Raw genomic sequence first — 72,089 nt, forward strand, 5'->3', positions numbered from 1 at the left:
CTGATTGCACAGAACCAGTGAGATCCCCAGTTACTTTTTCTCACAGCAGACTTTGCTTCCTTATAGCGCATATCAGAATTGTAACTAAATAATTAATTAGTATTTGCTTTTTATTATATACCTCCCTCTTCAAATGCAAATTTCAAGAAGACAGAGACTGAGTGTATGCTGTACACTCAGCATACTGTAACACTCTCTCTAGCCTCCATCATCCTGCACATAATAGATGCTCAATAAATATTTATGGAACAAATGCAACTCCCTTCTTTCTCAACTTTTATAATATTTTCAAAAGCCTATTCATACTTTAAGGTCAAAGTTACATATCATCACTTCAGTGAAGCCTTTTTTTTTTTTTTTGACAACTATTCCACTTTTAAATTAATGACTATCTTCTCTGTTTTTGCATAGCATGTTAAAATCGTAATGGTATTTGGTTGAATCATATAAAATTGCTGGCTTTTTTCATAGGTCAATGTGGTTGAATCCCTACAATTTTCCTGTGATTAACTCTGTTTATGTGTTCATCTTTCCTACTAAAAAGCGAACTCCTAAGAAACAATAGCTGTTCATTTCCAGTATCAGAAGCTCCTAGGACAGGTCCCAGGACACAACATATGGTTCATAAATGTTAGTTATAATATTCCTATCTGACTGACTGATCACTCCTACAACCTCACCCTGATTTCCAAAGTGATTTTTATCCATGAGACTTTTCCAAATTCAAGGCTCTCCCTGATGACAAAATGTCTTTATGGGCTAATTTTTTCTTTTCTGTTTCCAATTGGGCACCTTTGCTCAGAGTGAGGGAATTCATTCCCAGTTTACAGAAACCACAAGCCATGGAAAGCTGAGGTTATTGCTTGCTGAGAGAAAAACATCGAGTTGAATGAGGTCAGTCCAATGGCTCAAGTTACGGCTGCCCAGGGGGCTTTGAAATTCCATGAAACACCCTCACTAACCACCACCCACCCCAACAGCCAGACCCCTCCCCTGTCCAGCCTTCCTCCCATGGCATGTGCTTCAAAGGGGAGCTGGCTCATTACACACTCTAATGGTTTTGCCTAATTGACCTTACCCACCTACCTGCAATGACAGTCGAAGCCTCAGCACCTGTTGTTGGCACACATTCACTACAAACTGCCCTAAATCACAGTCGAGAGGACAGGTGTTGCTGAACTAGCCTGAGTGTTTTAGTTCTTCAAGAACTTAAAATGAGATATCTGGGAACTAACAAAGTCCTAAGATACTTAACATATTAACCACTCAAAACTGCTCCAAAGCTCAGGGCCATAGTCCAAACGGCCCCAGTTTTAGGAAAGTTTGTTCTTGAAGTCAAAAAATGGCATGAAGGGCGGGCCACGGTGGCTCAGCAGGCAAGAATGCTTGCCTGCCATGCCAGAGGACCCGGGTTCGATTCCCGGTGCCTGCCCATGTGAAAAAAAAAAAATGGCATGAAACTTGCAGACAGATGAGAACCCTCCAGAAATAGAAAATTGAATCATTCAATCTCTTAGCCCCCACCTTAGTCTGAGTAGATGTATATAGCACCTAACAATTTGACCAATGATAAAAAGGAGACAGTCTCGATGGATTATCTAGGAAATAGAAAGCACCTGTAGCATTTAAGCTCAAACCTTATTTTATAGCTGAGTAAAATAAAACCCCAAAAGGCAAGACTCACCTATAGTCATACCTTATTTTAGTTGGGGAGTCTAAATTAGAACACTAACCTCATTTGGCTTTGGTTGGCTTTGACGTTTAGAGATGATTCTACTCGAATTTTCCACAGAATTAGTTGCAGTACCCTGTCTTAAGTCTGTGATGCTTATTGTACCTCTTGGTCTCATCAACAAAAAAGGATACTCATGCTTATGAAAGTAAAGAATTGGGAGGCCATTGTATACTTTCAATATTTGAAGTGCTTTTATAATCCATAACAGTCATAAAATACACCAACTGGGACATTCTTTCTATTTTGTCCCTATGTGAGTAAGCTTACCCTAGGACTTTGGAATTACCCATTGTGGATAAACTTTTTGTAATCTGAGTGGTAAATCATATTAGGACCACAGCATCCAAGAAGTTTTCTTCCCAAGGTATCATTCACCATCTCCAAGGAAATTGAAAGGAATATTGATGGATTTTCCCTTCTGTCTTACTCCACCAATTACCCATAGTATTAGCGACCATTCCTGACTTAGTGTATGATTAGAGTACATTTTCCTAACAGTCCTTCAGAAACAGATTGGTAAGAAATAATCACTAAGCAGGAAGTGTATCAGGGTGAGACTCAGAAAACTAACTCTTTCCAGACAGTCTCATTCACCATAGTCTTGGACCTTGAGATCATTAAAGCTCTGCCCACACCTCTTCCAGCACAGCCAAAGTTATGCTAAGTAATTTAGATCCTTGAGCTTCGAACCTGGCCTGCTTTTTCCTTCCTTCCTTTCCTTCCATTCTCCCTCCTCCCTCCCTCTCACTCTTCCTTCTTTCCTTCTCCTCTTCCTTTCTCTTTCCTTTCATTTTGATCCATATTTAGAATATTTAAAGCAGTGTTCCACTTTAAGCTGATCCTCCCAGCCTCTGGCTGATGGATGCTAGCCTTTGACAAATTCATGGAATGGTTTCCCACTCTTGCAAGATGAAAGCTTAGCCCCTAAAGGAGATTGTTAGGCCTATGCTTCTGTCCCAGCTTCATTCATTCCCTTTCCCTCCTGTTATTTCATACTTCACCTATATTAAGCCTTAGATGAGAATAGCTATGGAGTCAAAGAGACTAAAATCTCCAGTACTTTGCTAGCTGTCTAAACTTAGGTGAGTTATTTAACTCCTCTTTAACTTCACTTTCTTCCCCTGTAAAAAGTGGGAAATGATTCCTCATATATGTTAAAAGAAATGACATATAAAATATTCAGGACAATGCCTGGCACACAGTCAGCAATATGTAGACATTCCCACTGAGCAATGAGCACCGTGACATTATGGTCTGTATCTTCTCTGTGGTCACTATGGTTGTCTGGAGAGATTTGCAGCCTTATTGAGGTACAACTGACATATAAGAAAATGCATGTATTTAAAGTCTAGAACTTGATGAGTTATGGCATAATTGAAATCAAAATAATCAAGATAACGAACATATCCATCACCCCCAACAGTTTTCCTTGCTCTTTTGTAAACTTTGTCCCCAATTCCATCTCTAAACAATCACTGATCTGCTTTCTGACACTATAAATAAGTTTGGATTTTCTAGAATTTTCTATAAAGGATACCATATGGTAAGCACTCTTTTTACTGGCTTCTTTCATTTAGCATACACATTTGAGATTCATCAATGTTACTGTGTGCATCAATAGTTTATTCCTCTTTATTGCTGGGTAGTTAGTATTTTTTTTATGGATATACCACAACAGGTTTATCAATTCACATGTTAATGAACACTTGGGGGTGTTTTCAATTCGGGACTATTACAAGTAAAGATGATATAAGTGTTCCTGTACAAGTCCTTGTATGGACATTTGTTTTATTTTTCTTGGAAAAGTGGAATGGTTAGATCCTATGACAGGTGGAATGTTTAACTTTTTAAGAAACCACCAAACCATTTTCTAAAGTGACTTTAACATTTTGAATTCTCACCAGAAACATATGCCAGTTCCAATTGCTTTACTTCCTTGCCAACATTTGGCATGGTCAGCTCTTGAATTTTAGCCATTCTAGTGAGTAATGATATCTCATTATGGTTTTATTTCCACTTCCCTCATGTCTAATGATGTTGAGCATCTTTTCATATGCTTATTTGCCATCTTCTTTTGTGAAGTCTCTGTAAAGTGTCTGTCCACATATTATGGGGTCATCTATCTTATTATATGCCCTATTATTGTATAATGAAGAATCTTTACATTTTTTGGTACATTGGATATATAATTTGCAAACATTTTCTCCCTGCTTATGCCTTGCCTTTTCACAATCATAATACTGTAGTTAGAAGAGCCAAAGTTCTAAAATTTTGATGTCCAATTTATTGATTTTTGTTTTATAATTTGTGCTTTTGTGCCTTATTTAAGAAGTCTTTGCCAACCACAAAGTCAAATAGCCTTTTCTATAATTTTTCTTTTCATGGCAGTCACTGGGAATTGAACCCAGGTCTCCAGCATGGCAGGCAAGAACTCTGCCATGTGGTCTGCCCTCTATATTTTTTAAGGTGTAACCTTTTACATTTAGATATATGACCCATTTTGAGTTCATTTTTGTGTATGATGAGAAGTTAGGATTGAGGTTCAATTTTTTTTTTAACATGGGCAGGCACCGGGAATCAAACTGGGTCTCTGGCACGACACTGAGCCACCATGGCCCACCCCAATTTTTTTATATGATGTATTAGTTTTCTATTGCTTCCATAACAAATTTCTGCAAACCCAGCAGCTTAAAACAGTACTAGTTTATTATCTCCCAGTTTCTGAGGGTTGGATGTCTGGGCACAGATTGGCTCAATTGGTTCTCTGCTTTGACATTTACAGGGCCAAAATCAAGGTGAGTGAAAGGCTGCACTCTTTCTGGAAGTTTTAGGGGACACTGTTTCCATGCTCATTCATGCCGCTTGCTGAATTCAATTCCATGCAGGTACGGGATTGAGTTCTCACCCAAGAAAGCTCAGCCAATCTTCGGCTTGGACAGATCACCGCCATTTCCCAGATCATGGTCCCCTTCTAAGCCAGAAACAGCAGATTCTGCCCTTCTCACACTTTGAACCCTGACATCACTGTCTGCTTCTTCTCGTGCCTTCTTCTTATATCACATCCCTCTGAATCCAGCTGCAGAAATATCTGTGTTCACATAATTAAATTGGGTCCATGTGGATAATTGTGGATCACCTCCTTATCTTGAGGCTTATAACTTTCATTACATCTGCAAAGTCCCTTTTGCAGCCATACCTATATTAGTGTTTAATTGAATAACCAGAACACAGAGATCTTGGGGAGGCATTCTGCCTATCACAGAAGACCAATTGTTTCAACACCATCTGTTAAAAAGATACATTTTTTGCCATTTAATTATCTTGGCACTTTTGTTAAATATGAATATATATATATGAATATATATATATATATATATATATATATATATATATATATATATATATATATGAGCTTCTTTCTGAACCCTCATTACTCTCCTGTTCATCTATTTTGTATCTTTACTCCAATACTACACTATCTTGATTACTGCCACTTTACAATAACTCTTGGAATCAGACCAAATAATCCCTAAACTTTGATTTGTCTTTTTCAAAGATACATGGCTGTTCTAGGTCTTTGACATTTCCATCAATTTTAGAATCATCTTGTCAATTTCCAGTCAAGGCCAAGCAAGGGCTTTCACCAAGATAACCTCAATTGTCCTTCAAGGCCCCCTTCAAGAGATGCTTTTCCATTGGTCTTTCTTTCCATCCCAGACTGGATCAGATCTGTTTTTATGTGGCTTCATAGTATCTTCTTCATAACTTTATATAACAGTTATCATTCTGTTAATTTTTCCTTATCTTACACAAGATTATAAATTTCTTACAGGAGAAACTGATTGAATGCACTAATATCTAGAGGGTAGAATCCAGGGATGCTGTGAAACAGACTACAGTGCACAGAACAACCCCACACAACAAAGAAGCATCCAGCTGAGCATGCCAGTGATGCTGAGGTTAAGAAACCCTTCTCTAGATACATGAAAATTGTACCAAACCAAAACACTACCATAGTGTTTACAGAAGCTCTATTCAGAATCGTCAAAAACTGCAGTTATTCTTAATGTCCTTCAACCTATGAATGGATAAACAAATTTTGATACATCCATATCAAAGAATACTCTTTAGAAATAAGAAGGAATGAAGTATATCAATACACACAACTTGGATGAATGTCAAAGACATTATGCCTGTCCCAAGAGGTAGCATACTGTATGATTTCACTTATATGACATTCTGAATGCTTTTAACAACCTCTGGCAGAACATTCATCTCAGACATCATTATCAGTACAAATTTAGTGAAAGGATTTGCCCCAATTCTGTTTTTTTTTTTTTGCTTCTTCTGTTTTGTTTGTTTTTTGGGTTTGGGTTTATATTTTTCCCATCCCTGTATATATTGGATGGTCCCACTGTAGGAGCTCAGGAGAGTGGGACAATGTCGCTCTCACACATGCACTAGATGTTAATTCCAGTACTGCCCCGCCATCGGGGGACTGGCTGCCCCTTGTCCAGGCAGCTGAGAGGGTGGCAGCAACAGCTGGGCCTTACCACTTTATGCCACCCTGAAAGCTTTACTCACAGGTAAGGAATGTGCAGCTAGCCCTCCAAGAGGGTTTTTTTTTTTTAAAGAGAAATTGTGGGTTTACTGAAAAATCATGCAGAAAATACAGTGTTCCCATATGCCCCATCCTTTACACATACAGTTTTCCCTATTATTAACACTTTGCCTTATTTTGCTAACTTTATTACAACTGATGACACAGTATTATAGTTAATTATACTATTAACTATAGTCCATAGTTTACATGAAGTTTCATGATGTATGTTCTACAGTCCTAAGATTTAAAAAGAATTTTTACATCTAACAGCACACATACAATCTATAGTTTCCCCCTTTAAACCATATTCAAGTATATAATTCAGTGGTGTTAAGTCCAAACCTGTTCATACAGATCAATTGATATATTGCAAGGTATTTGCTGAGTATGTTGAAGAAAAAAATCTGCATTTTTCTGGAAGGCATTAAAAATCTCTCATTCGAAGGGCAATCATTTAGGATTCTTGCATGCTTCTGATGATGTGTTATAAGCATCCAGAGCACCAATAGGGGTAAAGGCCTAATCTGGACTCTAGACAAGGTTCTGTGTTTGGAAAGAATTGCTGGGATCTGGTCCAGCCGAGATATCCCAAGAGAGCAGCTCTGGATTTGACACAGACTTGGGCTGAGATGTCAGAAGAAGCAATACAGTTTCTTCAATGATAAACTTCAGTAAGGCTATCACTGCCAATAAGTATTGCAGATTGTTGAAAAATAAATAAAATAAAAGCTTGGTTTTAATCCTTAAACACAAAAGAAATGAAAAGTTGCATTTAATCTCATCAGTGAACTGCCTTCATCTTTCCACTTTCTCCCCTTCATCTTGAGCTATTTATGAGATTCTGCTGCTATTATTTGGCCTAGGGGCTTTAAGAATGGGAAATTCACAGCACCTGCACTACCAGGGATCTGAAGGGGAGATTGGAGTGATTTGGGGATGATTTGTCCTGTCCCCCTGGAGTCTGTGGGATCCAAGACTCACTCTCATGTGTTAAAGTTGAAAGGTGAGCCAATGAGGTGCTGGGGCAGCCAGGTTCATTTCCTCTGATGGGGAGGCAACATGACAGAGATTTCCCTTTGGCTGAAGGGGTGGCACAGGAGGGAGCAGGGCTCCAGGTAACTGGAGGTTCAGCTGGCATGGGCAAGGATGCCCCGGTGGGAAGGCTGTGTGGGGAGGGGGTACACTGGCACCCCAGCAGAGAATGAGCCAGCATTTGGCTATCTGCTTCATAACACACTACCCCAAATATCTGCAGCACCAGCCAAGTAAGCACTCAATACTCCCTCTTCTCCTTCCCCTTAAATCCAACTCAGGAGCAGCAGCATAGATGGGGGGAGGAAAAGACATTAACAAGGAGAGGGAGAAAGCCAGCCCCCTGCCCCATTGCAGGTTTCTGAACCAGGTCAAGACTGTACTATAGGAAAGGGCAGAGTTTTGAAACGGATGAGAGATTGCATTTTGATAGAAATTAGACTGCAAAGGAGCCCCTTCTAGTGTGCCCAAAAGTACCTGGGAAAGGAATGAGCTCTGCCAACAAATCCTACAGACTTGGAAAAGGAGGATTTGATAGAAAAGGACCGAAAGGCAATGATGTAAAAACAATATGCAGTCACTTCCCGCTGGAAATCTCATTCATTGCTTCCCTGCCTGAGTGCCTGAGCAGGAGGCCTTAAGGATGTACTGAGATAGTAATTCATTCAGCCCTCAGGTCAAAACAATGAAGCTGGAAGATGGCAGAGACCCTGGAGGCTTACCATTTCTGGGTCTTTTCAGCCATAATCCAAATGCTACTTTCTAAATTGCGAGGCTTGTCAACTGTCCTTTCAGCAAACTGGTTACAACTATAGGCAAATAATTGGTTGGGATTGCCCAAGACAGTGGCATCTCCTTTCTATCCCCTCATCACCAATCTTGTTGTTTAACCAGACTGCAAGGAATGAGCCTCATAGTCTTTAGATGGGAATGATGTCTTTTTCCATCCACTATATGTGGAAAGTACAGTATGTGCATGGTATGTTTGAGTCTGCAAAACTGATGTCAGAATTCTGGAAGATCCTTGCAGCCTCTAGAGGAATGAGTCATCAAAGGGAATTTGAGGAAGTGGGTAGTGCTATAAAAGCTGAATCCAAGGGGCCTTGATCGGTCATTGAGCATGGAAGCCGTCAATCATTCCTGTTCAGCAAATCAGCTCCCAACAAACTAGCCCACAACCACTTGGATCACTTCATACAAAAACTCAATGGGTAGCCTTAAAGGGAACTCAAGATTTGAAAGGAGAAGGGAAGAAGAGGCGAAGGAAAGCAGGCTGACCCCAGAGAAAGATGTGGTATCACCGAGGCTAGACTCAACCACATGCCAGGTTGATGGATGAAGATGAGTTGCTTTGCAGAAGGGTAGAACCAGCTTTAATTTCTGGCCTGTGTGCATGTTTCCACAAAAACAAAAACTGCAGAGAGGAAAGAGAACAGGCAGAGGAAAGAACCAAGAACAAGGGTAAAATCAACAACCATGGACGACTCCAGGAGAGAGGTAAAGGGAGAACTAGCCTGAGCCTCAAGGTGGCCAGAAAGTGTCCCACTGAACTACAGGACAGAATGGGGTGGGCCAGGCCCATGGGAGAGGGTCACCAGCCCAAAGCTGGAGAAAGGGCAGTGGAAAGAGCTCAAGAGGGAACAAATTCTTGCCTCACTTGGCTGCTGGGTCAATCCAAATCTGCCATGAATTGAAATAAATCATTTTCATTTACCTGAGTCAAATCAAGGACTAGGTAAGCATGGGGTAGCTTCTAGGCTGTGACAACCAATAATGGGTGGCTATAGTCTGAGAAATTGGAACTGTTTTTGCTTAATTATTTCTGCATTTGTACATGTATTTTTTCCTTTTGAAAACATTGCCGGAGGTCTTAGCTAAACTTAAATTTAGGAAGGATAGAGTTCTACGCATAGCTACTGATAAGTGAAGAAATTCCAGTGCTCAGAGAGCATAGGTAAAGGAGAGAAAGAGTCTCAAAATGCTTTCTCGGGCGGGCCGCGGTGGCTCAGCGGGCAAAGCGCTTGCCTGCTATGCCGGAGGACCTCGGTTCGATCCCCGGCCCCAGCCCATGTAACAAAAACGGAGAAACAGAATGCAATAAAACAAGAAAATGTTTAAAAATGTTTCCCTTTCTTCCTTCCTTCCTTCCTTCTATCCTTCCTTCCTTCTCTCTGTCTTTCCTTAAAAAAAAAAAAAAAAAAAAAAAAAAAAAATGCTTTCTCAACCCCTTCCCAAGCACACAAGATTGAAATCGGAGCTTGAAGGAAAGTAACTGACTAAAAGTTTGTAAAATTTCCCTAACTATTTGATATCTGGACAAATGCTATGTCCTAAAGATGACATTGGACCAGGCTGTTAGCAGAAATTTAATATCCCTCTTTTTTTTCCTTTCTGTTTTTTTGGTTCAATAGTCAAAGGAATGATAACATCTACTATATAGACAGGCACCCACACACCCCCCAAAAACAGTTTAAATGAATTTTATCTTAAATCTTCATTACAGCCCTTTGAGGTGAGTATTATTCTGACCCCTCTTTTACCAATGAGGTGGGTAGAATGCTGCCTGATCCCATGCCTGCATCCTCCACCACTTTCAGTGTGAACCCAGTGTAATCTTCACACAGTGCCACAACAGAGCAATTCGGTCTTGGTTTGAAGTGTCAGGTGTAGTCAAGATGTTTGGAGGGTCATTTGTGGTATATCAAACAACTGACTGACATGACCACTTCCTTTTCAGCCATGGTTTTGTCGTCTATGGATATGCCTGGTGGCTTCCTCTCAAAAGAGGATGAGAAGAGGCAGATGGGAGGTGAGTAGGCTCATGAGGAAATAGGCGTGAGTGGAAGCGGAAACAGTGTGGTCAGTGACATTTCACCTCCATATAGACTTACAGTGGCTTCACTTAAACAAAATTAAATATAGCAAGGATGAATTAAAGGGACTTGGATAATTTTGTGATGAACCAATGAAGCTATCAAATTGGGACAGATTGCCAAAATGAGGCATGTGTCTGATTTCCTTCCCAAAAGAGCTGTAAAGGAAAATTGGTCTAATTTATGTAGTTTCCAGATCAAGGGGTGGGACTAGCTTGGGTGACATAAGGAAGAGGGCACTGACCTAGAAGACAGGAGAATAGAATCTCTATCTATCTCAACCAAATAATTAAAAACTCTGAGCCTCAGTTTCTCTCTTGTTGAACAAGCCGGAGGTCTTTTCAGCTGTAAAATTCTATGATTCACTCATAAGTCTGTTGCAAAGAACAAAGAAAATAGTAATGATCTTGTAAAATTTGTTGTTTCAAGTTTATCTTTCCCCTGCATCTTGGCTGGTTGCTGTGGCTTCTTAGAAAAGCCAGAAGTAGTGACCCAACTTCTCTATTAAGTAGTGAATAGAAATTGAGTAGTTTGAAATGCCAGTGGTCAATGAGAGAGAGGGTAAGGAGTATGGTATTTATGAGTTTTTTCTTTTTATTTCTTTTTCTGGAGTGATGCGAATGTTCTAAAAAAAGATCACAGTGATGAATACAAAACTATATGATGACATTGTGAGCCATTGACTGTATACTGTGGCTGGACTCTGTTTGTATGAAGATTTTGCAATAAAAATATTTAAAACAAACAAACAAAAAAAAAACAGCAAATAGAACAGCTCCCCTGAGGTGAAGGCAATGGGCTATAAGTGCTGATGAGCATATACCTACCTCCCAGTGTGCACAGAGAACCTGAAAGTACATTGGGAAACTGAACTCTGATGAGAAAGAGGCAATTTGGAGGAGTATTTATTAGAAAGCAATCTCCCCTTGTATGTGAAGTCTCTACCTATGCACAAAGTCCTTTTTCTGCCTAGGTTCCAATAACAGCCAACCTCAGGATGCCGTCCACTTTCAGTCCTGCCTGCCTGCCATTGCCACAACCTATTACTCGATTTTATGAAGCTCAGCCCTGGCTTTCCACGAACTCCTGAAGTTTATAATATGTTGCTTAGCTTCCAGGGCAAAAGCCAGCCCTTATTTTTCTCACACGTCCATCGCCTCGGGGGGCTCCCAGCATCGAATGTTTTGTATCTGCCTTTTCTCTACAGCTTCTCTATTCCCTGCTGTTATCTTTGGCTCGGTTGCTATGGGCGGGAATATGTTTTTGTCCTTGTTTAATAACTGCTTGGCCGCCAGAGGAGCTCATTTCTCATTGTATTGGTGGAGGATTAGTGGAGAGGCTTGGGAGATATTTCCTGTATTAAGCAGCAGGGGAGAGCTTGCTGGGTCTGAGCCTTCTTTTGACATAGCGTCATACTTTTTATTTTTTCACTTTCTCTTTTGGAATGTGCTGAGGCCAGCTATTTGCATCTAGAGTGGCCAAGTCCTCCCTGACACTTTGCAGAGCTCCTTCCTTTTTCCAGGTGCCCTCTTGGGGAGATCGTCCTCAGTCTCAGGCAATCATCTAGTTGATTTTTTTTATATTTGGGATCTAACAGTGTACTGCATCACTGACTTAACTTTCTAGGTTTAATTGTCTTTAAACCTATTTCATACTTCAGATTCCTTGATGATTAACTCATCAGCCTTCTACTGGAGGCACCAACTCCTTGACAATTACCTTGAACCAGGGAAATCTGTCTTGCCTGAGAGTAATCAAATATCAAGTTTGCAACTCTGTCCGAAACTTTAAACCAACTGCTGGTAGGAATTTTGGTATTCTTGTGCCTGCCTGCAATAATTGTCAAAAGACTGAGAAAATCTACGCAGAGAAATTACCAAAGGGGAGCAAAAATGTCTGAATTTTTGGTTCCTGATTGAAATGAGACCAAAAAGAATAAATACTCAAACTCTGACCTTTCTGAAAGTTTGGGGTTGAGGAGTGTGTCACTGTGGATGTGACCCAGGCTGGCCTCTAAGCAGGAGATCTTGTGTTTTAATTTTATGGCCACCACTTGAAAAGCCCTTGGGGAAGCTTCACCTCTCTTTTCCACAATTCTCTCATCTATCAAATGTGGATAATTCTGGCTCATGGGATTGCTGTGAGATATAAATATGAGAGCACCTTGTAAACAGCAAACACACAATTGTTAGAATTGAATGAGAGTATAAGTGAAAGCACTTGTAAACTGCATAGAATCACCCAAATGTTAATAGCTTGTGTTTTGATTTGCTAAAAGCTGCTGAAATGCAGTATACTAGAAATGGATTGGCTTCTACAAAGAAGATTTATTTGGTTACAAATTTATAGTTCTAAGGCTATGAAAATGTCTGAATTAAGGCTTCAAGAAGAGGATACCTGGATTTTGAGGAAAGCTTGCCAGCATCTGGAACACCTCTGTCAGCTGGGAAGGCATGCTGCTGGCATCTGCTGGTCCTTGCTCCCAGTTCGTTGCTTTCAGCTGCTGATTCCAGTGGCTTTCTCTCTGTGTCCTGTGGCTTTTCTCTTAGCATCTTCAGGACATTTCTCTTCCTAAACATCTGTGGGTCCTCTCTTAGCTTCTCTGGGGCAAACTCTGGATTTCATCTCTGAGCTTCTCTCAGCTCTCTCCAGGTTCTGGGTCCTTCAGGTACTGTGGGTCTTTGTTTAGCATCTGTTGGAGCATTTCTGTCTGGGCTTTCTCCCAAATGTAAGTAGATGAAGACCCACCTTGAATGGGTGGGGTCATATTTTCATGGAAACAACCTAATCAAGAGATGCCACTCAACAATAGGTCTGCTCCACAAAACTGGATTAAGAGAACATGGCTTTTCTGGGGTACATAATAGTTTCCAACCAGCACAGCTGGAGAGGCTCCAGTGAAAACCTTAACGTACTTCAAAGTGTGGGGAGAACCGTTTTCTCCTTGCAGCGATATTTATCATTCCTTTCAAATATGACCTGAATCTCATTCCTAGTTGGAGGAATACCTCATGGTAGGAGGCAAAGCCACCTCCCGCCGCAGTTGTAGAGATGGCCACACCTTGCCTCCCCAGACTAGGGCATGGGACCAGGTCATGGTGGCCCAGACTCTACAACCAGAGGCTCCTGCCCCAGGCCATGATCTAGAAGGCAGTGGTTCAAAGAAGAGAGACAGTGCCAGTCCAACCGGTTACAGGAGGGCCAAGTGACCACTGCATCTGGTCTGGAGACAGCAGAGGCAGGGGAGCAGGGGCGGTGTTCAGGGTCCACCTCCGGTTCTGTGGATGATTTGGGGTGCCATTCCAGCTGCCTTACTTCCTGCGCAGTGAAGGGTTAACTCAGCAGGCTTGATGTGTTTGAATCCTGCACATTCTAAAGAAAGAATTGGTCTTTGTTGGGATCCTGGTGATAACCTATACGCCTTTGGAGTATCATGCCTTGTAAGAGTGTCTTTATACATCTGGGATCTTGGCCCATGCCAGATATTAATTCTAGCAATGTGATTTATGGTGGGGGCCTTTGACTTCTGGGGGTGGTGGAATGAGATGCTGGAGACTGGGTATTCTATCAATCATACTGGTGCTGGATGTGTACCTGACTGATCTCCAATGAAAACCCTGGATACCAAACTCAGGCAAAGACATTGCACATGTTGTAGCACATTACTGCTAAGAGAAATAAGAGCTTACTGCACAACTCCACTGGGAGAGAACAACTCTTCTGGACCCAGCCTTCTGTACCTTTTCCTTTGCGAATTTAACCTGAATCATTTCACTGTAATAAACCATAATCATGAGTATAACAGCTTTTCTGAGTTCTATGAGACCTTCTACTCTGTCTTTGAACCCAAAGGTGGCCTTGGGGAATCCCTAACCCACCTCCAGTTTGGATGTGTAGCCATCTTATATATTCTATAAGCTACTGGGATAGACAGTTTCAGGTGTCAACTTCACCCAGTTGTCTGGTGAGGCAAGCACTGGCCTGTTATTGCAAGTTTATTTTGTGGCTGCTTAATAATCCAGAAGGCTGGTTTATTAAATCACCATCAGTTGATCACATCTGTGTCTGATTACATCTATGATCAACTAAGGATGTGTCTTCTGTATCTATGGAATCCAATCAGTTGGGTTTAATCTAATCAGTTGAGGACTTTTAAGGGAGAATTGAGAATTTTCATTTCTTCTTCAGCTAGCCAACCTCTGCTGTGGAGTTCATCGAGGACCTTCATTGGAGTTGCCAGCCTCACTGCCTGCCCTATGGATTTTGGATTCTTGCACCCCTATGGTTGCATGAGATACTTTTATAGATCTCATATTTACAGAAATCTCCTGTTTGTTTTGTTTCTCTAGAGAACCCTAACTGATGCAGCTACCCAATATTCCTTTCTAAAAACTTTTTTATCATAGAAATTTTGAAACAAAGAAAATGGAAGGATATAGGATTATGAACCCCTGTGGATCTATCAGCTCAGCAATTATTAATATTATGCTCAAATCACTTCCCCTACTTCTGTCTCTCCCTCCTCTGATTTTGTTTTGTTTGCTGAAGCATTTTAATAAGTCTTAACATCATCATCATATTATTCATCCCTAAATATCTCAATGTGTATTTCTAACTGAGAAGGATTTTTTTAACACAACCCTCATACCTTTGTTCTACCCAATAGAATTAGCTGTAATGACCAGCATATGCCAATATCTGTTTCAGCTTAAATGAACAAGAAATGCTTTCTCTTGCTTAGAAGACCTAGACTAACTCCCTCTCTCAGTCCTACTACCTTGATCCATAAAATGGAGACTTAACTCTTCTGGAAGTATTGGGAAGAATATCTTCCATTTCTCTCTGCCCACCCCCCACCCCCACTCTTCCATTGGGAGGAAAGTATTATCTGATGGGGGATTGGAGTGGCACAGGAATGTGTACTCTGTGCCCACAAAGTAGCTGCACTCAGCCTTTCATTTGTTTCCATGGGTGACCACAGGTAAGTTGGAGCCTTGGGCCACCATGCAAGGCCTGGAGGCTGATCCTTTCCTGTCCCCCTGCAGGCACGTGAGGAGTGTAAGGAGGGGGTTCTGGGTAAATGTCTGCTCTACACATCCCAACTGCTCTCTGCTGACCACATCCCAGCATGTGGTCTTGGAGAAATGCTGAAGGAAGCCTGATTTGGCCACCCATTTAAGCTGTGGTCTTTAACTTTGTCAGCAACAAAGCTTATATTTTGGTCTCCCTTTGATGCTAGCACCTTTCTCTAAATTGTTCCAAATTTAATGGTGAGGGTGGAGAGGTGATATTATTTATAAGCCTTCAACTTTAACATATTCAAAGTATTTGAACTATCATTACTGAAAACCAAGCATAATGCTACAGAACAAGGGAACAAAGATGAATAGAGCTTGGAAGGGGAGGAGATGGGAATGTTCTTGTTGTATATATATGTTATAGTTGGGTTCATGTGCAACCTGGCCAGGTGATAGTGCCCAGTTGTCTGGTCAAGTAAGCACTGGCCTAGCCATTATTGCTGGTTAATATACCAGAAGACTGTTTTGTTAAATCATAAGCATATTGATTGCATTCGTAGCTGATTATACCTGCAGTCAGCCAAGGGGAATGTGCAATTAGTGACATTTAATCAGCTGAAAGCTTTAAAGGAAAACTCAGAAGAAAAAATCTCTTTCTGCTTCAGCCAACCAGCCTCTCCTGAGGGATTAATTAAGATCATTGGACTGTCGGTGTGCAGCCTGCCCTGTGGAATTTGTACTTGTGCATCCCCACAATTGCATGAGATACCTTTATAAAATCTCATATTTACAAATATCTCCTGTTGGTTCTGTTTCCCTAGAAAACCCTGACTACTACAGCTTGGTACAGGGAGTGGTTCTTCAGAAACAGAATCTGTTTTTTTGTTTTGTTATTTTTTTTTAACTTTTTTTATTGCACAGTATAATATATATATAAAGCAAAGAAATTAAAAAGCAATAGTTTTCAAAGCACTATTCAATAAGTAGTTACAGGACAGATCCCGAGTTTGTCATGGGCTACCATATGATTCTCTCATATTTTTCCTTCTGGCTGCTCCAGAATATAGGAGGCTAGAAGGCTTAAATACTTTTTTTATCATTACAATCAAATTTTTTTCCCTTTTTCTTGTGTGAAAAATAACATACATACAAAAAAGCTATAAAATTCAAAGCACAGCACCACAACTAGTTGTAGAACATATTTCAGAGTTTGACATGGGTAAAATTTCACAGTTTTAAGTTTTTACTTCTAGCTGCTCTGAAATACTGGAGACTAAAAGAGATATCAGTTTAATAATTTAGCATTCATATTCATTTGTTAAGTCCTATCTTCTACGTATAATTCCATCATACCCCTCTTTGTGGTTGTTTGGGCTATGGCAATTCTAAATTTTTGATATTGGAAGGGTCTGTCACTAGTATGGGGTAAGGAAATGGAAGTATCTGATGTTCTGGAGAGGCTGGGCTAGGTTTCAGTACTTACCTGGACCAGGGACCCATCTGGAGGTTGTAGATTTCTGGAAAGTTACTCTAATACATGGAACCCTTGTGGAATCTTATGTATTGCCCTAGGTGTTCTTTAGGGTTGGCTGGAATGGTCCTGGTTGTGGGTTGGCAGGTTATGATAGATAGCAAAGTCTAACTGAAGTTTATGTAAGAGTAGCCTCTCAACTCTAATGAACTCTCTCTGCCACTGATACTTTATTTCTTAAACTTCTTTTCTCCAATTTTGTCAGGATGAAATTGTTGATCTTAGGGTGCCAGGTCTGTATTCATCCCTGGAAGTCATCTCCCATGTCACCAGGGAAAGTTTCATCCCTTGATGTCATGTCCCACGTAGAGGGGAGGGCAATGATTTCACTTGCATACCTGGGCTTAGAGAGACTGAGGCCACATCAAAGCAACAAATAAGGTCCTCCAGAAGTAACACTTAGGCATGCCTATAGGTAGGCTAAGCTTCTGTGCTACCTATGTAAGCTTCACAAGAGTAAGCCTCATGATCGAGGGCATGGCCTATTGATTTGAGTGTCCCTAAATTTTGACATAGAATCAGGGGATTCCCTGACGGTAAGGTTTAATAGTTTCATTTTCTTTCTCCCATCCCTTTGCCAATCCTTTTTGATTATCTGCTTAATATACTCCAGGATGTATCCAGGCATTACAATAATCTATTTAGGATTAAAGGAACTCTTTCTTATCCTGTGCTCCCTGTTTCAATTGTTCAAATGAGCTATGCAGATAGGTTGAATTAGATTATGTACTACAGGAAATTTCAGTTCCAGACCAGATAAACCTTTCTTCCATTGGTCTCAAAGAGTATGTGTGGTTCTAAAATATAGATACTGTCTTCCTTACTCCTATGTTCTGAATTACTTTGACCTCAACCTGTTCGGCTTCATTCTTATCTCTAAATATCAGGTTATATATATAAAACAGCCTCTCAAAATCCGGAAATAATAATCACCACTCCAGACTTAATGTGTCTGCTCTTAAAGGTTACAATCTAGGCCCCTGGTTTCTTATAAATATTTTCTAAAGGTGACCTACCTTTTTCGTTCTTTTGTTTCTGGCTTATTTTTTTTCTACCAAATGTCCCACATGTTAATTCACACCATTGCATGTCTCACGACTTTGTTCCTTTTTGTAGCAACACAGCCTTTGTTCATAAGTGTACACCATTGTTTGCCAATCTCCTTCTCCATCAGTGCATTCTTCATCCACCTGCATTCATCGGGCATCATGTATAGGGCTGAAAGTCCGTAGTCCACCAACATCCTCAATTTTAGAAAATGTCATTGTTCCCAAATGAAAGTAAACCAATAAACACACCCTCGCTAATTCGGAAATCTAAACCTCCTCTTAACTCTTGCCCTCCCCCCCCCCATTATTTATCTCTGCTGTTGCTGTAGTAGTGCTGATGGTTTCCTTTTGAACATAGCTCATAGAATGCAATAGCTTAACAGAATCTTAAAAGTGGGTTTTTGCAAATTGGCTTTCTACTCTGATTAGACTCAAAGGCACTAATGGCTCTATTTCCAATAATCAAGATGGAACTGACAGTCCATAGCATGAGTTGGCAATAGAAATATGCAAAATATCATCATTTGATTCTGCTAATTGTACACATATATGATGCAAGTCTCTGAGTGATAGTGCTTTGATACCGTATAACAGAGTTTTGTGGAGTTAAGAGGTATAATGGTTTTGACTGATTGTTCTTAGATATGTTGGATACAGTTATAAGCGAAAAGGATGAGCTGAAGTCTTCAAATTTGCAACTTAAACATCATATGATAGACATAAAAGTTTCTATGTATGCCCTGAAAGAAAATCTTATTTCCTGTGATTGTAAACTTCAGATCTCTGAAAACCAGACCCAGAGCCTCAGTATGCGAGTAGCAGATTTATAATGTAAACTAAAATCGCAACCTTACAGGGTGTCTACTGTTAATGTAAAGACATTAACTGAAAAAGAATGGGATCCTGAAAATTTGGATGGGCATATATGGGTTGATATTATGGCAGTGTGGATATTGGAACCCTGGATTCTGCTGGGGAATCCTCTAATGGTCTAGAGAAACCTCTAATGGTCTGCCCTGAGGGAAAAGCATCCCCCCACCTCCAGCCTTCCCTGAGGAGACAGCTGCCTAATCTCCAGCCTGCTTTGAGGAAGCAGATTCCCAACCTCTAATCTACCCTGAGGAGTCTGCTATCCATCTCTCACCTAAAGAAATTAGCCCTTAAGTGCCTGCTAAATCTATAATCACCTCCCCTGGGAAAATATCCCTCACTCCTTTGTCCGGAGAGATTTAGTGCATTTCTGGTTGTATGCAGGACAGTTGAGTATTGTTAGGTGAAAACCATGTCTGTAATTGTGTTCTACTTAGAGATTAAATATGGCTTAAAGTAGTGTGTATAGCTTCCAAATTAATAAGGGTTGGACTTTTATGGTTCAGGTTCATGTGCCAACTTGGCCAGGTGGTGGTGCCCAGTTGTCTAATCAAGCAAGCTCACTGGCCTAACCATAACTGCAAGGACATTTCATGGCTGGTTAATATACCAGAAGGCTAGTTTATTAAATTATAAGCACATTTATTGCATCCATGGCTGATTACATCTGCAGGAGGCCAATGGGAGTGTTATGGAAAACATTTAATCTAATAATGACATTTAATCTAATCAGCTGAAGGCTTTAAAGGAGAAGTCAGAAGAGAGAATCTCTCTCTACTAAAGCCAGCCAGCCTCTCCTAAGGGATTCATTGAGATCTTCATTGAAGCTGTCAGCTTATGACTTGTGCATCCCACATTTACATGAGACACCTTTATAAAATCTCATATTTACAGATATCTCCTGTTGGTCCTGTTTCCCCAGAAAACCCTAATACAATATGTTTCCACAATTTAAATAAAAAGAATGACTAAAGAGACAATAACAATTAAATGCAGCCAATGATCCTAGACCAAAACTAATAATGGAAGAGAAAAAGCCCAAAAGGCATTATTGAGAGATATGAAAAACCAGAATGCAGATTATAAGCTACATATCAATGTTAAATTGCTTGAACTTGACAACTAAAAGTGGTTACCTAAGAGAAAAACCTTGTTCTCAGGAAATGTACATGGAAGAATTATGTGATCAAGTAGTATGATGTTTACAACCTACTCTCAAATGTTTAGGATATGGCTAGGCAGCCAGATGGATGAGAGGATGAATAGATGGATGAATGGATGGAAGGTATGGACGGATGTATGGATACGTAGATAATGTACAGATAGGACGATAAAGCAAGTGGGGCAAAATGATAACAGTTGGTGGATCTTGGCGTCTGGGTGGGGGTGAGAGTTTATTGGAGTTCTTTTCATGGGTTTTGCATTGTTTTTGCAATTGTTCTGTAAGTTTGAAATTATTTCAAAATAAAAAGTCTAAAAAAAAGATTAGAAGAACAATGTTCCTGCCCTGACAGGCCTGGGTTATTGTAATAAAGCAGGAACAACTTCAAGAGGTTCTGGGAGCACCGAGTCTAGTGCAGTTTCCCAGAAGAGAGGGCATTTGAAGGAGTGAGATTTTCCCACAGAATAAAAGAGGAAGACCGGCCTTCTAACTGCAGAAAAGCTATGTAAGTGAAGAGAACAGCAAAGCATGAAATTCAGGGAACAGCAAGGATTTGGATAGGTGGTAGAGAAACTGGAGTCGTGGAGGAGAGGGAGGCCAGGGTGAGGAACTGGATAGGCATGAGTTCCATCTGAAAAGCAAGGGGATGACATAAAATGTTTATAAATGAGGGTCACTTGTGTCTTTTATAAGACCATTTTAGCAGATGTTTCAGAGAATGGATGTACAGAAATGACCCTAGAGGCTGGGAAAATAGTTAGGAGCCTGTTGAAAACAATCCAAGCAGGATACCAGGAAGACTTGAGTCAAGAAAGGGAGGGGACAGATTTAAGAGATGTTTTGGGGATATGATTTATATACTGTTTGTTCCAGAAAATGATTTTTATGTAGATATTCACTGAATACAGCAAGATAAGAAAAATTAGAAGTGGGAGAGAGAAAACAAGGGTAGAAAAATAAAAAAGCATCAGGAAAGAGGTCAGCATATTGCATCCACATCCACAAACACATAAACACACACATACACAAACATTTCATTGCAAGGGATGAATCACAAATTTAGCTCTCTCCTTTCCAGCAGTCAACGCCAGCAGGGAAGAATCCTTTATACACATTACAGTGCTTATAAGATCAAAGTAAACCAGTTGTTCAGGAGGAGCATAACTATTCCTGAATCTAAAGCAAAAAAAACACAAACTTCTTATGGTAATCCTTACAATGAAGACACATATAGTGTAAGTATCCTCAGCAAGATTCTTACTGTAAACACAGTGATTTCAAAAGGCTGTTTCTTTCAGTAATCTTTACTATCCAACTGCAGGCAGTAAACCAAAGAGAAAGTCAGGATAAAGCAATTGTAGCAGGATCAGAAATTAGGCCATTATATTCAGCTTTGAAGATGAGGAGAATTCATCTTCTGTATTTTTATTATTGATCTCATCTTCCTCCCAATTTCTTTCCACCTGGATAGGGAAAATGGGGAAACACCAGGGTAACTTGATCTCCTCTGGTTCCAACAGTCCCTTTTGGGTAATTCACTTTCTAAAGCAAAGGCTCAGCCTTTCAGATGTATTCCCCAGGGCTCTGCTTCTCCCAGATATGTCTGGAATACGTGACTGCAGACAGGCCCACTTAAGACTTATTCTGATCTTCACAGTGATGTAGCCCATCGACCTGGCCATGTGCACCCAGCTGCCTTTCCCTGCAGATTCTGCCCTATGTGTGTCTGGTCTTCTTGTCCAACTCAGACGGGGCCTGGAGGTTTCCCGATCCCATCCAGCCCCACCTTTATTCTGGCAATGGCTCTGAGTCCCAATCACTCCTCCCAACTTTCCCCCTGGAGTCTCAGTCACACCCTCCAGACCCAGCTGGTCCCATGTTCCCATGGTGCAGAGAGACTTCTGAATCCTTCCACGCCACGTGGGAGTTGGGGGAAGCTCTCATCACCCACCTGCCTTGCATGGCCCCTCTCATTCTGCTGTGGCTGCCCCGCACGGCTGTAAGACTGTTGCCTCTCTGGCTGCATCCCTCTCTGCCCAGAGGTGCAAATGAGGGATGGGCACAAGTATTTGGCTGCTTACCATCAACAGACCCTAGGCTTCAACCTGGTGGGCAGAAGTCAGGACACATGGGTGGGACGTGCCTCTCAGTCCTTTCTCCCTTTTGCACTCTGTTCTACACTACAACAGCTGGACTTTCCCTCCTCTCATTGGGAAGGGGACTTCCATATGGATATAAACCCTGAGTTCTCCCTAGCATGGCTTGTGGTGAATTTTAGTATTTAACCAGAATACACCTGGCTTTTGAGGTTATGACATTTTAAGGAATTTGGTAAAACACAAAACCAAAAATCATTTCTTTCAATAAAGTCCTACTTTGAAGACTAATCTCATTAGAGACTCGGAAACCTTATTTTGACAACCAAGTGCTAAATATTGATTTTTCTTAAAAAAAAAATTTCCTCTTCTAAAAGAACCACCCTCCTCATCCATGCCATCCACCCCACCCTGCTAAATACTTTGAGGAGAGATGTTTGTAGCTGGATAGCTTGGGAGAAATCACATGCATGGAAATGTGGAAAAGAAAAGCAAGTTACTATTCCTATTGCAAACTTCCTTAGGGTAGGAAATGGGGCAATATTTGGGAAATGGAATCTCCTAGCCTGTTTCTGTAGTCATGAAGAGCAAAAGACCAGTCAAAGGTGACCTCCAGTTTCTGAATTAGACAATTGAATGAAGATACTATAAATCAGGATGGGAGATCCAAGAAGAGGATCAAGGGGAAAATAGCATGTCTAAATTGGAGCTTGTTAGAATTGAGGTGCTTATTGGCTGTCTAGAGAGAGAGATACTAAGTAGCACTAGATGGTCTGGAGATAAAGGATTCAGATAACATTTTTTAGGTAGTAACTGAAGTGGGGATTAGAGATTTCCTAAGAGGATGGCTAAAGTTTGCAGCCTAGGCAATGCCTAGCCTTTAGAAGTTGATTCAGGATTAAACAAAAGCCTTCCACATAGCTTTGTTCTGGAGTTAAAAATGTTCAGTAGTGTTATGGATGGAATAGTGCCGCCCCCAAAAGACATGGTCAATTCCCACTGCCTGAGCTCATTTATATGAATATAAATATAATCTTTATTATATGGCCAAACTGAATCATGTGGGCCTTAATTGCATATGTCTGGAGTTCTTATAAGGGGAAGAAATTTGAACCATGAGCAGTCAGAGTGAGGAAGAGACCACAGGGGACAGCTGCCCATGCAATGGAGACAAAGTTTGAATAATGGGCTGTAAGCAAGCCACAACCTGAATGCTACTGACTTTGGAGAGAGCTTGATCCTGTCAAAACCTTGATATTGGACTACTAGCCTTCAAATCTGGGACACCATAAATTTCTGTTATTAAAGCCAAGCAGTGTGGGGTGGGCCATGGTGGCTCAGCAGGCAGAGTTCTCTCCTGCCATGCTGGAGACCTATATTTGCTTCCTGGTGCCTGCCCATGCAAAAAAAAAAAAAACAAAAACAAAAACCTAGCAGTGTGTACTGTTGGTTATAGCAGCCCTGGAAAACTAAGACAGTTGTCTTTTCTGCAACATCACTTCAATTGCCTCACATCATGCAACACACATAGACATGGACATTCAGCATTTTCCCGTTGCTTTCTGAGCTTTTCAAATCCCTAAGTTCAAGGCCTTCAACTACATGATTTTATTTTTGTAATCACATCTCCTAGTTCTTCCCAATACATACTCTATGTGTCCATCGACTAATTGTACTTCTCTCCAATCCCTGGAAAATGCCATGTTCATTGCTTTGCTTTTGCTATTTCCTCCTTTCAGAATGCATTCAACCCCAGGCTTTGAAATCCTGATTTATAGAGACACTGCACAGATGCTACTTCTGTGAGTATTTTCCCGACCATTAAAATTCTACTAACATTTGTTAAGAACATGCTGTGCACAAAGCACTGTGAGAAGTATTCTGTTAAGCTACCTACTCTACTATGAAGCAATCAGTATTTCGCAAAGTGGCCCACCCACCACCCACATACTGTTAGTTCTACAGATTCTAAGGCCACTTATCAAATCCACTGAGTAAGAATTTCTCATGTGTAGCTCAGAACAATACATTTTTAAACAAACTTCTAAATGACCTTTATACCATGGGTAGTTTGGAGTTGTTATGTACCCCAGAAAAGGCCATGTTCTTTTAATCTATTCTTGTGGGTGCAGATCTATTGTGGGTGGGAACCTTTGGTTAGATTGTTTCAAATGAGATGTGACCCAGCCCACTCCAGTTTGGTCCTAATCCTTTTACTGGCGTCCTTTATTAATGGATAAAGGACAGAGAGAACATAGAGTTTAGAGAGAGAGAGACACCCAGAGACATTGAGAGAGAGCCATTAAAACCAGACCCCAAAAGAAAAGGACCAGCAGATATCACCATGCAGTTTCCCACGTGACAGAGGAGCATGCCAGCAATCTTTCCTCAGAGCAGGTATCTTCTTCTTGATGCCTTAAGTTAGACATTTTCTTGGCCTTATGACTATAAATTTGTAAACTAATAAATTGCCATTAAAAAGCCAACCCATTTCTGGTATATTGCATTCTGGCAACTTTAGCAATTCAGAACAGCAGACTATTTGCTTCCTTTCCCTGGGACTGTTATAAAGTTAAGACATACTTGTGGAAATGCTGTGAAACTAGCAGGACTTCATTTCCAGGGACTATGGTAGGTATTATTTAACTAAAGTATATTTTTCGTTTCTGTTAAAAAATCCTGTGACATTAACTGCATCTCTGCCCCACCCTAGAGGTGGCACTCGTGATTTTTAGGTGATTCCCTCTGTGGGAACAAGAGACATGTGTGAACATCAGGTACATTACTCACATTTTTCCTGTAAACTCCACCCAGCAACTGAAAGCCTGTTTTTACTCCAGTTCCTTAAATCATCACCAACTTTGATTAAGAGCCATAAAAACCAGGAAGTGTCTGGAGGTCAAAAATCAAAGTTGACCATAGGCAAAATGGTGAAATTAGTAGTTTTGTCTGCAGTGGCCCCTACCTCTTCTTTCTTTGCTTTCCCCTCTTCTTCATCCCCAACTCAGAGGTGAGGCTGGTTTGCAACTGTTATGTACCCCAGAAAAGCCACACTCTTTTAATCCAATCTTGTGGGGCAGATTTATTGTGGGTAGGATCTTTTGATTAGTTTGTTTCCATGGAGATGTGACCCACCCATTGAAGGTAGGTCTTAATTATTTTACTGGAACCTTTTAAGAGGGGAGCATTTTGGAGAAAACCCAGATACAGGTGCTTGGAGAGGTTGAGAGAACAGTTTGAAACCAGAAGCATGAGGAGAAGGACCACGGACATTGCTATATGCCTTCCCATGTGACAGAGAAACCCCAGTCTCAATCAGCCATTTTTTAATAAAGTTATCCTCCTGTTGGTGCCTTAGTTTGGATGTTTTCATGGCTGTAGAATATAGCTTGTAACTTAATAAATCCCCTTTATAAAAGCCAATCCATTCCTGGTATATTGCATTCTGGCAGCTTTAGCAAACTGAAACAGGGGCCTTCTTTAGCCAACACACCTTCCTTGTTCTGGGGAAGAGCTGATGGCCTAATTCTTACTAAGATGTTAGTGACTTGACAGTTAACCTTCTTGGAGTTTTAAAAAGAGTATGGAAGGTGGTATAGTGCTTAACCCAAAGAATGAATAATTAATGGTGGAATTTTACTCAACAATGACAAGTGAGGAAGGGATATTTTTATCTGGAAGGATTTTCTATGGTCCCTACTATGACTATATACCGGTGAACTCCTAACACTGAGTGTTTTCATGGGGCTGATCCTGGTGGTAAGACACCACCCAGCAACTGAAAGTCATCTACTCTGAGTACCAAAAAGACATTGTCTGATAGGAAAACTACAGAGCCAAGCAGCATGTCTCAGCTGCGGTTCATCCTGGCTTGGGAAACTTTATGGGCTGGCCTCACTCAAGGCCACAGCACACTGCAGCTAATCCTCTTGGACTCAGACAATGTCCAGAGGCCTCTTTGGAATGGGCTGACTGCCTGTTTCAAGGCACAGCCATCCTCCACCCATATCCTGATGGAACACAATAAGGGAAAGGCCACTTGGAAAAGGAAGGCAGTTTATTACAACAGGAAGAATCCTATACTGGTCTTCAGGAAGCCTTGGCTCTGACGCATCACTGCCCTGAATAAACTGGGACATGTAGGCAACTTACCTCACAGGCATATGCTCAGTTTCCTTGTTGCAAAAGGGAGTACCTTAGATTAGGGGATCTCTAAGCTCCATTCCATTCTGATAATAATTCCCTGTATATCAAATAGACAACAGAACTTTAAAGAAACTGCATCATGGAAGGATATGGATTGTTATGTGGCTAGAAAGTCAATGTTGATGCAACACTTTGTGTCTTTGCTACTTAAAAGTGTAGTTCTGGGAACCTGCAATATGGGCCACCTTGGAGCTGGCTAGAAATGCAGAACCCCAGTCTTCCCTTACTAAATCAGAGTCTGCATCTTAACAACATCTCCAAGGGGTGAGATTGCATAGGAGTTTGAGGAGGACCAATTTAATAGCTGCAGCATCTGTCTGGCCCTCATGGCCAGGCTTAGATTTATTGGCTCCACATGACCTCAGAACACAGCTCTGACTCCTTTACAAGGTTTGAAGTCCACCGTCACCTGGGCTCTGTCTCTCCACCTTGTCACCCACCCATTTTCCCCTCCGCACTCCAATGCAGCCATAGGAACTTCTCTCCTTCACCAATGCACTCCTCTGGGCTTATGCTTCAGCCCCTCTCAATTTCAGCTGAGAGTCATTTTCTCATGGTTTCCTTAAGGATAGTTTCCCTGACCCCCAAGAAGATTAAATCTCCTTGTCACTACTCAGCAGTCTGCACATCCCCTTTTGTAACACATTATGTTTGACTGTAATGACTGGTTTAATGTCTTCTTTCCTGTTTGACGCTAACCCCAAGAGAGCAGGGCCTGGTTCAGTCTTTCTTTTTGTGTGTATCCCCCAATGCCTAACTCACTAATTGGCAAGGGAGGTGTTTCCATGAGTATTTATTGAATAGAAGGAAAAGTCCCTAAAGCTCAGCTATGAGGAAGAAATTAGTGAAGTGACAATAGGGTTCTGTTGGCTGTCATTCCAGACATGAGAGAAGAGCAACTTTTATCTTCATTTCTTATTGCTTTGATTCTAAACTCACAAAGAGATTACTTGTGCCCCCAGTGTGCACCCTTTAGGGAAAAAGATCTGTATTGGCCTCTACAGTCTTACTGAAAAGATCCAACTGAGATCCAGGCCTAACTCTCCCTTCCAAAAGTAGAGCTCCTGAGATGGGGAGAGGCATTGGGTGGGCAACTGAAATCAGGGTTGAGGTCTGCAATGTGTACTACTGCCTTCAGGCTCTTGTGGGAGGCACTGCAGCTTGGGTCCCAAGAGAAAGGGTGTCTGTGTTTTGCTAGGTTGCTATTACAAATACCACAAACTGATTTGGGCTTAAGAATAGGAATTTATCCAGTTTTGGAGATTAGAAGGATTTCTTCCTCCCAAGGATTGTTGGCTGCCCAGTCATCCTTGCTTCTTTGGTTTTTCCATTACGTGGTGATGTTCTCTTCTTTCTCTTCCAGGTTCCACTGACTTCTTGCTTTTGGCTCCTCCCCATAGCTTTCTCTCTGTAAGGTCTCTAACCATTGGACTAAGCCCAATCCTGATGCAGTTTGGGCCACAGCTTAATTAAAACTAACACCTTCCCATGTCCTATTTACACTGCGTTCACATCCACAGGAATGGGATTAAGCACACACTTATTTTCTGCAGTACGTAATTCAAGTTACCACAAAAGAGAGAGAAGATAGACCCAGATGTCTGTGGGGCAAGCTCTTACCTGCAGAAAGGACAGGAAGGCTGAGACAGGAGCATGTGGGCAAAGACGGAAATTAGGGGTTTTCAAGTAAAATCTTACTAAGTGACAGGGGACCTAAAGGTTTACTAGAAACTGGACAGTCAGTAAAAAGAGAGTGTTCTCTACCTCCCTGCCTTGTAGGTGTCTACATGGAAGGAGCAAGGGGCATAGAATCTAAGGACCTTCCAGATGGTCGTCAGAGACCACAGAAGAGAGCCCTGGACTTCACTGCTTAGAGTCAAAAGGGGACCATCAACTGATAGATTCAGTGCTTTGCCAACAACCATCTAGTCCATATCGCATCTTTCTTCATCAGTCTCCAAGGCAGGGTAAGGTAGATGCTGTTGATTCCAGGTTGGCCAGAAAGTGGATTGAGGCTCAGAGAAGTGCAGTGACTTTGCCACAGTCATGTGAAAACGCCAGACCCCTAGCTTGGTTTGGTTCCCATTGAATGGCCATGCAATGGCCTGAAAACCGTGGTGAGGTCAAATGAATGGCTCTGTAACCTCAAGCTCTACAAAATTGGTTATGACTGCAGCTGACAGCAACAACCTGATCCAACTCAGTGCAGAAGAAAAGCAAAAGTCATGCCAAGTCAGGATAAAGCTGTGCCTCTCCTATGTTCAGGAAATCTTCAGATAAATTTCTTTTTCAATAACAAGTCCCCTTATGTAAACTAACCAAGAGAAAGCAAACCCAAGTTTCTGCATATTTGAATTGTTTTTTATTATTTTAGCTGGTCTTAGAGTGCTTGTGAGTCAGAAGTGATTTTAGAAATTGGTGCTCATATCACCAGCTGGAATCCAGGTTCTGTTCTCCAATAGTCCTCAGATGCTATGCAAGTATTTGTACATGCATTCTCACACACATCTACACTCGCATTCACAAACTCACATATTCACATATACTCATACACACACTCACACGCATACATCTTCACTGACACACATTCAGATACCCTTACAAACACACATGCATTCCCTCCACACTCACACATTCACATATATACATAATCAACTCACATACATTCCTACATGCATTCACACATCACCCATGCCCTCACACTTACATACCTACACTTACATTCACAAACTAACATTCACGAACCCTCACACATTCACTCACGTACACTCATAAACTCACACAATCACTGAAACACACTCCTATTCAAACATCCTCATATCCACACATACATCACCCACACAAACATACCCCCCACACACACACTTCTCTGGCCAATTCCTCTTTTACTGAACATAAGTATGGTGTGCACTGTACAAAAGGCACTTGTTGCATAAGAATTAAAAAGTAGACAAAGTCCACTGATTATTTAGGTATTTCCAAATATTTGTGTGTTTTGCTTTGTGCACATTTGAATGTTTGGCAAAAGCAAGCATTTCTCTGGGGACATGTGAGTCAGGAATTTCTCATCATCTCTTTCCTACTAAGGCAGAGCAGTGGGGAAAGAAGGGTCAATGAACACTGCCAGGGACTGGCAGGACCTTGCAAAGTTACCACTCCAGCCCTTGCCTCAGGAGAAGCCCTCTCTCCAGACAGCAAAAGGCAAATCCCTCCCCAGCCTACCCTACTTACCTGCCCTCTTTCTCAAAACTTCCCAACAAAGCTCTGGAAGCCCTTCACACCTTCTCAGCTTTCCAAATTGATGCACCCAGGTCAAACTAAACCAGTACCTTACTCAGGGACTTCCAATCTCAGCAGAGTCCAGGGAGGGAAGGCACAGTGATGGCTTCTTTCTGTGGGAACAAATTTCTCTTCTGCAAAATGGGATCAAATGCACAGCTCTCTTGGCTTTTGGACAAAGGCAATATTTATTCTTATCTGCTTGGGTTATTCAGCGTTTGTGACTCGGTTCTATCTATTTCCTTTTGGCATCTATCTGCATCAGTTTTGTCTCCCTCCCATTGTAAACACACAGAAAAGGAAAGACTGGGTCTGTCGCTTTCTCTGGGCAATTGTAAGGATACAATTCCCAGGGCTTAAACCCTTAATTAGTACTTTTTAGTGATAGTAGTAATGGTTGAGGATTCTAAATAAAACATTGTAATAATGAAGTCTTATGGTTTATATAAATGTAAAGGTGATTTTATTTCAGAAGAGAAGGTCATTGATTTGCTTTTGTGCACTTGATCTCAGTACTGGTTCAAACACAAGTAATCAGGTGACTTGTTAGTCTCCTGTGCTATCTCTGTTATGAGTAGACAGGAGGAGAGCTTTTTCTTATGATGTTATGCATTGAATTTATCATTAAGAAGGCTCACTGGCTGAGTGGGGAGAGGAATGAAACCCAATTCTGTTAAAATTTCTCTATCTTCCAAGAAGGTACGAAGGGCAAGAAGCAGGTGAAGATTTTTCTGATATTTAATGACAAGAGTTATCTTAACTACAGTGTGAAGGTTATAGGAAAGAATTATTGAAAGATGGCAGTCCAATGAGGCGAAATTCAAACCTGAATCATGGAAGATCCTATCATTCAGTCTGATATTCATCTACCACCTGGAATATAGAAGGCCATCAATGCATTTTCACTGAATGAATGAGTGAATTCAGCTTTCTCCCTCATCATTGTTGGCTGTATTCCTTAGATATGTTTATATGTCTTGTTTGTATATGGTGGCCAGGTCTTCCCGGTGATTAAGTTACATAATGAGTCCTCAATTCTGTTAAGACCCTATAATGCTGTCTTTGGAAGCTTGTGATGGAAATCCCTTCAGAAAATAACTGTCCCTTCTGACCTTCCAAAAACCATGACTCTGAGTGCAACTTTCACTTGAGGTCAGTCTCAAGATACTTCCTCATTCTCTCTGCAGTGGTAACTGGCTTCTCTATATGCAGTCCAGAGTCTAGATTGTGAGCTGCTTAAGACAGAGAATCTTTTATCTGTCCTCTCAATGGTTTAATAAATCATTGAATATGAGCATATTATTGGGAAAATCAATTGAAGTGGCAAATGATTGGAACTATTGTTTAATCAATCAATGATATCTATTATAAAACGTTAGGATTCCTTGGGAATAGATTGCATTTCCTGGAATTAGGCAAAATGGAAAGAGGACCACAGGCCTTCATGAGTTCAGTAGTTATATGGAATATGGTTATGGGTTTCTTATTGGTGAACTTGTCTCAGCTGTCCAAAGAATAGCTTGGTTTAAGGCTTTAACCATAACACTTGAGCTATTACTTTGGCAGCTTCCACTGGGCAGGTCTTGTAGATATTCCTTATCCTTTTCTCTGAACCCCATGCATCTACTCTATGCATGTGTTAATAAATATCTTATTCAAGAATTTCTCAGTATTTCTCACCAAAGGACCTGTTAAAGGCAGCATGTGAGTGCATGTTTCTCCCCAGTGCTCTAGGATATAGCTTTCTCTAAGACTGGATTATTTTTAAAATTCTTGTGAATGTTGCTATAATGTTTAAATGTATAAAATGTTTATAATGCTTAAAATGCATACAAATATCTTGCTATAAAAATGCTTTAAATTTTAAATTACTGACTCAGGTGACAGCTTTTATTAAGTGAACTTTGGAATAAAATTGGCTCTCTAAAAATGTATGCCAGGTTGTCCCCTTGCTTTCAGGGCCCCCTGTTGAAGGACTTGCTTTGGAGGGCAAGAATTCATGGACAAGGAGTCCCACTGGGCAGGAAGTGTGGAAGGAGGGATCTCCCAGGAGCTATATTCTGGAGAACGTAGAGCAAGAGGAAGGTTAGGTCATCCTGATACCAAGACACAGAATATGACAAGGCTGAGAAGTTAAGAAAGCCCCTGAGGTTGGCAGACACTATGCTGGGGGGTGGTTGTCAGAAAATGCACTGCCCTTTATAAATGGGCGGTGCCATGATTTCCAGACAGATTTGGGTATCATCAGCAGTCTGTGATGAGGTGAAACCAGACATTGACTCCTTGGAGAAAATGGGTAACATTGCTAATCTGGAAAATGGGAAACATAGTACTTATCTCATAGGATAATTTTGGAATTAATTAAAAATGCTTGTAAGGGGCCTAGCACATTCTAAATACTAAAAAGTGGAAGTCATTTTACAATCATAAGCATTATTACCCCTGCAAATACTCAGAAGAGAATTGCCCCAGTAGAAGTTACTGCACTCCTATGTAAAGAACATTAATTACTCTCTTTGGAAAACAGAGCTCAGTAAATAACAGGAAAGACTCATTTCCATCCTGAGTGGAAATGATTCAAAAAAGGTTGAAAGAGAAGAAAAATGGTAGCGATCACCCTTGAGAAATGGCTTCCCAGCACTTCCAGTTTCTCAAATGGAAAACAAATCCACATAGTAACCATTATTTTATGGGGACTTGGTATTTGTCACACACTTTGTAAGCACTTTCTCACTCAACTACAGCCAGCTTCTGAGGTAGGCATTGCTCTCAGAGGGACTGTTCAGATTCATTGGTGATCAGCCATGGGAGATCTGGCGATCGGAACTTCATGTTAGCAGATAGAAATGTCACCCACACTACCTTAGCACTCTATGGCTACTGTAACAAAGTAGTACAAACTGGGCGACTTCAAACAATAGAAATTCATTGCCTGTTCTGGAGGCTACAAATCCAAACTGGAGGTGCCAGAGGGCCCTGCTTCCTCTGAGGTCTGTAGGTTTCTGGTGATGGCTTGCCCGCGATCATGTCATTCTTTGGTCTGTACTATAACTCAGACTCTGCCTCTATCATACGGACATCTTCTCTCTCTGTCTGTGCCCACATTTCTTCTCCTTATTTCATTTAAATCCATCCCAATCCAGTTTGGCCTCATCTTAACAAATAACTCATAATAAATAATAGCATCTTTCAATGATACTGTTTCCAAATAGGGTCACATTCATTAGCCAAGGTTTAAGACGTGAATGTCTTTTGGAAGAACACAATTCAATCCATTGCACAAGGACCATGTCACGTACCTGATCAAACACATTTTCCACCCCAATTCAAAGCAAAGAGCTTTACATAGCCAACTTCCTCACTCTCCCTTCTGTTAAATTCCAAGAGATAGTGTAGCAGAGGGTGCAAGCAAAGGACTTTGGCTTTGGGTCACACTAGGGCTGGGGCTCTGCAACTTTCTAACAGCATGACCTCAAACAGACAATTCCTTCTCTGTAAGCCTCAGTTTCCTTGCAACTAAATAAAAATGATAATGATGGAAGATTCCACGAGATTATTTTTAATGGCATAAGACTATATTACTGGTGCATCATAAGCATTAAGATTTCAAAAACAAAAAAGTAGATGCTGTTTTAATCCATATGTATCTGGAATCGCTTCTTCATCATCATACTCCACTATGAGTTCTCAGATCCAAAGAAAATTTGCAAAATAACTTCCTGACTGCAATGACAGCCTCCATAAAGTGAGTCAGAATTCATTCCCAGGTGGCTCCAGCTAACACTGATTTTAATTGCTTTCTGAGTTGATACCTCCCAGGTTGGAAGGTCTTACACAAAGTCCACAGCCAGATATTGTTAGGCAAACCAGGTGGTCAATGACACAATTATTCAAACTCTTGAACACACTCTCCTACCTCAGAACAGAAGATTTTCACAAGATGGTGTGAACCTCACGGTTACATTTCCTGTTTGTTTCTAAATTGGGAATTTTACAGCCGTCTAGCACAGGCTGTCAGAAACTGAGAATTCCCCCTCTATATCCCTAGCACTAATACCCCTGCTCATTTCCCCTTGCTCCACCTGTAAGTGTTGTTTCTGGGTGGGTTCCTGTGTTCATTTATCCAGGTGCCACCTGAACAGCACAACATGCTTGAACTTCAGAGGGGAGCAAGGCAAGCAAAAGAAGGAAGACCCGGTCCAGGGAACAAAGGGACTCACACAAACAGAGACATGCAGAGTTCATCATTGAAGAAGCAGAATTCCCCAAGCCATGGAAATGTGTGTGAGAGTTGAGGGTGCATCTGAAGCAACTGTTTTTTCCTATGTGCCTTACAAATTATTTTGTGGTTTCTGCTTTTCCTTTTGGGTGACTGCTAAGCCCATCCCAGCCTGGCTCTTAGAAAGTGATGTTTAGAGAAATTTTTGCACAAGGGCAAAAATTTCATCACTTTAGAAAAGTTTAATCCTAGAAATGAATGCAGAGACAATTCTCATATACAGAATATGAATCCCTGCACTTGGTAATTGGGTGTCCACCATTCCCATCAGCCGGAAAATTCAGGAAAAAAAAGATCAGTCAAATAATGAATATTATGTAGCAAAAATACTTAATGGAGTTGATGTTTCTCTTTTCAACACCATGTAGACCAATTTATTCCAAAGGCTTTGATTGAGTTACTTTTTAAAAAAATATTTTTATAGAGAAATCTTCACATATATACATTCCACACGTGATGTACAATCAGTGGCTCACAATATCATCACATAATTCTGTATTCATCACCTTGGTCATTTTTTAAAACATTTGCATCACTCCAGGAAAAGAAATAAAAAGAAAACGCTCATACATATCATATACCTTTCCTCTCCCTCTCATTGACCACTAGTATTTCCATCTACCCATTTATTTTACCCTTGTCCCCCCCCCATTATTTACTTATTTTTTAATCTGTATTTTTTTTTTTTTACTCATTTGTCTATACTCTGGATAAAAGGAGCATCAGACACAAAGTTTTCACAATCACACAGTCACACTGTAAAAGCTGTATAGTTATACAATCGTCTTCAAGAATCAAGGCTACTGGAACACAGCTCAACAGTTTCAGGTACTTCCCTCCAGCCACTCCAATACACTATAAACTAAAAAGGGATATCTACATAATGCTCAAGAATAACCTCCAGGATAACCTCTCAACTCTGCTTGAAATCTCAGCCACTGAGACTTTATTTTGTTTCATTTCTCTCTTTCTCCTTTTGGTCAAGAAGGTTTTCTGAATCCCTTGATGCCAGGTCCCAGTTGAATGAGTTACTTTTGAGTCATGGAAAACTGTCCTTCTGTGCTCATAACCCTCAAGGACGATGCTGTAATGAAGTCAAACAGCCGCTCACCATACAGCTGGTGAGCCGTTTCACTGTAATTACAAGCGTGTGTTTGAGGTGATCTGGGGGTGACTGGTGAGCACCTTCTGTCTCTTTCTTTATGCAAAAATCCATCAGAAGTAACGAGAGCTAGAATGCTGGGAAAGAACTCACCAACGCCCAACATTTTTCCTTTGAAGCCGGGACACCTTTGACCTCAGACATCATTGAAGCTGTCGAGCCCCAGAGGTGTCATAGAAGGGTCAGCAGAGGTGGTGCTGGGGGTGGGGGGATGTTTTCTTACTTGGTAAATTTATCAAGTCTGGGAAATGGAAACAACCCCAGAACTCAATGTCATCTGTGCTTCCCTTTACGTGCTTCTGCCTTTGAAAGTAAATCTATAGCAGACATTAAATAGGGTAGTGGAGTGGGAGAGGAAAAGGGAGGTCAGCCCACATTTCATACTTTGGTGTTTCAAAGGTCTTAGCCAATTTGAAAGCTAAATTCAGAACCATTTTTCAAGTATAAATAGAGAGGGGCAGAATGTTTTATCAGGGTTTCGAAGTTAGTTTGGATGTCCAAGTCGACTATATGAAGCATTAAGGAGGAAATCTTAGAAAGGAAGGCTAGAACCAAAGTGCTTAAGGAACTCTATAGAAGGTTTCGGTTCCGATAAAGCATCGCCAAACCTCAGGTTGTCCATTTTTGTACCTAGAAAACCCAGCACATGGAAAAATAAGTCAGGAATGACCCAGACAAAGGACTACACAGTAAGTTCCAAGGCCATCTATAAACGAAGCTCTATGGTCTCCATTCAGTAAATATGGTCTCAAGAGCCTTGTCTGTGCACAAGCCCATGTTGCTGTTCCATGAAGAATGGGAGAAGAAAAGGTCCTTTAATCTCAGATGTTTAAAATCACAGCTACACGCAGACTGCTTAAGTGGGCATTCCAGAATAACAGACCCTGATGGAAAACTTCAGAATAGGATGAATCTTCTAGCACAGAGCCTGATTAGGCTGCTTTTGCAATCCCTTATGTTTTAATCAATATGAGAGCATTAATTTTTAAAGGCAATAAGTTCCCCTAACCCAATCTTCCTTCAAACTTCTGTAACAACTTCTGTAACAAATCAAATTTCTAGTGGGCAGCGAGACCTGCCAGCCCAGCTCTGGACATAGCTATTCCACCTGTGGTCCAGGAGGAAAGATCCTGCAAATTGGAGGCATGATGTAGCATCTCCCATTAAAGCAGTTTCCCCAAAATGTGCTCCAAAGACATTTGGCAAAATTAGCATTCTATCATCAAACAAATTTGGGAAATATAGGGTTAAGCAGAATTAAAGGTTTTGTTAAATACCTTCGGAGTCTGTAAAGAATATTCTGAATCTTCAAGCAGACAGTACAGTGTTTTTCACTCTTACTTGACCATGGAACACTTTCCTCATAAATGAGACTTCAAAGGACAAGTGTTCCACGGATGACACTTTGGGGAACACTGGGTTAGAGGGCCCATATCCTAGAATATGCCATTTGCAGACTCCCTGTATCCCCAATACAAGCATTCCTCAGAGTGATTCCACGTGGAGCCACATCTCTGGTAACCCTGATGTACTAATGGAAGTTCTCCTTATTATGAAACTGTCCATGACTAATATTCATTAGGTTTTCTCCAAGTGATTCCTCCTGTGGTCACAAGACTTACTTTCTACCCAGATTTCTTGTAAGGATGTGATGAGGAAGCAGTTGGGTCTTCTGGGTTTTGTCCCCAGTTCTATGTCAGCTCTGTGTTACTTTATGCCATACTTAGCTGTAGACTAAGCTGGAGACAATTGCTCCTTGTTCTCCAAGGGGGGCAATGACATCTGGGAAGCAGATTCAGTCCTCATACAGGCCATTTTGCACAGAGAAAAACAAAGGCCTCTGCCCCAGACTACTGGTCCCCTCATTTTGATGTGCCTGTGCTCAGAAGGGGACAGGGGTAGAGCCCACTGGTGACTCAGCACCTCTTGTCACCACCCCTGGAAAAACAACTCAAAGACATATTCCAGACAGTGGGTCAGCATCTTCTGCTCAGGAGACAGCACGTGAGGCTTAGTCAGCCCCATCTTTGTCCTCTTGCTCAGAATCGAAGGAGGCACACTTCTGGCAGAAGACTACAGCTCTTTCCCAGTTGGCTAGGTCAGCCCTTCCATCTTCAGTGAGGACTTTGCCAATGTTAGAAAGTAGAACCAGATCCCAAAGCATCAGATGGGCTGGAGCCTGGTTCTTATCGTGTTCTTGGAAACTTGTGAAGTCTGCAAACCACAACCCATCTGTTTTCACGTTTTCTTGTTTAAACAACATGTTCTGACCTTAAAGCCCACCTTTTCTAAACATTAAGTGAGAAGAAAAGACAGCAGCACAAATGCTCTGTAAGCCAGTTTTCTCCACGTGATGGGAGCTTGAGGCCACATGTCCACCTGGAGACCAGAGAGGTATCCCCAGGTAAGACAGGTCATTCCCACAGGGGCTGAGGCAGCTGTACAAACACTCTGGGCTTCTCCACCTCAGAGAGCTGGTGAAAGGAAATGGATGAAGTCATGCTGGCAAGCTAGTGTCACCCTCAAGTAATTAGGACCTTTGCCCAGCCACCTCCCTGGCCCAGCCCCGCCCACCCACAGGTGTGTTGTTCTTTTCCAGCTGGCATAACAAGACCCTGCCAGCTCTGAGGCAGAAACAGCCCCGAGCCTTCCAAGACTAATACAGCCAGGCCCTAGAAGCCAAGCCAGGATGGGGAGGCAGGGTGCTTCTCTGCAAAATGAAAATAAATTGCAACATGGCATTGTGTGTGTGGTTGCCCTGGAGAAGGATCCAGAGAAGAATAAAAATAGAAAGCTTGGCAGTGTTCTTAAGTGAAGTCCCCAGGTCAAAGTAATGCTGGTGCCTGCAAAACCAGGTGGTCCAGGGAAGCAGGACTAGTTTTAATGCTACAGGGTGAGAAGGAACATAAGAAGCAGATAGGTCCCAGACCCTCCTGCGAATTTAGAGGCCATCTTCTGACCTTACAAGAAAGAGAAGTCCTCCAGCCCTTCTATACTTTTATATAGCATTTCCATTGACATTATCTCCTTTATGAGATGGTCAGAATGATTTATTTGCCCCATTTTATAGATGAGGGAATTAAAAAACTGTGGAGCTTCATCCTTGGCTAATCTGGATTCAAACCTAGGCTTTTTCCACTCCATCATTTGTGTCTTGATTTTCCCCTGATGTTTCAGGCCACAAAAGCCTTCTTCGATCGAGCCACTGGGGCCTTTTTCTTCTTGTGTGTTGGGAGATATGCTCCTAAAAGTTCTTTTAGCTCATTCTTTTCTTAAACCAGCTCTACCAGTTCAGGCTGCTGGGAAGACGAGGAATATTTGATGTACAGGAGGTCTCAGGGGAGAAGGTGTGCATAAGGGCTGAGGAGTCCACTGCATCCCTGCTTCTGCTCCACCTTCCTCCTCATACCCCATTCCAGGCACTCCATCATTCAGTGCTCCCCAAAATCCAAGAACGGGGTCATGGGTACACACTGATGAGACCAAGCAGAATAGAAGCATCTGCTTTCAAACTACACAGTTAAATCTCTGCACTCATGTCATCCTGGATGCTTAAGTGGCTTAGTGCTAATCACAAACATGCCTGGAATATTTCAGTGACTTTTTTTTTTTTTTTTTTGCAAGGAAAACTCTACACTTTCCCTTGTGCCCCATCTTATGCCCTCAGAGGCACTGAGCTGCGACTTAGCAGAGTCTGCGAACATTGCAGATATACACACAGATAATTGGCAGACAGTGGATGTTTTCAGTTCATTTCAGAGCTGTTCATATCCAGCCTTTTTGTCCCCTTGGAATGGTGCTCCAGTTCCTGCTCTCTCCATGCTGTTAGTGTCCTTATTACATGAACGGAGGTCTGCTGCTTATTGTGCTAATTGTCCCTGCTGATAACCCTCTCTCTTTTTTTTTAATAATTTTTTTAATTGTGAAAAATGATATTTATACAAAAAAGCAATAAATCTCAAAGTACACTACAACAACTAGTTATAGAAAAGATTTCTGACTCTGGTATCAGTTACAGTTCTACAATTGCAGGTTTTTCCTTCCAGCTGTTCCAAGACACTGAAGACTAAGAGAAATATCAGTATAATGATTCAGCAGTCATACTCATTTGTTAAAATCTATCATCTCTTTTATAACTCCTCCTTTTCCTTTTATCTTTCTTCCAATCTTTAGGAGTATTTGGACTATGCCCATTCGAACTTTTTCATTTTGGAAAGGAAATATTGATAATATGGAATAGAGGGATGGAACCAGTTGATGTTCTGGAGACGCCGGCCGGATTTCATAACTTATCTGGCTTGGGAACCCATCTGGAAATTGTACATTTCTGGAAAATAATCATAGTGCATGGAATCTTTGTAGAATCTCAGATAGAGGCCTAGATGTGGCAGGAATGGTTTGGGCTGGGGTTTGGCAAACCATTAATCACCCCCTCTTTATTTCCCCAGAACTGCTCTCTGGAGAGCAGAACTCTGCGAACTGCCTCGTTCCTTTGAACACCTTTCTTCTCTCCTGCCCTTTTATTTTCCTCCCCACTTCCACCCTGCTATTTTTATTTAGCTTAAAATGTTGGTTCATTATTACTATTGACAACCAATCACAGTTGTTTTCAGGCTGTTCAGAAAGCTGATCAGTCGCGGTGCAGCCATAGAAAGTCTTAGCAAGCTCAGCTTTCAATACAATGCAATTTGCAAAAGTTATGCACTCACAAATCACTGGGCATCATGGGGGACATGAGATAAAGAAGAGATGAACCCCAGTCCCAAGTGCCTGTGTGTCTGATGGCGAGGAGAAAGGTGTTTTCTTCCACTGCTGCTTGTTTCTACAATAGCTTACACACCATAGTTGTTCAATGCCTCATTTCATTGTTTGAATGAAATGAATATTCTGCCCCCATTGATTGATTCCTAAAAGATGGAATGCAAGAAGTTCATCGTTGATTGAACATAGACAATGGGACAACCGAAAAAAGCAATACACTGGGCTGTCTTCTTCAGTCTTCCCTCTCTCTCCAATCCCTCAGGCTCTGTCAGTCTGTCTGAGGCTAAGAAAAAGGGGAGCTACTGACAACCCAGAGGGACCAAGGTCACCTCAGGAGCTCATGCTTGACCCAGTCCCTCAGACCACAGGTGCCTGCCCTTTGCCCAATACCTGGCCAGGATGTACTCGTTTGGGGAGGATTGGGGAGAGGGCAAAACCTCCCAATTCCTTGGCCTACACCCTCCCATCCCTGTTACACACCAGACATCAGGCAGGTCAAAGAGCATGTTAGAGCATGGTTCATGAACCTGGCCCTGAACTTTTATCCTTGGTCCATGACTCAGTCCTTCTACTGCCCTGGCTCTTGCTATCGACCTTGCAGTTAGCTCACCTGCTCCCACCCTTGATTCCCTCACTACTTTGACCCTCAGACCCATTCCCACCCACCCCCGGCCCTCCTTCATTCCACAATGACCTTGCCTCATTCACATCAACCATCCCGATTTTTCACGTTCTCTTTGATGACTATTCTGCACAATTCAACTCTTTCTGAAAGTCCACCTACTATGATGCTCTCCCTGAAGATAGCAAACTTCCTTCTCCCTTAGGGCAATATGACTTTCCAAAAGTGACCCAGACCACACCAACCAAGGAAACTAAAGTGGGGACGACCATGGAATTGTGTGTGCAGACACCCCCCCCCCCCCCCCACTACCTCAGCCCAGAGCTAGCAAAGGCACTGGGGCCACTGGCCAGGACTCTCAAGCCAGGTTTGATAAGAGAAATAACTGAATGCAAACAGCTGCCTCTATCCCCACCTCCACATCTTTTACTTTCACCTCAGATGCTCTGGGATCTCATCCAGACAGCCATCCATCTCACCTTCCACATTGGCTTGGTGCTTGAATAACCTGGAAGACCTTTGGAGGTCAATTGTGCCACAGAAAGATGAGAAGGAAATAGAAAGAAAGATATCCAAAGGTGAGAAAGGGGGAGAAATGAATACACTCAGCAGGAGAAAAACAACTGAAATGCAAAGTAGTCAAGCCTTAGGTGGGGTAGCCAAGGACAACAAGCTGTGAGAGTGGAAGAAAGAACAATAGAGAGCAATTAAAGGAACTAAGAGGTAGAAATTAGGGATGCAATATCACCCGGTTCCCCTGCCACCTCTTAGGTATCTGTTTCAGGAACAGTCATCCTTGAAAAAAGGATATGTTAAAAAAAACATGAAAAAAGAAAAATCAGGGGCCCAGGTGGCTGGAAGAGAAGAGCTATTCAAAGATCTTTGTTTTAGGTCACCCAGCAGAGGAAAAGAGAGAAGAAAGGAAACCTTCTGTATCTCAGTAAGAAACATGGTATCAGCTGGTGCTTCTCCTGTGCCTTGTCTCTTGGGTATTCAAAACCCCAAATGAAGACCCAAGCTGAAAAATCCCTGTGTCAGTTAATACCCCCTTTCTTCCTTAATGGCTAACAGCTTTGGGTCCTGGATAGAGTTTTATTTCCATAATACACATATGCATGTGTTAAGATGAATTTTCAAAGTGTGTAAAAGAGACCCTCAGTCTGAGAAATCTGAGACTTGGTTTTTCATTCTAGGTTTCAACTGGGTGGACTTTGGTAGTCCCCTTGCCAAGTGCTAACTAAGGCACCTATAGTTGCCAGCTACTTTGCTAACTACAAGAGATCCAGGGAGAATAAAATATTCTTATTCCTGCCTTTGAGGACATCACCTCTTCATTGGACCTTTAGTTTATCTGCAAAATAAGCAAACTAGAGAAAAGATGTCCCATATCCTTCCAAATTCCATTTCTAAGGAAGAAGGAAGAAACCTGGAGGAAATGACATGAAACAAATTTTCTGCGTTCTCTGGTTTTCACTTATTAAAAAAAAATCAATCTGGGGTACATGGGTGGTTCAGTGGTAGAATCCTTGCCTGTCCTCAAGAGACCTAGGCTTAATTCCCAGCCCATAAACCCCTCAAAATTAAAAATTATAAAGAATTAAAAAAAAATAAATCGATGGTTTAAGTCACTTGAAACATAGTCATTTTTTTAAATGGCTGTTATAGTAAAAAAAAAAAACTTACTAGGCATTTGGAATTTATCATACACATGAGTTTGTGTTTTCCAGGCATTCCATCAATCTGAAAGAGGCTATTTCATTGTGTTATCTCAATTAACAATATCAGGATGTTTCATGGCCACACATTTTGTACCTAATCAAATGTTGCTTATTACTATTCACACTCAGTTTTCCTTATCAAGCAGAAGATACCTTAAACACACACAAATCTGAATAGAATGAGCAAAACAAGAGATGCAGGATTTAATATACACTTTGGAGGGCAAGCAGGCAATTGATTTGTTTTGGTTTGCCAAAGCTGATGAAGCTTTACATAATACACCATACAGAAATGGGTTGGCTTTTACAATGGATATTTATTAACTTACAAGCTTACAGTTCTTGGGCTGTGAAAATGTCCAAATCAAGGCATCAACAAGATAATACCTGGACTCTGAAGACAGGCTGTCAGCATCTGGAACACCTCTGTCACATAGAAAAGCACATGACATATCTGCTGGTCTTTTCCTTTGCTTCTCGGTTTCATGGCTTCCGGTTTCATGGCTTCCAGCTTCTGGCTTCAGCGGCTTCCTCTCTGAGCTTCTACATTTCTCTCTTTTAGCTTCTTCTCTCTTAGCTTCTGTGTGTCCTTCTCTCTCAATTTCTCTGGGTGTCTTAGCGTCTCTGGGGCTTTTTTTTTTTTCCTGTTTTTTATTCTCTTATAAAGGACTCCAGTAAGAGGGGTGAATGGGGTGGGTCATGTCTCAGTTGAAATAACCCAATCAAAAGGTCCCACCAACAATAGGTCTGCACCCACAGGAGTGAATTAAAAGAACATCCTCTTTTCTGGGGTATGTAATAGCTGCAAGCCATCACACCATCTTACAGTAACCCAAAGTAAATCAAAGATATGCAAGTTGAGGAATAGAATTGGAGAAACAAGAACTCACGGGGATTTGCAGACTTATATCAGAGGTATGCAAAGATGAGAAAAGAAGTTTCTCATCTTAGTCTTCATGACTAAAGAAGAATATGCAAAATTTAAAGCCTTGTGAATGAAGACTAAATCACTGAGCTCTACAAAGGGAGGTTAGTGCGGAAGTTAAGAGCGTTTTGTCTTCCAGCAGACCTGGGTTTTGAATCCAGCTCTTGCCATGTATTTGACATGTTAATGTAGGCAGGTATAAGCTTTTTTTTTTAAGTAGGGTTGTACACTTTTGAAGCCTTATTTTCTTTAATAATTCATAGGACTGTTTAAATTGTTAAATATTAAATGAGATCATGTATATAAGATGCCTACTCCAGGGCTTCACAGGTGGACTGAAACCTCAATACATGGTAGTGATTATTGAGATCTTTCCTTCATAAAACATTTAACTACATACTATATATATTTATAGGTACTTATAAACACACATACATATTATATGCATTTAAAATCTTAAGAAATTTGACAAAGAGGTATTGACACCAACAAAGTCTAGTATCTTTTTCTAATTTGTAATAATGGCTTTTCAGAAAGATGAACACAACTTTTAATGTACACATTTAAAATTGTATAATTCCCTCTAAGCACAGCATTAGCTGTAGCCTATAAATTTTTATATATTTTCTTTCTGCTTTCATTTAATTCAAATATTTTATTATTTCTCTTGTGATTTCTTTTTTTACTCTATTTAAATATTCATTTTTAATATCAAATATTTATGGATTTCTCAAATTCCTATTTTAGTTCCTAATTTAATACTAGGAGAGTATTAGAGAACATACTCTGATGACTTTAATCCTTTTAAGCTATTAAAACTTGTTTTAAGGCCTACCACATGAGCTATCCTGGAAAATGTTGTACATACATTTGAAAATATATTTTGCTGCTGTTGAGTGAAGTCTTCTATAAATGTCACTTAGAGCTTGTTGGTCATTAGTGTTGTATAATCTTCTATGCCTTTACTAATTTTCTGTCTACTTGTTCTATCAATTATTAAGACAGAGACTTGAAATTTCAAGCTATAATTACTGAGTGGTCCATATCTCTTTTTAGTCCTCTCAATTTTTTGTTGGTTTGTTTGTTTGTTTTTTGCATGGGCAGGCACCAGGAATCAAACTTGGGTCTCCGGCATGGCAGGTGAGAACTCTGCCTGCTGAGGCACCACGACCTGCAGGCTTCCAAGTTTTTGCATTGTGTATTTTAGGGCCCTTTTATTAGGTACATGCGAATTGAAAATTCTTTTATTCCTGATGTAGTGACCTTTTTATCACGAAATGTACCTCTTTATCTCTAATAATATCTTTGGTGGGTCTATTATATTTGATTTTAATATAGCTCCTCTAGTTCTCTTATGGCTACTGTCTGTATGATGTGTCTTTTCCATTCTTTTACTTTCAACCTTGTTATCTTTGAATTGAAAGTGTATATAGTTGCATCGTTCTTTTGCATCCAATATGACAGTTTCCATGCTTTGATTTGAATGTTTCATCAATTCAATGGATTACTAAATGTAATTATTGATTTAATGCAATTATTATAATTATCAATATGATTGGATTTATGTCTGCAATATTGCTATTTGTTTTCTATGTGGATCATGCCATTTTTGCTTCTCTATTCCTCTTTTACTGCTGACTTTGTGTTAAACAAATATTTTTGCTGCATAATTTAATTCTTTTTTATTTTTTAAAGTTATTTTCTTAGCATTTACTGTTAGGATTAAATGTTTATTTTAATTTATCAATCTAAATCAGGTTAATACTACATAATTTCAGTAAATATACAGCATCCTGGTTCCCAACTAACTCCGTTTCTTCCCTAGTTTGTTGCTATTATCATACATATTATAATATAAGCATAAGCATTATAAATATAACAATATAAATATCACAATTATTGCTTTACACATCTGATGTTTTTTAAAAAAATAAGAGAAGAGAAAAATTTATTATAGTCTTTTATAGTTATCTGCATATTTGCCATTTCTGGTGGTTTTCATTTCTTCTTATTGATTTGCTTTTCAGACCTTTCAGTTTGACGTATTTCCTGTGGAATTTCTTGTAAGGCAAATCTGCTATCAATAAATTCTCTTAGTCTTGATTTTCCTGGGAATGTCATTATCTCACCTTCATTTATAAAGGATAATTTTGATGGATATAAAATTCTTGATTGGCAGTTTTCTTCTTTCAGCACTATGAATATGCCATTCCACTGTCTTCTGTTCTCCACTGTTTCAGATGAGAATTCAGTCATTTATTGAGTTGTTGCTCCCCAGTTTGGAATGAATTATTTTCTCTTGCAACCATCAAGATTTTCTATTTATCTTTGGTTTTCAATAATTTAACTACGATGTGTGCAGGTAGGGATTTCTATGTTTATCCTACTTAGTGCTGATTGAACTTTATGGGCCTATAAATTAATGTTTTTCATCAAATTTGTGAACTTTTTAGCCATTATTTCTTTAAGTATTTCATCTGCCCTTCTTCCCCCTCTTTTCCTTTTGGACTCCTATTACCTGCATGTTGTTATGTTTGATGTTGCCCCACAAATCTCTATGACTCTCTTTTACTTCAATCTTTTTTCTCTCTTATCTTTAAATTGGATAATTTCTATTGATCTATTTCTGAGTATCTTGTTTCCTTCTTCTGTCATCTCAAAAACTGTCCATTTAGTGAATTTTTGTTTCTGTTATTCTACTTTGCAATCTAGAATTTTTATTTAGTTTCTTTTTATTGTTTATTTTTCTATTGAGAATTCCTATTTTAAGCTCATTGCCATCATATTTTCCTTTAGCTCTTTAAATATGTTCTAAGGGATACTTTGAAGACAAAGACTTCAGTTTTTATGGACTGTTACTTTGTCCTGAGTATTGGTCACATTTTCCTGTTTCTTTGAATATTTCACAATTTGTATTAAAAACTAGACATTGTAGTTTTCAGAAAACATCAGAAAAAATTCCTGATTCTGATTTTTTTCCCATGAAATAGCTGTTGCTGCTATTTTTACTAACTTGCTTGCACTTAATCTGCAGTATCTCTCTCTCTGAGATGTGCATTCGCTGATGTCTCTATTCAGTTTTTTATTCTTTTTTTATTTTTTGTGAGTGTCTCATATCTGATTGCCCCATATCTGCAAAACTTGTTAGTCAGCTATTGTTAGAGGTTATGCCCAAGCACTTTGAGCCTGTTGTATGCATGTGTTTGTGTGTGTGTGTGTGTTTGTTGTGGACCATTCAAAGCTCAGGAAATTTTCAAGTCTTCTCCACTTTTTCTTTCCTCTTGATACTCTTGGTCTTCCCTTGCACAAGTGCATAGTTTCCCACTCAGTCAAGAATTATATGGAGAGCTAATCTAAGCCTTTGATGCCTCTCTCATTTCTGGTATCTCCTTGTTAAGCTTTTAACTTGTCTGTTAACTTGCCATAATTGGGAATGCAAACTCAGGTTAGCAGGGACTTCGCCATTCATTTCCTACCAAAAATGTTACTGTTACTTATAATGCTGTCATAAATGGAATATTTTATTTTATTTTTCTTAATTAGAAAAGTTGTGAGTTAATAGGACAACCATACATAAAATATGGGATTCCCATACACCAACCTACCAACAGCAACTTGTATTGGTGTGAAAAATTTGTTATAATTGATGACAGCACATTTTTTATGATTGTACTATTAATTGAAGTCCATAGCTTAACTTAGGTTTCACTGTTTTGTAGTGTAGTTTATTCCATGGATTTAAAAAAAAACTATTCTGTTTACCATGATACAATCTAACATTTCCCCTTTTAATTATATTCAGGTATATGTTGCCATCAGCACCATCCATTACCAGAACATTTCCACCACTCAAATAGGAACCCTGTGTGCTTTAAGCTTTAACTTCCCGTTCCCTATACCCACTCTGGCCACTGGTAACCTATATTTCCTAATAGTTTCAGTGAGATCATACAATATTTGTTCTTTTGTGTCTGACTTATTCCACCCAACACGATTTCTTCAAGGTTATCTAAGTTGTCACATGCATCAGCACTTCATTCTTTTTTACCGCTGAATAGTATTCTATTCTATGTATATACCACATTTTATTTTTTCATTGTTTGGTGAATACTTTCATTGCTTCTATCTTTGGCAATTATGAATAACACCATTATGAACATCTGTGTGCAAATATCTGTGCAAGCTCCTGATTTAAATTCTTTTGAGTAAATAGTGGGATGTTGAGTCATGTGATAGTTTTATACTTAGCTTTTTTGAGGAACCGCCAAATTGTCTCCCCAGCAGGTACACCATTTTACATTGCCACCAGCAATGAATGAGTGTTCCTATTCCTCCACATCCTCTCCAACACTTGCTATTTTCCATTTTTTAATAGCAGCCATTTTAATGGGGATGAAATGGTATCTCATTATGGTTTTAATTTGCATTTCCCTGGTAGCTAATGATGTTGAGCATCTTTTCATGTGCTTTCTGACAATTTGCATGTCTTCTTTGGAGAGATGTCTAGTCAAGTCTTTTGCCTGTTTTTTAATTGAATTTTTTTTTCCCTTCTCCATGTCAAGTCAGCTTCTTCTAGCAGTGAAGTTGTGGTTTTTGCAGTCAGTCCTGCTCTGGTAAAACTAATACACTGACCAAATTATTGGGGTGGGGGAAACAACCCCAGGTAAGAAATCTGGGGTTTCTCTGTAGGCTCCCACTTTTCTTACCAGAAGTTCTAGCTGTTTTCCGTGAATAAGCACTTCTCAATTAGTTGTTTTTTGAACAGAAGATTTGTCAAAATCTTCAACCCTGCCATTGCAGGGATTCTTGTCTCTGAATAAAACTTTCACATAAATTTCTTCGATATACAACAGCAATAGTTTTTTGCCATTTATCACTCCCCAAGATTTTAATATGCCTTCTTCTAAAAATCTTTGTTTAATTGTATTTTTCTTTTTTTATAGCTTCTTTATCTTAACAATGAAAAAGAGATCTTAAGATGATTTCTTTTGTGTCTTTCTGAGACTTTTTCCTTGCACTTTTATGATCACATTAAATATACCATGGTGCCAGACATATGGAAGTCCAGGCTACTGGTATAGAGAGCAGTTAGCTGTTTGTTACTTAATCATCTTCTCTTTCTAAGAAAAAAAATCATTAATATAGTACCCCAAACTTTAATGACATACTTTGGCAGTGTTATACAATATCCCATTAATTAAATTTTTATGTAAATTGAAATAAGTTCTGCACATTTTGTGCAAACTCAATCCCTCTTTCAGCACTTTTTTCCCTGGTTGCACAATAGAATAATCATGGGACCTCTAAAAAATATCAGTGATTGTGGGTCACCTTAAGTCAATCTAAATTTTAAAAATCTCTGGGGGTGGGGCCTAGGTAAGCATATTTTACAGTTCACCTGGGGCTTCGGATGTGCACCCAGAATTGAGAGCTAAGGCCTTGGATTCTCTTCTCAGATTGCCTCCTTTTCCCTCTCTACATTCCCATTTTAAACCTTTAAAGTAACAGGACACTGAAAGCATCATGGATAAAGGAAAAAATTGGACTTCATTAACTTAAAAATGCTTACACTTTGGAAGTTGGTGTTAAAAAAATGATAAGATAAGCCACAGACTTTTATAATACATGTGTCTAAAATTTACAATATGCAAATAGCAAAGGACTCATATCCAGAATATATAAAGATCTCTTAGAATTCAATAAAAAAGGGGACAAAGAACCCAGTTTTAAAATGGGGAATATTTTAAAAGAAACCTCCTGAAAAAAGCTATAAAAAATACCAATAAGCACATGAAAATGTATTCAACATCATTAGAAATTAGGGAAATACAAGTTAATATCATGAGATACCATTACTCATTCACTAAAATGGCAAGTTGGTGGAGTAATTGGAACTCACATACTGTGCTGGGGAATGTTAATGATGCAACCACTTTGAAAAACAGCTTAGTAATTTCTTATAAAGTTAAACATAAACTTTCCATATGACCTACCCTTAGGCATTTACCTAATAGATATAAAATCATATGTCTACACAAAGACTTTTACAAAATTATTCATAGTATATTTATTCTTAAAGCCAGAAATTTGGAAAAAACAAATGTCAATTAATTGGAGGATGAATAAACAAGTTATGGTTTACCTATATAATGGAATACTACACAGCAATAAGAAGTCATGAACTACTGGTACACAATAATATGGATGAAACTGCAAAGCATTATGATGAGTAAAAGAAATTAGACACGAAAGATTACATAATGTATTACATAATGTATTATTCCATTTGCATGAAATCCTAGAACTGGCGAAATCTGTAACGACAAAAAAGCTACCAGGGTTTGCCTGGACACAGAGGGAAGGAGATGATCTGCAAAGGAGCATAAGGAAACTCATTACAGGGGACTGAAATGTTCCATATTTTGATTATGATCAGGCCACATGGGTCTATGTGTCTATCAAAACTCAATGAATATATCCTTAATATGGGTGCATGACTACATGTAAATTATACCTTAATAAACTTGACTTATTAACAAAATTCAAGGCAGCATTAAATGAGGTAGCACACATAAAGACTTAGTACAGTTGCTAGCAGATGGTAAGCACTTCACACATGTATTGCTGTTTATGGTAAAATAGCAACAATAAGATGCCTGAGATTCTTTCTCTTCTTTGCCTTAAGAACTGAAACTGTGGTCCCAGGGGTTTCCCAACCCCTTTAATGTAAAGGAATTTGGTGTAAGGACACTTGGTTGCACAAAGAGGCATTAGAAAGGACATAGTGAAGACATCTACTTTTAGAAATAACCAGCTAGGTTATGGGGTATTATTGTTGTTGCTTTTTAATGTTTATTTTATTGTGTCTTTCTCTTTTGTTAAATTGGTGAGACTTGTTAGATATGCTTTGAGAAAAGAAATACTGCATTCAGTGGAAATTTAGAAGCTTGAACTCTAGTCTAGCTCTGGAATCTTTCCCAAGTCAGTTAACTCTTTGACTTTCTCTTGAAAAGCATGGGTTGAGTTGGCTATGCCTGAAGTCCTGTTTTAGTATCCCAGCTGCTAAAACAAATACCATACAGTGGGTTGGCTTAACAGGAGAAATTCATGGGTTCACAGTATCAAAGGCTTGGAAGTTTTCTTTCTACTGGGATCATTGTCTTCTGGCTAGCCAGCAATCTTTGGGGTTCCTTCTGTTACATGCCAATGCACATGGCAGCATCTTTTCCTTTTTTTTTTTCCATGTTACATTGACTTCTAGCTTCTTGCTATTTCCTGTGGCTTCTCTTTTCTTCTGACTTTTACTCAGCTTATAAAGGACTGCAGTAACCCAGATTAACACCCAGCCTGATTCATCAGGGCCATACCTTAATTAAAGTAACATCTTGAAGAGATCTTTTTAATAATGGGTCCACACCCACCAAAATGCTGACCAAGACCAAGAACATGTCCAAACCGGGGTACACAATTCAATCTATCACAAGTCCCTTCCAATTTCAAAATTCCGAGTTCTGTGGACACAGCATTTATTGCAAATAGTATCTGTGAAACTACTTCCACATGCACATTTCTGAACCCCTTTCTCTCTTTTGGCTCATTGTGACTATGGTCCCTCTCTGCTTTACCTTCTTGTCCACAATTTAAAAGCTTTCTTGGCTTATGTCCTATTTTCTCAGAGTGTTGTTAGACAGAAGGAAATAATTAATTTATTTATTACTACATAGCAAACTACTTCAAAACTTAGTCGCAAGAAATGACATTTAGTTTGCTCATAAGTCTGCAATTTGGGCAGGGCTCAGCAGAGACAGCTCATCTCTACTCCACTTGTCATCAGCTAGGGCAGTGAGAAGGCTGGAGCCATCTGTAGACTCCTCATTCACTCGCTTGCTGGTTGGACTGGAAAGTCTCAAAGGACTGAGGGCTGGAACAACCAGGCCTCTCGATCACTGTAGGTCCTTGTGCTCTCTTCACAGGGTCTTTCCAGTATGGCAGCTTCAGAGTGCCAGATTTCCTACATGTTGACTCAAGATTCCCAATGAGACAGATAGAGAGAGAGGTATTGTCTTCCCTACCCTATCCTGGAAAGTTGAAGAATGTCAGTTCTACCTAACTGTGCATATTAAAAGAAAGTCATTAAAGCCGACCTATATTCTAGGAAAAGAAAAGAGAATTAGGGAAGAGTGTTAAAGAATTTAAGGACATGTCTTAAAAACATGGCCTTCTACTTTGGGCCAAGGTGTTAATGAATGATAAGTGACATAAGAGGGGACTTTCCTCTCCTCTTTCATGGCATTGACTTGTCAAGGCCACTACTGTCCTACCTTGGAAAATGGATTTTTGGTGCTATATGGCACATGGTGGAAGGGAGAGCATTTGGAACACTTAAATCACATTGCAAAACTGTTCCTGGTGCACCCCTCAGAAGTCAGCTTGGAGGAATCAGTTGTATCTGCAGCTAGAAAGGAAGGAAGAGGGTCAGAGAAACAGGAATTTCATCCAAACTATCAACCAAAAATATCCTGAGGAACAGATGATCAATTTTGAGAGCAGCATTTCTTACAGGGTAAAAACTGTTCATTCAGTGACTAAAGCTGAGTAAATTGAGAGATGTCTGGGTAAATACACTACATACCTGGTATAGATCCAATTGTGGCTACAGATCTTAAATAAAGGGTAGGATTTCACATTCTGCCCAGTGCACAGAGAGTTTGCACTTCTCAGACTTTTCTGCCACAGGACCATAGGAAAGTCCACATACCCCAGCATCAGACAGAGTTGTCCTGGGATTTGCTCAAAGGAGAAATTTTCTTCAAATTGTCACTTCTAATTAAAAATATTCACATGGCACTTGTTTTCTATATCATAATTTATCCAAATTTAGTTTTATATAAGCTGAATGCCACTTTATCCAAAATTACATAGACTAAAAACTGATGCCTTAAGAAGATGAGCTGTGTTTACTCTGTGATTATTTCTTAGCCCCAATTCAGGTATTTTGGGGTTGGATACCCAGTTTGAGAAGAAAGGAACTGGGCTTCCCATCTGAAAATACTATTTTAAGGTTCAAGAGAATTTCCTTTTCATATATTCTGATTTCACACTGGCCATAAAATTTATAACTTCTTAAACTTTCTTTATAGTCTATGAAATAGAAACAAAATGCTACCTGAAATTTCAAAGTTATTATAATCATAGGTCTGGAATGTCTGAAATAATATTTACATTACCTAAATATCTTGATGATTACGTCTTGACCTTAGATACATATCTGAGCCTGAACCTGTGTACTTAGGGTAAATTATCAATAAATTAGACTAGACCATATATAATTTCGCATGTGGAGACTTTTTTCACTTGGCGCTTGCATTTTATGTGTCTTTGTTTAATGTTACTTTAATTTTTCCCCATTTTATATATTTTTAATATATTTTTATATATTTTTCAAGGGTTGGTTCTGGTTCCAACAATAGCAGAGCAGCATGTGTTGGACTAGCCCTGCCAAAAACAATGATAAAACTATAAATAAGACACTTCCGGAGAAGATGGCTGCTTAGTAAGACGCGCGGGTCTTAGTTCCTCCTCCAGAGAAGCAACTAAAGAAACAGAAACAATACAAAACAGCTCCCGGAGTCACGACAGAGACCAAAAAAGACAGCGTACCCCATTCTGGAACGGCTGAACGGGTAGGGAGAATCCACTGCTGTGAGATACCCGAGGGGTGCACGTTTTCCCGGCTGGGGTCGCTGGCGTCTGGGGTGCCCTCCACGCACGTGGCTCCCCGGTCTGACTGGGAACATTGGATAGCGGGGCCCTCCCGTCACGCTTGGCGTCTCGGGCCAGCTGGGCAATTTGGACCGGCACTCCCCCAAGCCACGGCCAGCGACCCCCGCCTCCACGCGCGGTTTCCCGGGCCGACTGCCCCGCAGACAAACGACCGCCACTAGCGCCACCTACTGGGCAGGAAAAGAAAAACAGAGCCCAGAGATTCCACAGAAAAACCTTTCAACCAGCTGGGTCCCACACCCAGGGAGATCTGATCAAATGCCCAGACACCAGCAGAAAATAATGGATGACGCTCGGAAAATTGAAGATATGGCCCAATCAAAGGAACAAACCAATAGTTCAAATGAGATACAGGAGCTGAGACAACTAATGCTGAATATACGAACAGAAATGGAAAAACTCTTCAAAAACCAAATCAATAAATTGAGGGAGGACATGAAGAAGATATGGGCTGAACAAAAAGAAGAAATAGAAAATCTGAAAAAACAAATCACAGAACTTGTGGGAGTGAAGGACAAAGAAGAAAAAATGGAAAAAACAGTGGATACCTACAATGGTAGATCTAAAGAGACAGAAGCTACAATTAGTGAACTGGAGGATGGAACAACTGAATTCCAAAAAGAAACAGAAACTATAGGGAAAAGAATGGAAAAACTTGAGCAGGGAATCAGGGAACTGAATGACAATATGAAGCGCACAAATATACGTGTTGTGGGTGTCCCAGAAGGAGAAGAGAAGGGAAAGGAGGAGAAAAACTAATGGAAGAAATTATCACTGAAAATTTCCCAACTCTTATGAAAGACCTAAATATACAGATCCAAGAAGTGCAGCGCACCCCAAAGAGAATAGACCCAAATAGGCGTTCTCCAAGACATTTACTAGTTAGAATGTCAGAGGTCAAAGAGAAAGAGAGGATCTTGAAAGCAGCAAGAGAAAAACAATCCATCACATACAAGGGAAACCCAATAAGACTATGTGTAGATTTCTCAGCAGAAACCATGGAAGCTAGAAGACAGTGGGATGATATATTTAAATCACTAAAAGAGAAAAACTGCCAACCAAGACTCCTATATCCAGCAAAATTGTCCTTCAAAAATGAAGGAGAAATTAAAACATTTATAGACAAAAAGTCACTGAGAGAATTTGTGACCAAGAGACCAGCTCTGCAAGAAATACTAAAGGGAGCACTAGAGTCAGATACGAAAAGACAGAAGAGAGAGGTATGGAGTAAAGTGTAGAAAGAAGGAAAATCAGATATGATATATATAATACAAAAGCCAAAATGGTAGAGGAAAATATTATCCAAACAGTAATAACACTAAAAGTTAATGGACTGAATTTCCCAATCAAAAGACATAGAATGGCAGAATGGATTCAGCTTTAAGACAAGATAAACTTATGAACCATGTAATAACATGGATGGACCTAGAGAATATTATGCTGAGTGAATCCAGCCAAAAACTAAAGGACAAATACTGTATGGTCCCACTGATGTGAACGGACATTCGAGAATAAACTTGAAATATGTCATTGGTAACAGAGTTCAGCAGGAGTTAGAAACAGGGTAAGACAATGGGTAATTGAAGCTGAAGGGATACAGACTGTGCAACAGGACTAGATACAAAAACTCAAAAATGGACAGCACAATAATACCTAATTGTAAAGTAATCATGTTAAAACACTGAATGAAGCTGCATCTGAGCTATAGGTTTTTGTTTTGTTTTGTTTTGTTTTGTTTTGATTTTACTATTATTACTTTTATTTTTTTCTCTATATGTTTTGTTAATTCTTTTTTTAATTAATAAAAAAAAAAAACTATAAATAAGACAGAAAACCAATAATTTGGAGGCACTGGAGAGCAACAGAAGCAAGCAGATATGTGGCTGATATACATATCAAATATGTATTTGGAAATAAGGGAAGCTTAATAGATGAGATCCATAATTAACCAGCTTTCTACGGAGACCTTCATTTGCTTGAAGCATGGGAAGTAGAGATTGAGGGAAAAACATTGCAGATCTCAGGAGAGTATTATGCACATGAGATAAATGCAAATAATTTGTGGCCAGAGGATGGGCTGTAGTAGACTAAATATGGTTCCATTCTTCCACCAAGAGCGGGACTTTATCTTTTCCCCTTGAGTCTGGTGGGCTCTGTGCTGCACCGACCAACGGAGTACAGTGGAAGTAATGCTAAGTCAGTTTCCAGGCCCAGGCCTTAAAAGGTTGGCAGCTTTCACTTCAAATCTCTTGGAACATGTAGTAGATTGAATAGGTGTCCCACAAAGACACATTCAAGTCCTAACCTCTAGTCCTGTAGGTGTGAACTCATTTGTAAATGGAATCTTTGAAGAGCCTATTAATAAGAAGCCAAACTTAATCCAGTGTGACTGGAGTCCTTATAAGTAAAGGAAATTTGGACACAGTAGTATAACCCTCAGAAGGAGACAGAAAGAGACCAACGGGCATGTGACAGAAGCAGAGACTGATTTCCAGCAAGCCAGCACCAGAATTCTATAGATTTCAGAGGAAGCATGGCCTGCTGACACCTTGGTTTTGGACATCTAGCCTACAGACTATGAGCCAATAACTTCCTGTTTCTTAAGCTAACCTCTATTTAGTATTTTGTTATAGCAGCCCTGGCAAACTAAGACAGGCTGCTGGCTCCTAGAGCCTAGCCACCCATTCTCTGAGGAGTTCCAAGCAGCCTTATGGAGACACTCACATGAAGAAGAGCCAAGACCCCTGGCTGAAAACTCCAGCTAAGTTTCCAGCTGACAGGATCAGCTTGCTGACCATCTAAGAGTGTCAGGTTGCGATGAATATTCCAGCTGAAGTTGAGGTAAAGCAGAAATCAATTGTCCAGACTGAGTTCTGCCCAAGTGGAAGATCTGCAGGTAAAATAAAAAATCGTTTTAAACCACTAAAGTTGTGGGGTCATTTGTTTTGATACAATAGATAACAGAATGAACTTGGGAAAGGGGTTTGAATAATTATTTCTCAGAAGAAGACATACAAATGGCCAGTAAGCATGTGAAGAGATTAACTCAGTGCTGTTACTATGTCACTTTTCTCCAAACTTATCTATAAATTAAACATACCTCCAATCAAAATCTCAGCAGAAATCTTTATATAAATTAATTAAATGATTCTAAAATTTATATAGCAAAATGAAGGCTCTCCAATAGACAAAAGCATTCTTTGGAATAAGAGTGTTGGTGAACTCATGCTCTCTTAACACCAAACTTATTATAATATACTGTAAAGACCGTGTGTTTTGGTTTGTTTTTAGAGTGACGTATAGAACAATGGAACAGAACAGTCTAGGAATAGACTCACATATATATAGTCAATTGACTGTTTTTTTTTTTAAAAAAGCACCAATGTTATTAAATAGGGGAAAAGATAGTCTTTTTAACAAAGTGGTGCTGGCACAATTGGATGTCCACTTGAAAAGTAAGACAATGAATCTTCATCTTGACCTATCACCACATATAAAATTAACTCAAAATGGATCATATACTTAAATGTAAGAACTAAAACTATACACCTTCTATAGTAAAACATAGGAAAAAATCTCTGTGGTCTTGAAAGAGATCAAGAGTTCTCAGGGAACAAAATACTTTATGTACTTCATAAAAGAGAAAATGATCAATAAGTTGGAATTCATCAAAATTCAAAACTTTTGCCTATTATAGGACATTCTTAAGAAAATGAAATGGCAAGTGACAAAGATGGAAAAATGTGTGTGAACATATATCTTACAGAGGACTTGTATCTAAAATATATAAAGAGCCCTTACAATTCAACAAAAAGACAACCTGATTTTAAAATGGACAAAAAATTTGAATAGACTCCTTCCAAAGAGGGTGAATGACCAATAAACATTTTTTAAAATAGTCAACATCATTAATCACTAAGGAAATGCAAACAAAAACACAAATAAGATACAACTGTGTAACCACGAAAGTGGCCAAAATTAAAAACACTGACAATGACAAGTGTTGACAGAGATGTGGAACAAAAGTAATTCTCCTACACTGTTGGTGGGAATGCAAAATGGCACAGCCACTTTGTTAAACCATTTGGAAATTTATTATAAAGATAATCACACACTTATTCATAAGCAGTCTTACCTACAAGAGAAATGTAAACACGTGCCCACAACATTTTGCATCTGAATGTTTGTAACAACTTTATTTATAATAACCAAAATCTGGGTAATCAAATCATAGTATATCCATACAATGGAATACTGTTCAGCATTAAAAAGGAATGAGCAACTGATACAGAAAACAAAATGGATGGAACTTAAAAGAATTATGCTCAATGAAAGTAACCAGACAGTAAAAACTAAATAATATATGGATCCATTTATGTAAACTCTACAAAAGGCAGAACAGAAAGGTCAGTGGTTTGCTAGGGGCAGAAAGGTAGGTAGGGGAATAGCTGCAAAGTGGTACAAAGGAATTTTCTGGGGTAATAGAAATACTCTGTATTTTTGTCAAAGTAGTTGCTACACAACTATATATACTTTTGGCAAAACTTACCAGATTTTTCACCTAAAATAGGTGAATTTTACCATATATAAGTTATTCCTCTTTAAGACTGGCTTTAAAATGACCATACTAAATGAAGCTGATCTGGATAGGACTGGGGTAGATCAGAATACAGGGTAAAGGATGATATCGTCCATATTTTAAAACTTCAACTTCTATGTGAGACCAAAGGGAGAGATGCTTATTTGGTGCAAAATTTATGTTTTGGGTAACACATTACCTAATTTAACCTGTATGGTCAGTTTAGTTGAATGCCATAAGTACATGGACTCTTGAATAGGGCATGAGATCTTGTTGGTTTGTCCAGGTCAGTGCAATGCTTCAATATATCCCAGAGTAATCTGGGCAATGAATAAAGAAGTATTTGCAAAGTCCTCTTGGAGGACTAGGGAGAAAGGAAGAAATATTCAACTTCCTCATTATAGAATTCCTGATATTCTCACAAGCAGCAAGGACATCCAATTCAATAGGCTGAGCCCTCAATCTTAGGGTTTGCTCCTATGAAATTTATCCCTACAAAGGTATGCTTATAATTATGCCTAAGAGTCACTGCCAGAAAATCTCTTTGGTTGCTCAGATGTAGCCTCTCTCTCTAAGCCAACTTGGCAGGTGAACTCACTGCCATCCCCCTTATGTGGGACATGACTCCCAGGGGTGTAAATCTCCTGGCAATGTGGGACAGAACTCCAAGGATGTCAGCTGGAACCTGACATCAATGAGATTGAGAAAGCCTTCTTGACCCAAATGGGGGAGGAAAGAAATGAGACAAAATAAAGTCTCAGTGGCTGAGAGATTTCAAACAGAGTCAAGAGGTTATCTTGGAGTTATTCTTACGCATTATATAGATATTGTTTTTTAGTTTATGGTGTATAGGAATAGCTGGAGAGAATTACCTGAAATCGTTGAGCTCAACACAGCTCAACAGTGTTCCAGTAGCCTTGATTCTTGAAGATGATTGTATGATAATATAGCTTTTACAGTGTGAAAACCTTGTGCCTGATGTTCCTTTTATCCAGGGTATGGACAAATGAGTAAAAAAACATGGGTTAAAAAAATAAATAATGGGAGGGGTGTTCTAGTTTGCTAGCTGCCGGAATGCAATATACCAGAAACAGAATGACTTTTAAAAAGGGGAATTTAATGAGTTGCTAGTTTACACTTCTAAGGCCAAGAAAATGTCCAATTAAAACAAGTCTATAGAATCTTACAACTGGAGGTGGTTTTATGGACCTTAAACCTAAAGCAAGAACACTGAAGAAGGAAATAAATAAATGGGAGCTCCTCAAAATTAAACACTTTTGTGCATCAGAGAACTTCATCAAGAAAGTAGAAAGACAGCCTACACAATGGGAGACAATATTTGGAAACGACATATCAGATAAAGGTCTAGTATCCAGAATTTATAAAGAGATTATTCAACTCAACAACAAAAAGACAGCCAACCCAATTACAAAATGGGAAAAAGACTTAAACAGACACCTACCAGAAGAAGAAATACGGATGGCCAAGAGGCACATGAAGAGATGCTCAATGTCCCTGGCCATTAGAGAAATGCAAATCAAAACCACAATGAGATATCATCTCACACCCACCAGAATGGCCATTATCAACAAAACAGAAAATGGCAAGTGCTGGAGAGGATGTGGAGAAAGAGGCACACTTATCCACTGTTGGTGGGAATGTCAAAGGGTGCAACCACTGTGGAAGGCAGTTTGGCGGTTCCTCAAAAAGCTGAATATAGAATTGCCATATGACCCAGCAATACCATTGCTAGGTATCTACTCAAAGGACTTAAGGGCAAAGACACAAACGGACATTTGCACACCAATGTTTATAGCAGCGTTATTTACAATTGCAAAGAGATGGAAACAGCCAAAATCTCCATCAACAGAAGAGTGGCTAAACAAACTGTGGTATATACATACGATGGAATATTATGCAGCTTTAAGACAAGATAAACTTATGAACCATGTAATAACATGGATGGACCTAGAGAATATTATGCTGAGTGAATCCAGCCAAAAACTAAAGGACAAATACTGTATGGTCCCACTGATGTGAACGGACATTCGAGAATAAACTTGAAATATGTCATTGGTAACAGAGTTCAGCAGGAGTTAGAAACAGGGTAAGACAATGGGTAATTGAAGCTGAAGGGATACAGACTGTGCAACAGGACTAGATACAAAAACTCAAAAATGGACAGCACAATAATACCTAATTGTAAAGTAATCATGTTAAAATACTGAATGAAGCTGCATCTGAGCTATAGGGTTTTTTTTGTTTTTGTTTGCTTGTTGGTTTGTTTGTTGTTGTTGTTTTTTACTATTACTACTACTTTTATTTCTTTTCTTTATATTAACATTTTATATCTTTTTCTGTTGTGTTGCTAGTTCCTCTAAACCGATGCAAATGTACTAAGAAACAATGATCATGCATCTATGTGATGATGTTAAGAATTACTGAGTGCATATGTAGAATGGTATGATTTCTAAATGTTGTGTTAATTTCTTTTTTTTTTTCCGTTAATAAAAAATAAAAAAAAATAAATAAATAAAACAAGTCTATAGAAATGTCCAATCAAAAGGCATCCAGGGAAAGATACCTTGTTTCAAGAAGGCTGATGAATTTCAGGGTTTCTCTCTCAAGTGAGAAGTCACAGGGAAAACACAGAGTTTCTCTCTCATCTGGAAAGGCACGTGGTGAACATGGCATCATCTGGTAGCTTCTTCTCCTGGCTTCCTGTTTCATGAAGCTCCCTGGGAGGGATTTCCTTTCTTCCTCTCCAAAGGTCGCAGGCTGGTGGACTTTGCTTCTCGTGGCTATGTCGTTCTGCTCTGCTCTCTCTGAATCTCTCTCTGAATTGCCTTCATTCTCCAAAATGTTCCCTCTTTTATAGGACTTCAGAAACTAATCAAGACCCACCCAAATGCGTGGAGACATGTCGTCACTTAATCCAGTTTAACAACCACTAATGATTAAATCACATCTCCAGGGAGATGATCTGATTACAGATTCAAACATACAGTATTGAATAGGGATTATTCTATCTTTATGAAATGGGATTTTGATTAAAACATAGCTTTTCTAGGGGACATGCATCCTTTCAAACCAGCACAGGGGGGCAAAGGATAAAATAAATTGGGTAGATTGAAATACTAATGGTCAATGAGGGGGAGGGGTAAGGAATACGGGATGTATGACTTTTTTCTTCTTTCTATTTCTTTTTCTAGAGTGATGCAAATGTTCTAAAAATGATCGTGGTGATGAATACACAACTACATGATGATATTGTGAGCCATTGATTGTACATCATGCATGGACTGTATGTGTATGAAGATTTGTCAATAAAAATATTTTAAAAACCACTAAATAATAGTAAAGAGACAAATTCCAAATAAAAATACAGAGCTTTCAATTTAAAAATGACCATACTCTGTGTCCATTTTGACCTGATAGCTTATCTTAACTTGTTATTGTCTGTTGCATTTCTTTTCTTCATAGTTATTGATCTAATTTGCAAGCTGCCAGAATGCAATATGCCAGAGATAGGATGGCTTTTTAAAAAAGGAATTTATTAAGTTACAAATTTACATGTTCTAAAGCCGTGAAAATGTCCTAATTAGAGCAAGACCTTAGAAATGTCCAGTCTAAGGCATCTAAGGAAAGATACCTTGGTTCAAGAAGGCCGATGACATTCAGGGTTTCTCTCTCAACTGGAAAGGCACATGATGAACATGGCCACATCTGCTAGTTTTCTCTCCAGGCTTCTTGTTTCATGAAGCTTTCCTGGGGGTGTTTTCCTTCTTCATCTCTACAGGACTCTGGCTGTGTGAGCTCTGAAACTTTTTCCAAATGATTCCCTCCTAAAGGGCTCCAGTAAGCAACCCCACCTTGAATGGGTGGAGACACATCTCCATGGAAACCATCAAATCAAAAGTTACTACCCACAATTGGGTGGGTCACATCTCCATGAATAACCAGAAAGCTCCCACCTGGCAATATTGCATGAGGATTAAAGGACATGCCTTTTCTGGGGTCCACAACAAATTCAAACTGGCACAGCTATAGATTCTGTTATAAGAATATTCTGTGTTCTTTATGTGGAAAGTCATAAAGGGTCAAACAAGAAGCTTTCTCTCTTGATGCTTCTAGTCCTGGTTGAGAAAACAAGATAATAACACACAAGAGCATACATAATGAATTTCTGCATTGTGTGGCACAGATTGTGACAACAAATGAGCTTGTATTAAGCCCTCACCATCTATCAGCCTTTGCACATATGTTGTTTCATTTAGCACCAAGACTTCAGTGAATCCTTAGGGGGGTTTTGTCAGCTGAATTTATGATCACCAGAAGCTGCCATGTAAGCACACACCTCCTAAAGAAAAATGGATGGATTTGGTTTATTTTCTTTGCAACATGTGTATATTTGTTTTCATCACACAAGAAACTCATAATTCTTGAGTTGTATGAGTTCAACTTGCTTTAGTTAATTATGAGCTCAAGCAGAATCCATTTGGACAATAGCAAACATGTTTTGAGAAGTAGTAAGACACAGAGCAGGGACGGAATTTATATCAGTCTATCACTCCACACAGAAAATCAAAGTCAGCCACTAAATGATGTCATAACAAGGGGGAAAGAAGGGAGATGAGAAGTGTGGAAAGACAAGGCAAGGAACTATCACCCACCCTGCTGTGAGGAATCAAGTTTCTAATATTTCAATGACTTTTCACCTCATGCTATCTTAGTTCATCTGTGATGAGCCTACTGTGGGACTGCAGGTTACCTTCTTTGTTTCTGTTGGAGTCACCACTCTTGGCTTCACCACTAACCGCCTAGGGATCAGGGAATGTACTTACCCAACATTGGTGTATCTCATCAGGCAAAGAAGATGAATGTTGAAGAACTGTTTGTTTACTGATGAACTGATCAGAAAATGTCAACACAGTCGGGGGTCTCTCCCTAAATTGAGGTTAGGTTTAATAATCATTTTTTCAAAGGCCCATTTTGAATTATGGGACTGTAATTACATCTTGAAGGGTATGTGTGGGTCACGCTTCACTTCTTGTGGTTTATGACTTCAACCCAGGCCCTCGACGGAATTATAACCCAACAGTCACAGAGATTGCTATATATCATCTGTTTATTTAACATGAAGCATCAAGTATATTTTGGTTTTATGCTCATGGAGAAGGAGGAGGAGGTGGAGGAAAAAAAGAAGGAGCTATAATAGTTTAACTGAAGCTAACTGCCATGTCTACCCAACATTAAAAACTTCGGATAGAAACTGAAAGTTAAGCAGCAATCCAGATATGTTAGCTCCATGTTGACAAACATCTGGAAGCATCTTCTATTTGTCCCAATGATTGTTTTGTGTCTTTTTTCAGCCAGGCACGATTGCAACGGAGCTAACAGAATACTCTCTTCCCTCTTCTCTTTCCATTGTCCACTGTTTGCCTCAAGGAGTTCTTTGGCAGGAGGCTGCAAACAGCTGGATCAGGGATCAGGCAAGGTCATTGCCTGCTCAGGTCTTGCAGTTTGGTCCTCTGGTCTCTGCAGAGTGCTGGGCGGGACACTCCTTGATCTCTCCATGCCGTCACTGGGCTTTGCAGTACAGTTGGCGTGGGGCCTTTGCAAACATTCTAATTTGATGCATAATTAATACAGCAGTGATTCAAGGCATACAGGCTTCTGGGACTAATTAGTGACCTGAATCTCCATGGTAGCCTGCATTCCATTCTTATCAGTGCCGGGAAGAGCTGCGCTCTCAGAAATAACCAGTCTCCCCCTTACAACTGTGACACAGCCAAAAGGCAAAGATCATCTTTCCATCCAGTGCGCAGAAATTCCATCAGTGTGTAATCACTTCCCACTGGGCCTGACTTCCCCTGGAAGAGATTCACCAAATTAGTCCCTCATGAACTTTTAGGTTTCCATAGGGGCCTGGGGAAATCTTACTGCAGGTGAAGAAACAAAGAGTCAGCAAGTGTTCACGGAGCTTTCACACAGGGTAGACGGCAGGGTTCCAGGGCATTGGAGCTGGGATAAAGGAAAATACAGACCTCAGCTCTCTTTTCAAAGACCTTGCAATTCAACAATGAAACACAATATAATAATGAAACATAAGCCCTACAGAGGACCAGTCCAAAGTCAGAGCGAGTTAACACAGGAAGAGATGTAGCACTGTGGTGGCACAGTTCCCTCCAGCCTCCTCTCTGCTGCTGCCTCCAGCTTCCTTCATCCCCATGAACAACCACCTTTTCCCCACGCCACCGCTCAGTCCCCTGCATGGTCTGGACAGGGGTCAGCCAACTATGGCTGCAGGCCAAATCCTGCCCATTTATGCTTTTACTTCTTTCATGTGTTGTCCATAGCTGCTTTCAGGCAACAATGGCTGAGTTGAAGAGCTGTGACCAAGACTCTATGAGCCCCAAAGCCAAAAATAGATATTCTCTGGCCCTTTGCAGGAAAAGTTTATTGACCCCAAATCTAGACCATCAAAAGCCATCCAGAAGGTGACCTCCAAATTCACTTTTAGAATTCCTTTTTGAGGAGTGGGCCTTGGACCACCCATGAGTAATCCCTGGTCACAAGCATCCAGGAATTAGGAGCCTATTTACCACCTTCCCATATAGGAATGTTCGCATTTCTGAAAATTTTCTTTACTTAATTAACACTTACAGGGTACTTACTGCATGTCAGGCACAATTACAAGCACTACACATAAATGGACTCATTTCCTCCTTACAGTGACCCTATGAGTTAGGTATTCCCATTATCCCCATTTCACAGATGAGGAAACTAAGGCAGAGAGAGGCCCAGGGTTCCATAACTAGTAAATGATAGAGCCAAGATTTGAATCCAGACAACCTGGTTCTGTAATCTCTGCTCTCAAATATGTCAGCACAAAATTTTCTACAAAATACTCTTGGGGAATATAGGAGAATCACCCTGATTAGCTATCTACAACTGGGAAATGCTCTTTGAGCCTTAGAATTAAAATACTTGTGTATATTGCATCCAACTACATAATAAATCCTGGTTGTTTTACTGTAAAAAAGTACTAAATTTCTTATAAAGAAGCGCTGTGTTTCTCCTATGGTTTCTAGTATCCCCTGGGATATGGGCTCTCCCATTTTAAGAGGCAAAGACCAAGTTTATTTTGCAATAAACCTAGCTTTATCATACCCAGTTTTGCTATTCCAGAACTCATTCATTTGCTCAAGTTTAATGGTTTGAAATCTCTTTTTTGTTACATAATGGAACACTTTTCAAAAGAAAATTATATGCATAACATGTAAAACAGATAAAGGTGATCAAACCTCTCAGTTTCTTCACAAGGAGACTCAGAGTCCTTGAAACACAGGCTGAAAACCCTGTGCTCATTGACCTTCTGGAGCATCCCAGGATGAGTCTGCTCCCTCTTCTGCATGACAGAACTTCAAATGTGCTAGGACAGTGATCATGTCTCTTCTTACATCTCTCTCCAGGAAAAATAAGACTAACCCCAATGATCATTCCTCCTAGGACAAGCTTTCCATCCTCCCACATACTCCAATTAAAAGGGGTTCCCAGAGGTGGTTATAAGTCTCCAGGATTGGGCTGTCTATAGAGATGTTAGTGGGAGAAATTCATTTCTCAGATCTGGATATTCTGTTGGGGGAAGAGAGAGGTTGTGACAAAGTGTATTCTCCAAACATGGATGCCACAATAACTCTCATCCCACTTCCTCTTCTATAACCTTGCCCCTTACTCATTAAGAGGGGGAGTTTAACTCTGCTCCCCTTGAATCTGGATTGAGAATGTTGATGAAGTGACACTGCATGGCTGAAGAGACTAAGTCCCGAAAGGCAGAGCAGCTTCCACCGTGAGTTGGAACACTTGGGTTGGAGTGTTCATGCTGAGCGACTGTGGAAGTGAGCTGACCGCCTTAAGGCCACCATGTTGCAAGGGAGCCCAATCGAAGACTCTGGCAAGGCCCATGCACAGAGAGATTCCAGAATCCTCTTCCTCCAGCCACCCTCCCTTCATGTTCCAACTTCTACCACCATCTGATCATAGCCATGTGAGAGACTCCAAGGTAGAATCACCCAAATTCCTGACCCACAAAAACCATGGCACATAGTACAATGGTTGCCGTTGTTTCAGCCACTGAATTTGGAAGTGATTTTTTTATGCAGCAGTAGATGATGGGAACAGGGTCTTATCTTCGATCCTTAATCTGAAGGAGACTAGGTCTGAAGTTAACTCCTCCAAGAACTCCAGCACTGCTTACCTCTTTTCATTTGGAGAGGGAGCATCCATCTCATTCTGTAACCCAAGAGTGACTCAGTGAGAGGTCATTAACACTTAAAGATGAGAATAAAATTATACTTAAATATATATTTTCCAACATTACCCTGATAATGCATTTTTATTAGCAATACATGTATTGTATATTAGATATATATATACACACACACACACATATAAACTTGTAAAGATAATTTGCACCTTAAGTCAGTAAATGTGCAAATATGCCTACTTTAGTTTCTGAAAATTTTGAAAAACAGAATCAGCCTCTGTCAAATAGTCTAGCCCAGGCAGTAAGTTTTTCCTATATATTTTCAGGTATATTTGGAGGGAAATAATCTCTCTATTACTAAGCCAATCATGGAGTGACTAGCTGTGTCAAAATTAAACTTGATTGCAATTATAATCATAGAAGGTTAAATGTGACTTTTAAGTTCACCTAGCTAACCCTACTAAATGAGACATGTTTTAAAATATTCCCCAAAGCTGTCATGGTAATATCCAGCCTGAATTTTCATGGACTCCCCAAATTTCATATGCTCAATATATTACTGTCATTCAGTGTTGGTAAAGGAACAGTGAAATGGGCATCTTGATACATTTTTTATAGGTTTGTAAGTTGATGCAAACTTTTTGGACCGGGATTTCATTATGCTGCTCAAGAGTATTAAAAAGGTTTATACCCCTCAATCTATGTTTAAACCATAACCCCAAAAACATTATATGCCATGATACTTATCATGCTAATATTTTTTATATGGAAAAATTAGAAACACCATAAATGTTCAATAGTAAGGAAATGATTCTTATTTGCAAATTATAATTCTACAGAGCAAAACTACCCAGATGTGTAAAACAGACACTCATTTTTTATTGAACTGATTAAAAACAACAAAGTGAAGAATATTTTATTATCTCTGGATATTATATTTTTACTTGTCAGAGGAATGCTCAAAGTCAGTGCAGAAAATACAGTTACTGGAGACTCATGTGATTATGAAGTCATGAAATTTGGAAGCTTCTAGCAATAACCCATTTCATTGTTACACAGCTCTGAAGGTTCAAAGACCATTCCTTACGCTGAGCAGGAATCTGCTTCCTTGTTAGCAGGCCTGGCAAGTGAGGCGAGCAGAACAAAAACTTTATATACTATGATACATCTGTAAGATATTATGATTTTAACAAAAGGCAGCCATCGTGCCTGGCCATTGTCATGGTTAACATCAATGTACGAATTTATTTTTGAAAACATGTTTTCTACTTTGGCATCTAAGATTTCTATTTGCTCTTTTCTAAACCAGGCCTCTTCATCTGGAACATGGTTTTGTGGTTTAGAACTTGAAATACTGTCCAGTGTTTCTCACTACTTGAGTCTAAACTATCATTTCTCATAATTGAAGGGAAATGATTTGTATTCTCCCTTTTTGTGCTGAGGATTTTTCCAGATTTTGTTTTTCCACTGCTGACCAATATTTCTCTTCAAGTTACAACAGGTGAAGGCCAAGTGCATATATTGCCAAATAAAGGATCAGGGTGGGAAGTAGGAAAGATTTGTTCCCTGGAATGGCAACCATGTCATGAGATTGTTATCAGAATGATTCACGTAAATTCAGCGTGGGAGCTAGAATTGAAGCGTCTCATAAGAGGTGGGATGCAGGGTTGCTTTTTCATCTCCTTGTTTCCTGAGAACTGTGGACTGGGTCTGTGTTTGATTTTTGTGATGCTTTCTTGGTATGACTCAACATGAGTGTACACTTCAGGTTACTACAGTGCTTTCAGGCTATAATGGTGCATCTACTTTCAAAGTTTTATATTACCAATCTTCTAATTATACATGCTGGTGAGTATAAAATGGAACCAATATAAAGATACCCATTTAGGTTGGAATGATCACTGGACAATGATATTGAAGGATGCCTGGTTTGGTGACAGGTCATATCAGGAAAATAAACTTTTTAAAGTTTTAGTTGGCCAAGCTTTGAGGGAATGTTCTGGAGAAATGGTACTCTTTTTATCTTGATGGGGTTTGAGTTACACAGGTGTATGCATTTGCCAAACTCAACAAATATACACTTGAGATTTGAGATTTCATTTTATATCAAAAGAAAAAAGTTTCTATATAATTAAAACAACATGGTACTGGCACAAGGGCAGACATAGAGACCAACGGAATTGAATTCAGAGCTCAGAAATCAATCCTCACAATTATGGTTAGGTGCCATAGATTTTTGACAAAAATGTCAAGCCCACTCAATGTGCAAATACCAATTCAAAAATGGTACCAGAAACTGTACTTCCATATGCAAAATAATAAAGGCGGATCCCTACCTCATACTAAATACAAAAGTTAACTGAAAATGCATCAAAGACCTAAGTATAAGAACCAGAACTATAAAACTGCTAGAAGAAAATATAGGGAAGTTCTGCTGCATGCTATAACATGGATGAACCTTGAAGACATCATGTTGAGTAAACTAAGTCAGACACAAAAAAATAAATATTGTATGATTCCACTTATACGAAATACTTAGAAATTGCAAATTCATAGAGGAAGTAGATTACAGGTTACCATGGGCTGGGGAGTGGGGAAGAATGGGGAGTTAGTTACTATTTAATGGGTACAGGGTTTCTGTTTGGAGTGCTGAAAAAGTATTGGTGATGGATAGTATTGATGGTAGAACAACATTTTGAATGTAATTAACACCACTGAATTATGTATTTGAATGTGGTTAAAAGCAGAAATTTTAGGTTGTCTATATGTTTCTATAATAACATGTTTTAAAATGTTAGGACTGTATAATGCAAGTAGTGGACCTTGTAAACTGTGGAGACATATATAACTATATATGTATATATATAGTTAATAGGATAATTATAATAATATTGCTTCACCAATTGTAATAAAGATCTCATACTAATGCAAAGTGTTAATAATAGGGAAAACAGTGTATGTGAGGGGTGTATATGGGAACTCCATATCTTATGTATGATTTTTCTGTAAATCTACTTCCCTAAATAAACATTTGTAAAAAAAAAAAAAGGGTAAAATTTATCTTTAAAAAATGAGAAATGGTAATAACAGGCTTGTGGCCAAGGATGAAGAAGGGAATGCACATGGGGCAGGCAAGCAAGACTTTTCCACACATGCAAGATAAACTTTTGGAAGAAAATAGAGTCTGATTTGTCCAGGGGGTAGTTCTCAACAGGTGTAGCCAAGCATTTCCCATTTTATCCTTTGTGATGTCATTAAAACAGAACCTAACTCTGCCCTTGAGATCATTTTATGCGGGACAGGCATAGCACACAGAAAGCTGTGAGAGAGGAGTCCAGTGCTCGCCTAGAATATGCAGGTCTAGGGGGAAAAGGCTATGCAGAGAGGAAGAGGGTAGTGCCATCAGCAATGCTTAAGTAAAAGGTGGATCTAAACTTGCCCTCTAGAGCAAGTAATTTCAGGAAGCAGAGAGAAGTAGAGGAGACCTTAGACTCAAGACAGAAACAGAGCAGCAGTTGCTTCTTTCATGGACTGAAAAAGTGGATATTATATTGATAATTACAATCTACTTTGAAATACATCAAAAAATAATATGGATTGATGATGATGGAGGGATGGGTATACATCTGATAAAACCAGTTTAGTAAAATGTAAATGGTAGAATCTAGTTGATGGTTATATGCAGTGGTGTGCTGCAGTTGGCTTACACAGGTGCGTAAGAGGTGATTTTGCACAAATCTTCTCCAAGTCACATTGGTAGTTTGAAACTGGCCATGATGGGGCTATTTAAACCACTGAAATCAGAAAACACTACAAGTGAGAGCTTTTTTGTTTTTTGTTTCTCTCCTGAGAGCCAGGTCAATAAGTGCACTAGTGGGTTATTCATCATAAACTTCTTTCAACTTTATTGTATGTTTTAACTTTTTCATAATAAAATGTTGGGAAAATATGGCTTATTGTTCTTTGACTAATGAAAAAGAAGGTTAATAATTTTTAGACTTTTAATTCTGGGTAGCTGACAAGGTTACCCCTGCAACAGCCAGGAGGAAAAAAAGACATGACACAAAAGTCATATTTTTGTAAATGGTATGGATTTATAGAAGCAAAGAGGACTGGAAAAATAAAAATCCCAAAAAGGGAGGAGCACAAAAATGAGTTGAGACTGCTGGAAGCTTTCTTCCCTGGGGGCATTACCCAAGAGGAAGAGAAATTTTGAGAGTCATGCAGTCTAGTATACAGTCTAGAATCTAAACAAGTTCCAAACACATCGCTAGTTTTCCCTATGGAAAATTTGCTGTATCTGGGATAGCACAGGAGATTGGAGAGCTTAGCTAGGAAGGTAGAATGAAATCTCCCACAGCCTCAAATTTCCCAGAAGGCAAAGTCACACTAGAGGGAGGGGCATGCAACAGTACCAATAGGTCTCCACCTCAAAATAGTTACCAATTTTGAACCTCTATGACATGAAAAAGCTAAACTTTCAGGTCAGAGGTGAGAGAGACCCAACAGAATCTCAATCCAAAAGCCAGGAGAACTTCACCCAGAGAAGGGGTGGGCCAGAAAAGTAGTCAAGTCTCCCTCAGTCTTGTACTTCTTAGGAGACAAATCCCTACTAGTGGAGCACAATTGCAACAAACATGTAAGAGTTCTTATCCTTGAGGCATTTGAAACCAGAGTGAACTGAGTCTAATTAAAGCTGCAATCCAGCCATGACATAGTTTACTTTCTCATGATATTGAATAGATATGATAATCAATGATATCGAATAGATCAACTTCTTTGTCTAACACTTTCTGGAGGAAAATAAAATCAATTTCATCTCTATGATACTTTTATATATAATGCCTGGCATACAACCAGAAGTAACAAGACACAAAAGAAGACAGGAAAGTGTACCCAGAAGTAAAGAAAACAAAGATACAATAAAGCACATCCAGAAAATATCCAGGGGTTGGAGGTAGCAAAGAAGGACTTTAAAAATAACTGCTATAAATATTTTAAACAAAATAGAAAAAAAGATGACAAAATGGTTGGAAAGATGGAGAACGTCAACAGAAAATTAGAGTATATTAAAAAGAAGCAAATGGACAGTCTAGAACTGCAATGATTTAAAGTAAGAACTCATTGTTGGGTTTATAAGCAGATCGGGCATAGCAGAAGGCAAGTTACTAAACTTGAAGACATGTTGATAGGAAATAACCATATTGAAGGACAGGTAAAAGAAAGAATGGACAGAGTATAGGAAACATGCAGGACACAAAGGGTCTAACATATGTGCAATCGGTATTGCAGAAGGCAGGAAAAGATAGATTGCAGAAGAAGAAATATTTAAATGGAATGTCTTTCAGATACCAATAGAAAATGTACTATACTTGAAGTCAAATGTTCATATCCTGGCTATCCCATTTACTAATCATGTGTGACATTGAGAAAGATCACTATCTCCTCTGAATCTCCTTTTATTCTCATATGTAAAATTGAATTAATAATATTAATTTTCAAAACTTTTAAAGACATCATCTATATATCATAAAACTATATAAGGTAAGGTTAAAAAATGAAATTATTTTATAGCTATATTTCACACAAAAATTTTAAATTCTTGTCATTGACTTCGTCATTCTTGTTTCCTCACTCAGTTATTTTAGTGGGCCAGAAAGGAAACTATTCTCAGCACGCATCAAGGTAAAATTAGCAATTCTATTTCACTAAGATTTTATCCCCTCTTCATTCTAAATGGATTCCACCGTTTTTTTTTTTTTTTTTTTGGATTCCATTTTATTCTGTAACAGGCTGTTACAGAAATGGCAAAAATATGAGGATGCATGCAATAAAAATGGAATGGAATATCACTGAAATGGTCTCTTTAAAAGCTCTGCAAAGGACTTCTCTTCTGAGACTATTTCTAGGGACTTGGAGTTCTTGGGTGGAAGGAAGACATAAGAGACAGAATGGGAAATATGCCTTTAAATTGAGTTAGCAAGAGTTGAATTCATTTGAATTCTTTACTCATACTAGACCAGAATAAAAGTCCAGAACCATATCAGGAAGGGTGGACCCATAAGAGTCACCAAAATGAGATGTAATTGTGAAAAAAACATGAGATGTAATGTGTGTATATATGTACATTTATAAGGACACAGATATATTTTAAAGCTTTAATGGAACACAAGCCTGGAAAATAGTGATTTCTGATGGTAGAATTGTTCCCCTGGAAACGAAAACCTCCAGTATGCTGATTCTAAGCTATTCAGCAGAATTCTAAACTATTGTCCCCAAATCATCTTATAACCATTTTTGTTTTTACATATAAGTAAAGAAAATACAATAATGAAAAATAGTGGCAGAGAGGGTGTTAATAAAGGAACAGGGAAAAGAAAATAATGGAAAGGAAAATAAAAGCAAAAGAGACAAATAAAGGGTAAAATGTTAGCTAATGTTCTTATAACTATAAATGTGTTGTCATTTGCACAAGAGCACCACATTGGCCAGCCTAGCAGGTAATAAAACTTCATACCTTTGTTTTTATGGCAGCTC

At 39.5% G+C, this 72,089-nt stretch overlaps 1 long non-coding RNA gene across 1 annotated transcript; it reads left to right on the forward strand.

The window, feature by feature from the left end:
• The first annotated feature begins 8,584 nt into the window (after positions 1–8,584).
• Positions 8,585–60,668, forward strand: LOC143643151 (uncharacterized). The gene is made up of 3 exons (XR_013156157.1): positions 8,585–8,867; positions 10,108–10,179; positions 60,496–60,668. It is a non-coding gene; the product is annotated as an uncharacterized LOC143643151 (long non-coding RNA).
• Positions 60,669–72,089: the final 11,421 nt, after the last annotated feature.

The sequence above is a fragment of the Tamandua tetradactyla genome, chromosome 8 (genome assembly GCF_023851605.1).
Source record: "Tamandua tetradactyla isolate mTamTet1 chromosome 8, mTamTet1.pri, whole genome shotgun sequence".
NCBI classification, from domain to species: Eukaryota; Metazoa; Chordata; class Mammalia; order Pilosa; family Myrmecophagidae; genus Tamandua; species Tamandua tetradactyla.